Source organism: Camellia sinensis, chromosome 1, assembly GCF_055761805.1.
Source record: "Camellia sinensis isolate YWXY chromosome 1, ASM5576180v1, whole genome shotgun sequence".
Classification (NCBI taxonomy): Eukaryota; Viridiplantae; Streptophyta; class Magnoliopsida; order Ericales; family Theaceae; genus Camellia; species Camellia sinensis.
The window spans coordinates 204,166,429-204,238,517 of NC_138961.1; the positions used below are offsets into that span (position 1 = coordinate 204,166,429).

Here is a 72,089-nt window from a genome sequence, read left to right on the forward strand (position 1 = left end):
ATGTATCATTGGTTAAATTTCGTGTTTCTTTACTTGTTGAGATATTCACAATAACTCAACATTTAATTACCAATAATATTATATCAACTCATTAAAATTCCTAACATAAAACATTACACATGTCACACAATAGTAAACAAATGTACAAAATTTAAATAAACAATTTATTTAAACCATGGTATGAAATAATAATGTAGATACCAAAAAGAAGAAATAAATCATAATCACACACATGCATGGATTTTTAATCTACAAGATTATATTAGCATAATATTAAATTTTTGTCCAAATAAACAATTGAAGAGATTTTTTTTTTTTTGATTCCTCCTTAATCTGCCAATTTTATTTATTTATTTTTTTTCAGAATGTATATCTCGCAATTAAAATTATAAATAAATTACTTATACAACTCTAAAATTCATATAAATATATAGAATACTCAATAAACATGTTATGGTCATTTTTCAGAAAGCATTTTCCAAAAATAAATTATAAATAATTCCAAAAAATTCCAAGAAAGTTTATGACACAGATTTGTCACATTTTCTTAAATTAATTTCATACTTAAATTTATAAATCAATTCCATAATATAAAAATTTATTATGAATCTAGACTTCTCAAATTTCATTTTTTGTTTAGAAATTACCAGATTTGGTTTAATATAGAATTTTTAATAAATTTTCAAACATATAGTAAATTTGTCTTGCAGCTCTAGATTTAATTAAAAATTTGTATAAATTCGTAAAAAACTCAATAATTGTTGAAATATTTTTTGGATGAACTAGACATCATTTTCAACAACTTTGTAGAAGAAATCATTTCAAAATTATGAGTATAAGATTGTCTAAAAATTTGTACAAAGTTTCTAGCAGATTTAAGGACCAAATAAAATCTTCAATCCTCTATTTAATGATATAAACTACACATGCACGCTTATTTCCATAATAATACCATGAATTTGAGACTATCAATATCTTAAAATATTTGATATACGCATCACAAAATTTATATACATATATAAAAAAATTTCTATCTATAAGTTAGTCATTTTATCATATGAATATAATCTAAAAATTTCAACAAAAAAATTGAAAGGGCCGAGAGGGTTTTCTTACTAAATTGTAGTGTTGAAATGGTAGGAAATATATATTCTTCTTAATCTCCTCCTCCTCTTATCCTCCTACTCAACTTGACAAATTTTCTTTTCTTCCCTCCTTCACCAAATGCAAGCATGCATGTATATATATACAATGCATGCAATATCACCGGATTCCTTTGCTGAGCACTCCCCCCTCTCTCTCTCGCTCTCTCTCTTTTTTTTTCCTCTTTCTCTTCATTCTATCCAACCTTCCCATTTCCAAGAAGCATAAAGGGGCTCTCCTTTCCTATACTAACATGCAAACAAACACGTGGAAAGTTGCCACCAAAAATTTGCAAGGTTTGATTTTTTTTTTTTTTTTTTGTGTATTTGTGTGGGTTTCTTAAAATTGATACACTAAGATTTTTAACTAAGGTATTTAGTAAGAATAATTATCATATTGAATCCTAATTAAAATAATTTATAAACAACAAATATTGAACACCCACAAAATTATTATTCTTAATAATATCTTTGTTAGTGATTGAATTGGGTTAATTTAAAACTAACTTTTACACTAATATATATTTCAGATAGACTCTGGATAAAATTAATTAATTTATTTATTTATTTATTTATTTTCTTTTAAGAATAACTAAATGTGGGTTTTCACAAGTTCCTTCTGGGTCAAGAAGTATTTTAAGCTTTTATGATCTGTGTATACTTCACAAGTCACTCCATACAAATAATGGCGCCAAATTTTTAAAGCAAAAATTACGGCAGCTAATTCAAGGTCATGGGTTGGATAGTTCTTTTCATAAGGGAGGAGTTGCCGAGAAACATAAGCAATCACTTTCCCATTTTGCATTAACACACCCCAAACCTTTGTAGGAAGCATCACTGTAAATTTGAAACCCATCAGTACCATTAGGTAAAGTCAAAGCTGATGCAGTTACTAACCTGGTTTTCAACTCTTGGAAGACGGACTCTGTTTGATCATTCCAATCAAATGAGACATTTTTCTGGTTTAACTGAGTCAATGGCATAGCAAGTTTTGAAAAGTCTTTCACAAATCTTCTGTAATGACCAACAAGTCCTAGAAAACTTTTAACTTTTGTCACGTTGGTTGGTCTTGGCCAGTCGAGAATAGCTTCAATTTTCTGTGGGTCTACTGATACACCATTCTTGTTAATCACATGTCCCAGAAATGCTACATTGTTGAGCTAGAGTTCACATTTGGACAATTTTGCATATAGCTTCTTTTCTCTCAGTTTGTAACACGGTTCTCAAGTGATTCTCATGATCTTCCCTGCCTTTGGAGTAAATCAAGATATCATCAATAAATACAACAAAAAATTCATCCAGATATGATTTAAACACCCTGTTCATAAGATCCATGAAGACAGCAGGTGCATTAGTTACCCCAAACGGCATTACCAAAAATTCATAATGACCGTATCTAGTTCTGAATGTAGTTTTCTCTACATCTTCTGCCTTAACCTTTAACTGGTGATACCTGGATCTAAGATCAATTTTAGAAAATAATTGGGCTCCCTGAAGTTGATTAAACAGGTCATCTATTCGAGGTAGTGGGTACTTATTTTTAACGGTTACTTTGTTCAACTCACGGTAGTCAATACATAGCTTCAAAGACCCGTCTTTTTTTTGACAAATAACACTGGAGCACCCCATGATGAAGTGCTCAGGTGAATAAACTTCTTGTCTAACAGTTCTTGAAGTTGGACTTTTAACTCTTTCAGTTTAGATGTTGGCATTCTATATAGGGTTTTAGAAATAGGTTGTGCTCCTAGTGTTACTTCAATAGTGAATTCAATTTCTCTATCAACTAAGTCGCTAGGAAAGTCATTCGGAAACACATCGAGAAATTCACAAGCAACAGGAATAGTTTCCACATTAGCACTATCAGATGATGCAGTCAGTATACAACACAAGTAGCCCCTACATCCCTTCCTAAGCAATTTAACAACTTTCATGGCTGAAATCAAGCATGGGGGAGGAACTACCCCATTCTAATAAAAATAAATTCAGGCATACTAGGTGGTCTAAACACAACATATTTACTTGCACAGTCAATGGTGGCACAATATTTAGTCAACTAGTCTATACCCAGAATAAAATCAAAATGATTAATGTTCAAGGGCAATAAGTCAATAGACAATGTCATATCACCAATCACAATATCACATGTCGGATAAACATAAGACCATATCATAGAATCCCCAGATAGTGCAGATACAGATAACACATATGGCATAAATTCTAATGGTTTAGTTAATTTCTGAGAGAAAGCATGCGATACAAAAAAATGCATAGAACCAGAATCTTTCGGTACACATGCATTTTGAGAACATATAGGGAGCATACCTGACACCACAGCTTCGGTGTTCTGTACGTCACTAGGCATTAAGGCAAACACTCGACCTTATCTTAGAGGTTCTTTCCTAGTATTAGTTCTAGCATTTGTTTTTGACCCAGAAGCAGATCCTACTTGTAGCACGCGCCCGTGGGCCTCACTACAGTTCGGACTCGATTTGTGCCACGGTTCTTAATCTGAACCAAAGAGTCCAAATCCGGCAAATCGTTTTGAGAAACAGATTTTTAGAAAAAAAGTGCCAAACATGGACTGTTTTGCCAGATACAGAGTCGCCACCTAAATATTTTTTTATGGGAGAATTTAGGAAACCCTGACTCGGTGCCAAAGGCCACGTGTCCGTCATCACCAAGGATGCCTCGGCTCGGGAGCTTGGGTACGATTAGGGAAGGTCAGCTATGAGCACTCCCTCTCGCCTGATCCGAAGATCGGTCTCTACTAACAGTGATATCCGTTTTTGAAAACGTTATGTGTTCTTATTCCGGTTATTAGCCTAGATTTACTATGTTATGTGCACAGCAAACAAGTATAGACCAAATCGCCTAAATTGGAACAAAACATTGCATGTTTGTTTTGAAAATGGTTTGCTACTCGCAAGTAGGCTAAAATGTAAGTTTTGCCACCCTCAAGTGGGCTTTAGAAAAGATGGTTTTGCCACTATCTAGTGGGCTTAAAACTCACAGTTTTAATGCATTATTCCAATTTAGGTAATTCAACCTCCATCCACAGGCATCCAAGCAGTTATATCACATAAGCAGCTAGCCTCATGGTAATCATGCTGTTATGGCAACACTCACACGCATGCGGTATGCTAAAGCATAAATACTTACAATGTACTCCGTGCCAAAACAATAAACTAGTTAGCAAACATGCGTGATCCTAGTTCATGTTAAAGTGGCTAATGCAACGCATACAGAATACGATTAAGATAGGCTCGGCTAATCTATAATGACATGTGAAATGCTACAACTAATCACGTATTCAATTTGGAATTGAAATACAAATGCAGTTAGAATGATGCGCCGAGCCCGATGCATGCAAGACAAATATATGAATGCACGTATGCATTGCATAAGGTATGCTGAATTAAACGTGTCCTAATACTAACCATCAAAACGGGTAAGTAAAAGGGAGAAAGAAGTGGGGGTTGGAAGACATGCACACACGCACGCACACTTATTACAAATTAGCCCTCGCTCGGAGGGACCAAAAGAATAATACAATTAACTAACTATCAAGCTAATTAATTATTACAGACAATTCACTAGCTAAGCAAATTAACTAAGCTAATTAAGCAATAAAATCAGCCTCGGGAAGAAGGTCCAACGCAATGCGTGCTCGGTTCTGCTCGGAAATCCGCCACCATGCACAAGTTGCCTCTGTTTTCCCTGCTATGCTCCTCTGAAAATTGTACAAGTCCTAGGATGTACTCTCTGCACACTGTGGAACACCACCGGCTGAGGGGAATGGCCACCGGCCAAGGAAAATGATCACCGGCCACAAAATTGATCCATCGGCCAACACTATTTGCCGATCGACACTGAAGATGGCCGGCCGGCCAAATCTTCCTGCAGAAACTGGTTTGACAGCAGTAGAGGACAAAACATGGCATGGCAATGCATTTCAAGCAAATGTGTACACAACCACACCCCTTATCATGTTTATGACTCAAAGGGGGGCGGTACTCGATTCTCGGACCACCAATCGCGCACTTCAATGCGTGATGGCCCAAAAAACCAAGTTGTGCATTTTGATTTCAAATGACATGCAAACCAAATAAACACATAAAGCCCAACCTCTATCATGGTGATTCAAGAGGCAAGGCATGCATGCAAAATGCTATGCAACCTAGGCATGTTAGCTAATATGCAACATGGCATAAAAGAGAGCATACAAACATGTAATGCACATTAGGTACACAAACTAAGCAACAAAGCAAACAAGCATGCCATAATTATGCAAACCACTAGAGCATGCAAGATGTAATCCAATCACGCAACATGCTAGCAACTTGACCAATGGAATGCAAGGCGAATGCAAATGATTTCAAACATGTAACATGTGCAACCAAAGCATGCAAACATGGGATGATGTAACAACACTTGAATGGCATGCAAGGGATGGACTTACACTAATTGGACAGCTCTAAGTTAGGTCCAAAACAGTGGCCAAAAACTTAAGAAAATGGGACCAAACACACATACACACATGCACATGTTAAGGCCTAACGCTTAAGCATCAAAGGACAACTTTTAAGCACACTTAAAAGGGAATAATGATGGACATATGTCATGCATTATAAACCTTGAAAATCATGCTATAAGAGGTGCCAAACCAACTTAAACAAGACGAACATTAGCATGCAAATGGTCCAAGCATTTAAAGCAAGTCAAAGGGGACTTAAACCATGGCTAAGCCAACCAAGCCTCACAAGGCCAAGAAGGCTTAAAACAGGTCCAAGGCAGACCTAGACCATGCAAAGGGACCTCCTAGATGGCATCTAAGTGGCTCAAATTCAAAAGCATAGACAAAGGCCAAAACATGGAACATGCAAGACAAGCTTTCAAAGCTTCAAAGAGGCATCCAAGGCAAGCATACAAGCATGTTAAAGGGACTGAAATAACATGACAAAAGGTCCCAACCCACTAAATTAAGGCAAGGATGCATGCTATACATTCACACACTTAAGGCCAACAAACCAAAAATGCAAAGGGGCTATACCAAGCATGCCAAAGTCGACCCAAACAACTATGGACAAACCTTAAACATGGCAAAATAAGCATGAAAGCTTCACAAGGCTAAGCCTAAAACATGCTAGAATAATGGTTTACAACCTAAGGCATGTTAAGGCAACAAAATGGCATTACAAGGCATGTATGCTAAGCAAGCATGGTGTACCAAAACCAACTAAAAACAGAGGCATATTATGACATAATAAGCACAAAAATCAGCTAAGGCATGGTCAACAAGAGCCTAAGCTAGGTGCTCCCTCAAGAGGCCAAAAATGGTCTTTTTCAAGGACAACAAGGAGAGGGGGTGACCCTCTCCTTCTTGGGACCTCAAGGCACCATCCTCACCTTTGAAATCCCTCAAGATTTCAGTGGTGAGGAGGCCCAAACACCAAGGTCTCGGAGCTCACACAAAATAGCACAAAAAGGAGCCCCTCAAGGCTTAAGAGGGGTCAAACACCTCCAAACCACAAAACACTCTAAACAAACTATTTAGAGGGCCCAAAGACAGAACTTTTTTATATTATACACTAAGCTCAAAAATAGTTCTAAGATAGGCAAAAATAGTATTCAAGAATGGGGTAAAAAGGGGTAAGATTGTTACCCTTATTGACCTTCTTCACAAATGGTGGACTAGCCCCTTCCTTGAGCTCAAAACAGCTCCAAAGCTTCAAGAACAACCTCTGGCCCTTCAAGAACCAAGAAAAGGTGTAACACTATGTGTTTGTGTGCAATAGTAAGCCTAAACACACACACTAAACACAAGAGGAAGAGAGATATAGAGCTAGGATATAGACAAACCCTAACCCTAGAACTCAAACCCTAAAAGTGGTTGTCTAAAATGTCTAACCCCTTTCAAAAAGAGAGAAGACCTCTCTTTATAGAGCTTTTTGTCTTGTAAAGCTTACAAGACAAGCTTCTAAAGAGAGAGATCCCTCCATACACGTGTATGGAGGGGAGCCAAATGCAAGACAGCTGTGTCAAAATATCTGCAAAAGCAGATGCACAGTAGTCGGCCGGCCAAAGATGCAATTGACCAAAAAAAGATAGCCGACCGGCTATGTAGAGTGCCGGCCGGCCAAATATTTGGCCGATGGCCACAAAACACAGCTGATGGCCTCAACCCATGGCCGGTGATGGGTGGGGATGGTCTACAAGCCCTACCCTGCCTCTCAAAGGCAAAAACGCAAGTGTCTGGTGTCAAACCAAGCACAAAACAGTCGAGTCGAGAGGTCCTGCGACGAGGCGCGCCGCCAAGGCTTCCGGGAACTCAAGACGAACACAAACATGGATGATCACCGGGTGTTCAAACGGTGACGTCCAAGTCTTGAGGACGGTCAAAAATGGGGTGTCTACACTACTGAACTTGCTATAGGACGGTTAGTATTCTCTTACCTGATTGGACAATTCCTTTTCATGTGGTCTGTCTTGCCACACCGGAAACAAGCACCTGATACCCGATGGCAAACTCCTTTATGTCTTGTCACGACCCAAACCCGCCCCTGTAGGCTTAGCATCGTAACCGGCCAGTAATCCGTGGATTACCGAAGGCCTTTGAAGAGATTAGCAAATAGTAAGGAGTTGCGGAAGCAATTATACAAAATAGACAAGGTCCAATAAGCTGTGATAACATACATGGGATAGAACATTTCAAAACTTATATATATACATAAGTATGCCAGTCAAGGACACCAATATTTACAAAATATTTACAGAAGTGAACTTCCCAAGACTTGACTTTACAAAGTAGTCACAGAGACTAGCATAAGCACAAAAACAGCCATGGAAATAGACTTCAATCGGGTCCTCTTCGAGAGGCTCAATGGCTGGCTGACAAAAATAGAAACGAAAGCCGTCAACTCTGGCCCTGGTCACACGCCGACTCACCTACATATATAATATAAACTGTGAGCGAAAGCCCAGTGAACAATAACAGAGTAAAAGGGTTTCAATGAATGAGTCTGAAAAGATTCAGAAATCATAATTCAGTTTCATATCAAAATCATAATTTGTCCAGATCATATACAAAGAGAAATCATAAGTCATGCGCAAGTATACGTGATACATCCATTAGCATTAACAGAACAAAACAGAACAAAACAGAACGTATACACGTGATGTTACGAATAACTAGTTCCATAAAGGAACCTCCGAATCCGGGTAACAGAACAGAACAGAAATATGCTGAGCCCCCGTGACGGGGCCTCCGGTACGGGTAACAGAGTGCTAACAGATTAAGTTCCATAAAGGAACCTCCAATATCGGGTAACAGCTAACAGATATCACATGATGCTAAGGATGTCACGAATACATATCAGAAATTGGACAATCATTCATTGTACAGAACATATCATTTCAGAAAACAGATCTCATTTTATCGCACAGAAAATAAATACAGTTGAACATAACTTTACTAAGTTATTACTCATAGTTGGCCTTGAGACAGACAGACGGAGCAGATTGGTTAATAGCATATGGCGCGCGACCTACAGAACACATAACAGATATACACTTGAAACATACTTTCGAATTGAACACAACCTGTTTCGTTTGCTCTTACTGTGTTTCTAACCTTCAATCCTCATTATGGAGTCTTAAACATGGCCTATGAATGCCTAGGATGGAATGAGGATACGAGAATGCATTGGAAAACATTTCATAAAATTTGCTGAAATAAGGTCCACGCTCGAGCAGACATGCAGATGTTGAAGCTTCGCTCGAGCGTGGACTTCCCTGCTCGAGCGGACTGTAAAATTTGACAAAAGTGTTGGATGCAAGATTTTTACGCTCGACGAGCGCTCGACCTACGCTCGAGCGTGAGACTTAGAGTCTCGCTCGAGCATAGGTTCCTTCACTCCAGCGGACTGCAAAACACACAAACTTCTGGGTATACGCATTTCACGCTCGAGCGTAACTCTCAGCGCTCGAGCGGAATGCATGTACTCAGGGTTCACGCCTGAGCGTGAAAGTCCCTGCTCGAGCGTGGGTCAAATTTCTGGAAAATCCAGATTGACCTCCAAACATGAAATTCAATATTCAGCCATCCAAAACTCATTTTTCTGGGCCAAAACTTTGGAAAACACTTGGTAACCCATAAAACAACATGTTAAAAGCATTATTTCAAGAAATCATGGCCCAAGAGCAAACCAATTATGTACAAACTCAACTTAAACTTTGTAGATGATCCAAAACATGACATGCATGTGCATTTTTGAGCTAAGGCTATCCAAAACATGATCAAATGCTATCAAACAACATGAAACTCATTGTGTTTCCAAAATTAGAATGAAATTAACACATGCATGAGGAAATTCTTGAAACTCATCCTTCAAAATGCTATGAAACATGCATGCATGCATGAATTAATCCTCAATTCAACATTTTAACCCAATTCCTAGCTTTAGACACTAATTAACCATGAACCATGAAAGAAACAATTCAAATTCAAGTTCAAGGGGATGAAATCTCTACCTTGGGTCTTGAATTCTAGGTGTAGAAGCTCAAATATGCAATTCTTCTTTAATTTCTTCTAAGTCTCCAAGCTAAATCTCTTGTTGAACTCAAATTCTCCTACTCTCCCTCTCTCTCTCGAATTGGTCTAAGAAAGAATGAAGGAATGATGCAAAAAGATATAAAATCTATTAATGGCCTATAGTGCCTACTAGTGGCAAAGATGCAATTAATTCAAGTTGATGTAATATAACTTTATTTAATCATACCAAATCAAATTTAAATTAAATCTACCATAAAATCACATAAATTCTAATTAACACATAACACTAATCAATTTCGGAACCGGGCGCCGATAAGGCTTTCAATTCGCAGTTCAAAGTCAAAACATGAACAGATCGTTCTACACCGAACAGATAGAACACAAAAATCAAACAACACACATGCAAATTAATTCCAAATTCCTCGTAATCTACTGTTAGGCATAATTAAGTGCAAATTAACATTAATCAAAGGTCGGGGTTATTACAGTCTTCTCCCCTTAAAAGAGTTTGGTCCTCCAAACTCGAATTACCTTCATTCCGGGACAACATTGGGTGTAATGGGAATAAATCTAGATATCTCTTCATCATGTCTTCCTCGGTTTCCCAGGTTGCATAGGTTCCTCCATGGTTTTGCCAATCAACTTTTACCAACGGTATTTCTTTATTTCTCAGTCTTTTGATCTTCCGATTCACAATCTGGATAGGTCTTTCCTCGTAGGTGTAATCATCTTTCAAAAGCACATGTGTTGACTCAATGACGTGGAATGGATCTCTCAAATATTCTCGAAGCATCGACACATGAAATACATTGTGCATATGCTCTATTACCGGTGGTAGAGCTATCTGATACGATACTGGATTGATCTTTTCAAGGATTTCATAAGGTCCAACGTACCTTGGCGCCAACTTGCCCTTAACACCAAACCGAGTTTGGCCCTTTATTGGGGTCACTTTAATGAACACATGGTCCCCAACTTCGTATTCCCTATCTCTTCTTCGAACATCAGTGTAGCTCTTCTGCCGACTCTGTGCAGTTTTCAGACGTTACTAGATTAGTTTCACTTTTTCGATTGTTTCTTGCACAAGTTCCAGTCCCAACAAAGGTCTATCACCTACTTCAGCCCAACATATCGGAGAACGACATTTTCTTCCATACAAAGCCTCATAAGGTGCCATTTCAATGCTTGAATGGTAACTGTTGTTGTACACAAATTCAGCTAATGGCAAATAAGTCTCCCAATTCCCCTGGAAGTCTAACACACACATTCTGAGCATATCCTCTAGAGTCTGATTAGTTCGTTCAATTTGTCCATCTATCTGTGGGTGGTAGGCACTACTTAATCTCAATTCAGTCCCTAAAGCCTGTTGCAAACTCTGCCAAAATCTCAATACAAACTTTGAGTCCTTGTCAAACACAATAGATACTAGCACTCCATGCAATCTCATAATTTCAGTCATATAGATCTTGGCCAATTTGTCAGCATTATAAATAGTTTTGACAGGCAGGAAATGGGCAGATTTAGTTAAACGGTCAACTGTAACCCAGATAGAGTCCATACCTCGAGAAGAACGAGGCAATCCCACAATGAAGTCCATGGTAATGTGCTCCCATTTCCATTCCGATATTGGGAGTGGTTGTAGTAAACCAGCGGGTCGTTGATGTTCAGCTTTAACCTGTTGGCAATGTAGACATCTAGCCACAAAGTCTGCAATACTCATTTTCATTCCAGGCCACCAAAAATTTTGTTTCAAATTATGATACATTTTCGTGTTCCCCGGATGCATAGCAAACTTACTACTTGAGCTTCGATCATAACACGTTTTCTCAAATCACCACAATCGGGTACACAAAGACGGTTATGAAATTTCAGCACATCCTTCTCAAACACAAATCCTGGCCTCGGCTTTGAATCAAATTCCTCCGTGATCTTTTTCAAATAGTCATCTTTGCACTATTTTTGTTTGATCTCGTCAAGAATTGTAGGCTGAGCGACAATAGCAGTTAACAGCCCATCTTGTAGGTCATTCAGCAATTCTTTTCGATTGGGCAGCAAACATGACAAATTTGCACTGGATTTTCGGCTCAAGGCATCTGCTACGGTGTTAGCTTTCCCTGGATGATATAGGATCTGTAAGTCATAATCCTTGATTAGTTCTAACCATCGCCTCTGCCTCATGTTCAATTCCTTTTGGGTGAAGAAATATTTCAAGCTCTTATGGTCCGTATACACCTCACAAGTTACCCCATATTTTCAAAGCAAACACCACGGCTGCTAATTCAAGATCATGTGTTGGATAATTCTTTTCATGAGGTCGGAGTTGTCTAGAAGCATAGGCAATCACCTTTCCGTTTTGCATTAGCACACATCCCAAGCCTTTGTAGGAAGCATCACTATAAACTTGAAACCCATCAATACCATTAGGCAAGGTTAAAATTGGTGCAGTCACTAACCTGGTTTTCAGCTCTTGGAAGGCTGTCTCTCTTTGTTCCTTCCAGTCAAATGGCACATTTTTCTGAGCTAACTGAGTCAATGGCATAGCAAGCTTGGAAAAGTCTTTCACGAATCTCCTGTAGTAACCTGCAAGTCCTAGAAAACTTCTAATCTCTGTCACATTTGTTGGTCTAGGCCAATCCACAATAGCTTCGATTTTCTGAGGGTCAACGGAAACACCATTTTTGTCGATTACATGGCCCAAAAATGCCACGCTGTCAAGCCAGAATTCACACTTGGACAATTTAGCATATAATTTCTTTTCTCTCAAAATCTGCAAGGTAGTTCTCAGATGGTTCTCATGTTCTTCCCTGTTTTTGGAATAAATCAAAATGTCATTGATAAATACAACAATAAATTCATCCAGAAATGATTTAAACACTTTGTTCATAAGATCCACGAAAGCAGCAGGTGCATTGGTCATCCCAAACGACATTACTAAAAATTCATAATATCCATATCTAGTTCGGAATGCAGTTTTCTCTATGTCCTTAGCTCTAACCTTTAATTGATGATACCCAGACCTGAGGTCAATTTTGGAAAATACTTGGGCTCCCTGAAGTTGATCAAACAAGTCATCTATTCGGGGCAGAGGGTATTTGTTCTTGATAGTTACTTTGTTCAATTCCCGGTAGTCTATACATAGCCTCAAAGACCCATCTTTCTTTTTGGCAAATAAGACCGGAGCACCCCACGGTGAAGTGCTCGGACGGATAAATTTCTTATTCAACAGCTCCTGTAGTTGGATTTTCAATTCTTTCAATTCTGAGGTAAACATTCTATAGGGAGTCTTGGAAATAGGTTGTGTCCCCAGAAACACCTCAACAGTAAATTCAATTTCCTTATCAACTAAGTCCCCAGGTAAGTCATTCGGAAACACATCGGGAAATTCACAAGCAACAGGAATAGTTTCTACACTAGTACTGTCAAATGGTGCAGTCAGTATACAACACAAGTAATCTCTATATCCCTTCTTAAGCAGTTTCATAACTTTCATAATAGAAATCAGATATGGGGGAGGGACTACCCCATCCCCAGTAAAAATAAATTCAGGCATGCCCGGTGGTCTAAACATAACAGATTTACTTGCACAGTCAGTAGTAGCACAATATTTAGTTAACCAGTCCATTCCCAAAATACAGTCAAAATGACTAATGTTCAAGGGTAATAACTCAACATATAACATCTTGTCGCCAATCATAATATCACATGCTGGATAAACATGAGCACACATCATAGAATCCCCAGATGGTGTAGATACGGATAACATGTATGTTATAAGTTCTAATGATCTAGTCAATTTTTGAGAGAAAGGATACGATACAAAGGAATGTGTAGAACCAGAATCTATCAGTACACACGCATTTTGAGAACATATAGGGAGTGTACCTGACACCACAGTATAGGTGTTTGGTATATCGCCAGGCACTAAGGCGAACACTCGACCCTGTCTCAGGGGTTCTTTCCCAGTATTGGCCTTTGCATTTGTTTTGGCCACAGAGGCAGATCCAATTGAACTTGCTGCGGGACGGTTAGTAGTCTCAGATCTGAGTGGGCAATCTTTCACTACATGACCTGCTTGGCCACATCGGAAACAAACACCGGACACTCGGTAGCACACACCCCTGTGCCTTTTACCACAATTAGAACAGACCGGAATAGACCCACTAGTCTGGCTTGAGCTGCTCATAGACCCCGTATTCTGCTTCTTACTGACAAAAGACCGGCCCCTTTTAAAACTAGACCCAAACCTTTTTCCTCTCCAATCATTTGTTGTAGCTGCTGGGGCTTGACTTTGTTTCATGGCGGATATGGTGGCTTCCGCCATTAAGGATCTGTCTAAAACTTCCACATAAGTAGGCAATTTCAATAAGCCTACTCGATCAAACACCTCTAAATCCAGTCCACCTTCAAACTTTCGTGCTTTCTTGTAATCAGTATCCACCATATGTGGGACAGAACATTTCAAAACTTATATATATACATAAGCATGCTAGTCAAGGACACCAATATTTACAAAATATTTACAGAAGTGAACTTTCCAAGACCTGACTTTACAAAGTAGTCACAGAGCCTAGCATAAGCACAAAAACAGCCATAGAAATAGACTTCAATCGGGACCTCCTCGGGAGGCTCAACGGTTGGCTGACAAAAACAGAAACGAAGGCCGTCAACTCTGACCCTGGTCACACGCCGGCTCACCTACATATATAATATAAACTGTGAGCGAAAGCCCAGTGAACAATAACAGAGTAAAGGGGTTTCAATGAATGAGTTTGAAAAGATTCAGAAATCATAATTCAGTTTCGTATCAAAATCATAATTTGTCTAGATCATATACAGACATAAATCATAAGTCGTACGCAAGCATACGTGATACATCCATTAGCATTAACAGAACAGAACAGAACAAAACAGAATGTATACACGTGAGATTACGAATAACTAGTTCCATAAAGGAACCTCTGGATCCGAGTAACAGAACATAATAGAAATATGCTGAGCCCCCGTGACGAGGCCTCCGGTACGGGTAACAGAGTGCTAACAGATTAAGTTCCATAAAGAAACCTCCAATACCGGGTAACAGCCAACATATATCACATGATGCTAAGGATGTCACGAATACATATCAAAAATTGGACAATCATTCATTGTACAAAACATATCATATCAGAAAACAGATCTCATTTTATCACACAGAAAATAAATACAGTTGAACATAACTTTACTAAGTTATTACTCACAGTTGGCCTTGAGACAGACAGACAGAGCAGATTGGTTAACAGCGTATGGTGCGTGACCTACAGAACACATAACAGATACACACTTGAAACATACTTTCAAATTGAACACAACCTGTTTCGTTTGCTCTTAGTGTGTTTCTAACCTTCAATCCTCATTATGGAGTCTTAAACATAGCCTAGGAATGCCTATGATGGAATGAGGATACAAGAATGCATTGGAAAACATTTCATAAAATTTGCTGAAATAAGGTCCACGCCCGAGTGTGGCTTTCCCCGCTCAAGCGAACATACAGATGTTGAAGCACCGCTCGAGCGAACTGTAAAATTTGACAAAAGTGTTGGATGCAAGATTTTCACGCTCGATGAGCGCTGGACCTACGCTCGAGCATGAGACTTAGAGTCTCGCTTGAGCATGGGTTCCCCCACTCGAGCGGACTAGAAAACACACAAACTTCTGGATATACGCATTTCACGCTCGAGCAGAATGCATGTACTCAGGGTTCACACTTGAGCGTGAAAGTCCCTGCTCGAGCGTGGGTCAAATTTCTCGAGCGTGGGTCAAATTTCTGGAAAATCCAGATTGACCTCCAAATATGAAATTCAACATTCAACCATCCAAAACTCATTTTTCTAGGCCAAAACTTTGGAAAACACTTGGTAACCCATAAAACAACATGTTAAAAGCATCATTTTAAGAAATCATGGCCCAAGGGCAAACCAATTATGCACAAACTCAACTTAAACTTTATAGATGATCCAAAACATGACATGCATGTGCATTTTTGAGCTAAGGCTCTCTAAAACATGATCAAATGCTATCAAACAACATGAAACTCATTGTGTTTCCAAAATTAGAATGAAATTAACACATGCATGAGGAAATTCTTGAAACTCATCCTTCAAAATGCTATGAAACATGCATGCATGCATGAATTAATCATCAATTCAACATTTTAACCCAATTCCTAGCTTTAGACACTAATTAACCATGAACCATGAAAGAAACAATTCAAATTCAAGTTCAAGGGGATGAAATCTCTACCTTAGGTCTTGAATTCTAGGTGTAGGAGCTCAAATATGCAATTCTTCTTTAATTTTTTCTAAGTCTCCAAGCTAAATTTCTTGTTGAACTCAAATTCTCATACTCTCCCTTTCTCTCTCGAATTGGTCTAAGAAAGAATGGAGGAATGATGCAAAAAGATATAAAATCTATTAATGGCCTATAGTGCCTACTAGTGGCAAAGATGCAATTAATTCAAGTTGATGTAATATAACTTTATTTAATCATACCAAATCAAATTTAAATTAAATCTATCATAAAATCACATAAATTCTAATTAACACCTAACACTAATCAATTTTGGAATCGGGCGCCGATAAGGTTTTCAATTCGCAGTTCAAAGTCAAAACATAAACAGATCGTTCTACACCGAACAGATAGAACACAAAAATCAAACAACACACATGCAAATTAATTCCAAATTTCTCCTAATATACTGTTAGGCATAATTAAGTGCGAATTAACATTAATCAGAGGTCGGGGTTATTACATGTCTCCTCCCACATTGAGTATAAACAGGCATAAACTCACTGCTTTGACTTGAGCTGCTAGAAGATCCCGTATTTTGTTTCTTATTCATGGCAATTGAACGGTTCTTCTTAAAACTGAATCCAGATCTTTTGCCTTTCCATTCAGTTGTTGGGGCTGGATCTTGCCTTTTTGATGCCAAAATGGCTTCTACCATCAATGCTTTATCCAATACATTCACATACGTAGGTAGGTTGAGGACTCCTACCCGATTTAGTATATCTAAATCCAATCCACCCTCAAATTTGCAAGCTTTCTTATAGTCCGTGTCCACCATGTGAGGAGCAAATCTATCTGACTCAGTAAATTTAGCCTCGTACTTAGCTACGGACATTCTACCTTGTTTGAGTTCCTGAAATTCTGAAACCTTTCGGTCCCGAAAGCACTGTGGAAAGTACTTGTCATAGAAAATTGTATTAAATTGAGCCCATGTCATGTTTTCATTACAATTCCGGACTAGCAACCACCATCTACGAGCTTCATCTTTTAAGGTATAGGTGGCCAAAAGAACTTTTTGAGTTTTAGAGCAAGGAAAGACCTAGAATAGTTTTCCTATCTCAAGTAGCCATGTTTCTACCTTCAACGGCTCAATGCCACCTAAGAAAGTGGGTGTCTTCATTTTCATGAACTTCTGAGTTAGGTTGATACTGTCATTATTATTCGATTCCACTTGTACCGGTGAAGGTGGATGAGATAAAGGTTGTTGCCTCTATTGTTGCATTATTACTTCAGTCAGAGCTGCAAGCATGTGTTCCATTCTGTTCATTCGAGCCTTTGAAGACCCTACTGTATCATCACTTCTTGTATTTTCCATTGCTATAGGGAAACAGAAGGGCAATAAACATAAGCAAATGGTCCTTTTCATAATGTTCAGAACATTCATTCTCAGTTTAATCAATTCAATTTCATGTGTTTATGTTCGGATAAAATTTTCCTCATGTACAAAAATTATTACATACTCACATATGCAAATGGAATGTCCCTAATTCTTTCCTAGGACATCCTATAGCTCGTATGGACTCGTGCGTGTGGTATAACACGTGCTCTAATACCACTCTGTCACGACCCAAACTCGCCGTTATGGGTTTAGCGTCGTAACTGGCTAGTAATCCTTGGATTACCAAAGGCCTCTGAACATGATAACATAAGATAGGGGCTGCGGAAACAAATATACAAAATTAACATAGTCCATAGAGCTGTGCAGACATACATCGGACATAAATTTTCAAAACAAACTTATATATATACAGATGTGACGTCAAAAATACATTAGTCTTACGTCACTCAATTACACAGATAGGGTTAAGGGTACTTAGCCCAAGTATAAATATACAAAACAAGCTCAACTAAAGCCTTGACATAATCCTCTCAAAAAGAACCTCTTCAGGAGGCACAATAGTTGGCTGACAAAATAGAAACATAGGCCGTCAACTCTGGGCCTGGTCACGTGCCTGCTCACCTACATACATAATATAAATAGTGAGTTAGAGCCTAATGAATAATAACAGAGTAAAGAGGTTAAATGAATGCTGTCCATAACAGTTATAGAAAACAAAATTCAATAGTTGTTAGAAATGAATTCATAATTATGTTCAGAAATTGTAGTACATAACAGATACAGTTTCAGAGTCGTATTCATAAATAGAACTTGCAGTTAATCATAGGTGGCATATTCATTAGCACTAGCAGAAACAGTTGACCCATAAAGGGATGACCATAAAGGCATACAATTGACTCTCGTGCACGGAGACGGTACAGTTGGCTCATGAAACGTACAGTTGGCCCATAAAGGGACATATACATAAGGATCCATAACAATTGGCTCATGAGACGTACAGTTGACCCATAATTGGGACGTAACAGAACAGATAACATATGTCATTTGAAACTAAAAATGCCATGAATACGTTTCAGAAACATTAGACAACCATTCATTCATACAAAAAATAATATTTCAGAAACATATAATCTTATATCGTTTAGAAAATACTTATAATTGAACATAGTTTTACAAAGTTGTTACTCACAGATAACAGAGGCTCCAAGGTAAACAGACAGAATAAGAAAATCAGATGTCTTGCGGCGTGTGACCTACATAACATAACAGATACATACATTGGAACATACGCTCGGAGTGTACATAACTTATTTCATTGTTCTTAGTGTGTTTCTAGCCTTTATCTTCATTCTAGTGTCTTAATCTTAGCCTAGGAATGCCTATGATGGAATAAGGATGCAAAAATATACTTAAAAATATTTTTTCAAAACTCGCTGAAAACAGGGTCCACGTTCGAGCGTGGCTTTCCTTGTTTGAGTGGACATGCAAAATGTGAAGGTTCGCTCGAGCATAACTTCCTTCGCTCGAGCGGTCTGTAAAGTTTAAAAAAGTACTGGCTGCTTGAATTTCACGCTCGACGGACGTTCAATCCTCGCTCGAGCGTGACTCTTGTCGTTCGAGCGATCTGTAAAAATACATAAACTTCTGAGAGCTTGCATTTCACGCTCGAGCAGGCTTATGGTTGCTTGAGCGGAAGTGCACGTACTTAGAGTGGTCGCTCGAGCGTAGACTCCTACGCTCGAGCGTGGAAGCAGAATTCTGGAATTTTCAGATTTGTTTCCAAAGCTCAAAACTCAATTTTTAAGCATCAAAACTTGATTTTTCTGGGTCAAAACTTGAGGAACACTTAGAAACTCATAATATATCATGAATTAAGGATCTTTTCAATAAATCATGGCCAAATACCTTGCCAATTGTGCAAAAATTCAACTTAAAATTTATGTATGATCCATGAACATGACATGCATGAATTTCTTTGAACTTAAGCTTCTCAAAACATGATCAAATGCTACAAAACAATATAAAACTTGATCATTTCCAAAAATAAAGGTGAATTCAAGACATGCATAAGGGAATCCTTGGAAATTAAACTCAAAATGTGAGAAAATATGCATGTATGCATGGTATGACTAAGTTTTCTCAAATTTTGGCTCAATTCCTACTTGAATTCACTTAATTCACTTGTTTTCATACATTAATCAGCTACATTACAAGATCAAAGGCTAATTCTCTTACCTAAAGTTTGAATTACACAAGTGACGGAGCTTCAATTCCCAAATTCTTTGCAAATCTCCAATACTTTTTGGCAATTCTCTCATATCCCAACATTTGATCTCAATTGCCTTCTTTCTCTCACTCTCTCACGTTTTGTTTGTATGATGGAGCTCAAATATGTTGAATGAAGAATGAAGAATGAAGAAAGAATAAAGGCATATAAGAAGCCTTATATAAGCTCACTTGAAGATAATTAATTAAGACTAAATAAGTGGGCATTAAATTAATCTAATTTATTCGTTCCGAATCAAATTTCAATTGAACCTACCATAAAATTCTAAAAATTCTAATTAACATATAAATCAAGTGAATTTCTGATTTGAATGCCGATGAGGCCTTCAATTCACAAACCAAAACGAAAATACGAACAGATCTTTCTACGTTAAACAGATATAATCACAAATAATGCAGCACACATGTAATTAATTCAGAATTTGAACTTAAGAACTTATTAGGCATATTAAGCATGAATTAACGTTAATCATGGGTTATGGTTGTTACAGAGATGCAAAGAAAGAATTTTTGAAAGAGAGAGAAGGAAGACAAGTTTTAATATTTTTTTTTTGAAAATTGGTGAGAGAGATTATGAAATATTTTTGTTATTTTCTCATTTGAAATCCATAAATTAAAGGATAAGAATTATTTCTAAAATAATTAATTTAATAAATAAATCAGACAATAGTTTTTTTAAAGGGGAATTGACTAGTAAATCCCATTTTTTGGACTTGTAATCCATAAGGTCCTAAATGTTTTCTTGGTGACTGGATGGTCCCTTAATTTGTTTGTTGACTGTTTTGCCACTGCTAGTATTATTGGTTGAAAGGTGTAGGTTTATATGGGAAAGGTGAATGGGTGTTTGTGTGTCACGTTGATCGGAAAAGCACACTAATGCCTTTTTTAATTTAATAGGTTTGTAACACTCACAGAAGTAGAACGTGGTTTCGTACGTGACGTGAACACGCGAAATACACCCGCCCCATCAAAGGTTCCCTACATCCAAGGTGTGTGATCCCTCTGTTTTTCTTTTTGAGCACTGTTGCCATCAAACATAGGTACCAAACATAGGTACCAATGGAATACACTACACCCGGCCCTCCAAACGTGGGATTACTATCACACCTACACCCGCCCCATCAAAGGTTTCCCACATCCAAGGTGTGTGATCCCTCTGTTTTTCTTTTTGAGCACTGTTGGCGTCAAACATAGGTACCAATGGAATACACTATCACACCTACACCCGCCCCACCAAACGTGGTTTCGTACGTGACGTGAACACGTGAAGTGAGACACACTAAAATGGTTTTGGATTTCCGTTTCGGATTTCTCATAACCCGAATTTTGAAACCCACGTTATAGATGGAGTGAATAGGTTCACGTTATAGTTCATTTCGTTTCTCGATCGAACTCGAACCGGTCATGATCGCTTTAGAAGAGGCCCTGTGACTCCTTACCAACAGCAACAGAGGACCCATGAAACAAAGTCGGTAGAGGAAAAGCAAGGTTCGGTTCCTAGAGTTTACTGTCCAAAGCCGATTCAGAGATTGCCTCATCTTCCTTACCGTCACCAAGTGAAAAACGGATCTATTGATCAGAAGGAGTTAACGAAGACGATCAATTTCGCGGCGGTGGTGTCGCCACTGAATTCGTTTATGTCGTCTCTGACGGGAGACACCGACAGCCTGCAACATTCGATGTCGTCGGCGTTTCAGATTGCGAACCCGTCGTCGGCTGGTCGGCCGCTGCTGTCCAAGAGGAAGTGCAGTTCAAGATGCCTGCAAACTAATTGTTGTTATAATTCACATCATCAAATAAGAAACTATTAAATTAAAAAAGGTAGGGTTCATTATTCACATTATCAAATAGTTAATGGTAGGGTTCTTTATTCACATCATCAAATAGTCAAAAGCCCATCAAAGGTTCCCTACATCCAAGGTGTGTGATCCCTCTGTTTTTCTTTTTGAGCACTGTTGGCATCAAACATAGGTATCAATGGAATACACTATCACACCTACACCCGCCCCACCAAACGTGGGATTACATATAAAAAATGAAAACATAACAGCCCATAATTGATATGAGGGCATATTTGTCCTGCACATAACAATGTAATTCAAAAAAGAAGTTATCAGTAAGATATCTCTACTATCATGGACTGCCCAATCAAACAAAATATTCGTGGGACCAAATGGAATACAATTTCGCCATATGAGACTTTTTGATAAATTCCCCCTTTTTAAATCTATTTTATAAATTAAAAAATTAATAATTTTAGAATGATAATTTGAAACTCTTAAGAGGCTTCTCATTAGAAATCTTCTTTTCCTTAATATATAGACTAGCATATCACCCGTGCTATACACGGATTGTGTTTACAATTATCTATATATGTGAATTGTGATTTTTAAACGTTTTTTTTAATGTCTTCTTTTTTTCCTTTTTTATATTATATTAAAGTTTAATATTTTGATAATAATCATATGTGTTGGACTTTTCAAAGAATTAAATGTCTTTTTTTTTTATTATATTATATTAAAGTTTAATATTTTGATAACAATCATATGTGTCGAATTTTTCAAGAATTTTTTTTATACTTGTTCTTAATCCATTAAAGTGTTATTATGAGGGATAATAATCATATGTGTTGGGACTTTTCAAGAAATTCATGTTTTGAATTTTAAAGAATTTTTTTTATGCTTGTCTTTAATGCATTAAAGTGTTATTATGAGGATAAAACTTGGGAGTTGAGAGAAGTTAATAAATGCTATTTTTTTTTTTAAATCAAAAAGTTTAGAAATTTAGGTTGGGAGATTGAAGCTCCCACAAGACTTGGGGTTAAAAGCCCCCTTTTGCTTAATATATAGTATAGATAAGACCTATCATCATTTTACTATCACTACAATGTGGGTGTTTGGGAAGTGAATTTTTATGTAGGTTTTTTTAGTTGTAGAATATTATTGGATAAATTTTTTTTGGTGTTTGGAAAGATAGTTGAATTTTTTTGTGGTTGGATGTGATGTTTGTGAGAGTAAAAGTGAAATGATTATAGGGTTGGATGTGATATTTTGTTTGGATTTATTTTTTTTTATTTTATAAAAAGTTTGTCTTTTAGTGTAAAAAATAAAAAAAAACCCAACTCACAAACTTCCCAAACACCATAATACAACCACCATAATCCCTACTATCATTACTACATCCCTTTATTTCTATTACTATCACCGCCTCCATATCCACTACCATAATGACTATTATCACTATATTGACCCTGTTTGGTAGGATTTATTTTCAACTTATTTCAGCTTTTAACTTAATTTAAGTTATTTTGATGTGTTTGGTTCAACTTAAAAATACAGCTTATAACTTTTTGTAAGTTAAAAATCAATTTATTCTTTGAGTGAGAGTGGAGGAGTTTAATTTATAAGTCAAAAATCAACTTATGTTCACAGTTATAAATTATAAACTGTTAAGTTATAAGTTATAATTACTTTCCCACAATTCTATCAAACATGACCATTATTGTTACGGCCATTTCATTATTACAACAATCACTACAATACAATCACCAAAATCGTCACTATTCCTACCACGACCCTCTTACAATCACTAGTCTGGATTCATTTGTCTAAGCTATTCATTCATCCATATGTTTACATCGAGCGTGACATATCATAGGTTTTAGTTCAAACAAGGATAATTTGTGCAGAATCTTATCTAGGGAAACCATCTCCATTTAACAAGAATAACTAAAATCCCAAAAAAAAAAAAAAAAAAAAAAAAAAAAAAAACCCAAAAAAATCAATGCCATAGTGGCCCAAACTAACGATTGCTTTTATTTTACAAAAATACCCCGACGTTTTAACTCAACCGAACCGAACGTTTAAACCCTAGAGAGAGAGAGAGAGTAGGGTTTAAACCCTTCTTTTTCCGACCGAAGTCTACCCCTCCGTTCCCAATACTCCCCTGACCTCACCTTCGATTCCCTCTGAGCAAACCCTAACTCGAGAAACCGAGCTTCAAAACTCGTCAATGGCCGCCTCAAGACTGTCTTCCTTAGTGGCGGTGGCCGCCGCAGCCGCTTCATTGCCCACTCTCTCCAACACCGCCTACGCCGACTCTCCGTTCCGCTTCTTTCCTTTTTCTTCTTCACCTCCATCGGCGGAGACCGACTCTCCCAATCCGGATTCCAAGTCCGACGAGCCCAAAGGCGGTTTTGATCCGGAATCGCTGGAGAGAGGCGCCAAAGCTCTCCGGGAAATTAACAGCTCTCCCCATGCCAAACAGGTGGTTATATTTTCGGGGGAATTTTTTTTCAGTTTCCATCTTTGAAAAGTTTATGTAAGAAATGGTTAGTTATTTTTTGTTATGATTTATGCAATTTTTGTTAGGTATTTGAGATTATGAGGAAGCAGGAACAGTCTAGGCTTGCTGAATTGGCAGCGGAAAAAGCTCACTACGAAGCCATTCAATCTCAAGCTGATATAGTGAGTGATTGTTGTATATCACTTTTGCGTTATGGATATTTTGTCTATGGAGCCTGTTTATCAATTTAACTTTTAGAAGAGGGAGTTGCTAGGACACTCAACCACCGCAATATTTGTAAAAAGAACCAAAATTTATAGTTAATTTTGAGATTTATGTGGGCACATTTGCTAGTATGACAATGTTTGGTGAATATATCCGGCGTGTTCCTTTAGAAAAAGTATTGTGACAATGTAGGTATTACTTGAAACTAATTGCTTAAATTTATTGTCATTAGTATGGACACTCACACAGCTTTCTTCTTGATGTTTTTTACTCCATATGTAAAATGGTGCAAAAGAAAATCAGGTATGGAATGTCATATCGCGTAACCTGTTTGTTCGTGGTAAAAGCAACGAGATTCTTGCTTTTGCCAACAACGTAGTAATGGGCTTCTTTTTGAACCACAAATTTAGCATAATTGGGCAATTGAATCCACTTGAGATGTGCATTATAGGTGTGTATATGTATGCATTCTTCCTTTAATTGATGGTTTATTTATTTATATTTTTTAATAAACCTATTTGATGGTTTATTCAACTCATGATTTCAAAGATGTCATAAAATTGAATTTTTGTAACCAATATTCCCTATAATTTAGGTTTGACATAAGGTGAAAATAAACTTATATTTTAATTTCCAAGAGTAAGACATTTAGGCTGTGTTTGGCTGGGAGATTTGGGAAGGGAAAGAGAAAAGGGAAAAGGGAAAATGTAGGTGAAATGTGAATAAATATATCTACATTTCACCTAGTTTCACACACATTTTTCTTTTCTTTTTCCAAATCCCTTCCCAAATTTCCTAACTAAACGCAACCTTATTGTTGAATATGACAAAACACAACAGCTTAGCCACATCTTTTTGGAAGCTGTAAAACTACGTAAGAATAGATGAACATTGTAAATATTGATGTCAATTTGAGTAAAGATTAGGTTGGTGTTTAATGATGATGGCCCAAAGCGAAGATGAAAAGAGGAAACAAACAAAAGTTATTAAAACTCATGTTCTCATTCCTGTGAATAAGGAGATGGCACATGCTGTTATTCTCATTTGTCTCCTCTTATTACAACTCTGTTTGCATTGGCAGGACAAGCAGCGGAAAATGGCTGAGGAACAAAGGAATTTAGTACAACAACAATCACAGGCAAAGGCACAAATGATGCGATATGAGGATGAATTAGCTAGAAAAAGAATGCAGGTGAAGGGAGTAGTTTTTAAAAAAATTTCACCCCAAAAGGTTGAGACTTTCAGAAATTGACCACAGTTGCCTCCTCTGTGAAACCTCAGTGGAGTTTTCGGCTAAAGAATATGATGTACATTGTCCCAACTGTTCAAATGCCGTTCCAGTTGAACGACTATGACATTTTAGAATTTTTATTCCTTAAAATGTTAAGTAAATCAAAAGAAAATTGATGTTAAACGGTTTAATTTATTATTGTCATTGTTTTCAGACAGACCACGAAGCTCAGAGACGACACAATGCTGAATTGGTTAGGATGCAAGAGGAATCCTCGACAAGAAAAGAACAAGCGAGAAGGGCAACTGAAGAACAGATCCAAGCTCAGCAACGTCAGACTGAGAAAGAGAGAGCTGAAATTGAACGTGAAACCATAAGAGTGAAGGCCATGGCCGAGGCTGAAGGTCGGGCTCATGAAGCAAAACTAACAGAGGACCATAACAGAAGAATGCTTATAGAACGGATAAATGGCGAAAGAGAGAAGTGGCTTGCTGCCATCAATACAACTTTTAGTCACATTGAAGGTATGCAACAAATAACCATGTGCTCATATTCTCTTTACAAGTCTGACAAGTTGGTTTTACAATAGGTTGTTCTTCGTATGAAGTAGCTAATTGTGCTGGGACTTGGCTGAGATGTATTTGTGGTGCTTTTAGTATTCTCTATGCATTTAAAGTTGATCTAGAGAGCTAATTATTTCTTGCTTTCTAACTGATTAAACCTCAGCTTAGCTTAGTCGTGATAAACTAGTATTGGATTCAGACAACATCTTGTTGGCTTCTGAAAAGGAATTTCCCAATGCTCGGTCATGTTGGTTTTTTAAAAATTTAGGCTTGGATTTCTTCATTACTTATTTTATGTGCTGCATTACTAGTAGTTGTTTGTTTAATTTGCACATTCATGTGATTAAAGATTCACCTCAGGCTGCTTATTTCTTTGCTTTCAAAATTGTATACTCCATCCAATACATATTTATACATTTGATGCTAGTATTGTAATTATTATGTGGTATGTTCATGAATTCCATATCATAATATGGACAAAATATTTCTTTTTTCTCATCATTATCATTTGTGTGAAACCAAGAGCATATCTTTCTCACACAATGTGCTTCTTAACTGCGATATGCAGGGGGTTTCAGGGTTCTATTGACTGACAGGAGCAAGTTGATTATGACTGTTGGAGGAGTTACAGCATTGGCTGCAGGAGTTTATACTACTAGGTCTGCGTGTTGTTCTCCCCATTACATCCTATTTATTTATGCCAACGAAAAAATGATTTCTGGTAAATTTAAATGACTTCTGGTAATTTTTATGGTTGACTTGGTATATATCACAAATTCACAAATTTTTCCATTAATTGTTGGGTCGATTGCTAAATATTGGTTTATGTGCTGCACTATTGTTTATTAACATGGACAACCTATCTAGGCATGAAACCAACATTGAGTCTGCCATGGGTACCCCCTATCCTGACCCCAGGCTGCGAAGGAGAACCATCTGAAGCCCTGTCTTGTACCCAGGGAGGGGTATCTTGCCCAACACCAAACCTTTTAGATTCTACAAAGGCAGCTCTTCCCCAATTTTGGTAAAAATTTTCAGTACTTACCAAGAATCAACGAAATTTATCTAAAACTAAGTGAACAAAACCAAGTGAGATTGCTTAATTTTGCCAATCTTCATATACAAAATAACAACATGGTTAGATAAAGTGAGATCTAGGCGCAGATCTTAGTTTCTGTCTCATTGTGTGTGGAACGCAGTGACAACTGACAAGAATTGTGACTTTTTGTTTTTTACAAGATTGATTTTATTAGAAAGGCACCAAGGAGGTGCCACCGTATACACTAAGAAAAACAAGACAAGATATCTAAAGCTATCATACAAAGCTCTTTACTCAAGTCTCCACAAAGTCCAAAAAATGCCATTTGGGAAACATGGTTAGATAAAGTGAGATCTAGGCTCAGATCTTAGTTTCTGTCTCATTGTGTGTGGAACGCAGTGACAACTGACAAGAATTGCGACTTTTTGTTTTTTACAAGATTGATTTTATTAGAAAGGCACCAAGGAGGTGCCACCGTATACACTAAGAAAAACAAGACAAGATATCTAAAGCTATCATACAGAGCTCTTTACTCAAGTCTCCACAAAGTCCAAAAAATGCCATTCAGGAAAGGCCTTTGGAAAGGTATTCACTAGGGTGGAATATTTTGGCGGTCATGCAAGGTTGCTTGTTGGAATTGACCAAAGAGTGTGTTTTAGGAATCATCTTTGGTGTGGGGAAGAGAAGATAGAGGAGTCACTGCCATCCCATTACTCTCACTTCTTGTGGCGGATAGAGGAGCCTTGATGGGTGATTATTTCTATAAAGAAGGAACTCAAGTGTTATGGACAATTGCCTTTTGTAGAGAAGAGTTGAATGATTGAGAGGTGGTTGTTGACCCATATCTCTAGTGACATTTTCCTAACAAGGCTTGATTGAAGGATGAACCAAAGATAAGCCCACATGTATTTGCCTTACAGGATGAGCCAAAGGTAAGCCCAACTGCCCAACTAGGCGGTGGGCAACAATTCTACGCTACATACCATAGAAGCTTAGGCCACACATAGATACCTCACCAACTACAGTCAAAGTCAATTTCCCTAAATTCACTTACAAAACCTCCATAACTAAAATGAAAAGCAATAGAGAAAGAGGATCCCCTTGTCGAAGGCTTCTAGAAGTGTGAAAGAAACTGTTAGAGAGCCATTAACCAACGCTGAGATCCAAATGGTGAAAATGCAAAATCAGACCCATTGCCATTGTTTTTGCTTGAATCTAGTCCTCTCCATCACATGGAGGAATCCCCAACTAAATAGTGTGTATGCGTGTGGGTAGATGACACTTGTAGTAAGGAATAATTTAATGTTGTTCTTTCTTTGGTATTCCTCGTAAACTCTCCCCCTAGGTGCCAATATGGTATGCTGGGGATTCCCCAGAAATATGGATCCATTGCAATCCTTGAACTTGGTCTATATTTGTTTTTCCATTTGTCAAAAGAAGAAGAACTTGGGATGCAGAGTGGTAGCTGAGTGAAGGGAATTAATTTCAGATTATCTATATGAGTGGGCATGTTTGCTATTCTTGCATTTGAGTAGTAATTCATGGAAAAGGAGAGGGAAAAGTGCGGAGAATTAATTTCATTTTTTGACAATTTGATTTTCCTCCTTCTATGAGGCCTTCCACATTTCACGCGATAATATTCCGTTGAAGAGAAAGTTCCACTATTATCGAGCTCTTGTATCTCTTGCATTCCCAATTCAAGTTAATCATGCATGTGGTTTGCATTTTGTAGACTCTGATATTCTTTCGTTGTCAGCTCATTCTTAGAAACAGACAGGCAGAGGAATGAATCCATTTTGGTCTGCAGATTGGACTACACCTTGGTTATGTTAACGTTCATGCTGTTAAGGTATAGAGGTAATGTCGACTAATTTGGGTCTGATATTCCTTTACGTGCTTACAGAGAAGGCGCCAGAGTTACTTGGGGATATATCAACCGGATTCTGGGGCAACCATCCCTGATTCGAGAATCATCTATTGCAAAATTTCCATGGTCAGGAATAGTTTCTCGAGGAGCAAAGAAGATGCTTAATTACAGTACAGCAGCAGGCACCGTGACTGCAGAGAGTAAAAAGAAATTTGGAAATGTTGTCCTCCATCCATCATTGCAGAGAAGGATAGAGCAACTTGCTCGAGCTACATCAAACACGAAGTCTCATGAGGCACCCTTTCGTAACATGCTCTTTTATGGCCCTCCTGGCACTGGTAAAACCATGGTTGCAAGGGAGATAGCTCAAAAATCGGTATGGTGGCAACCCATTATTCCAACACTCTTTCTATCCATCATATACCTCTTTCCTTTGAGATATTCAACCCCTAAGCTGATGTTTTCTTTAAAATTGTTTTTTCAGGGTTTGGATTATGCCATGATGACAGGAGGTGATGTTGCACCACTGGGTCCACAGGCTGTTACCAAAATTCATGAAATATTTGATTGGGCCAAAAAGTCAAAGAAAGGTTTACTTCTTTTTATTGACGAGGCCGATGCTTTTCTCTGCGAGTAAGTTGACCATCAGCCTCACATTTTTATATTTTTAATCAAGTACCACGGGTTGTTGTTCTCTAAGCAACCAGTTAAATGCCAGGGAAAGAATAACAATTAGTTTTACATGATCATCAATTTACAGTTGCTGACAGTGCAATGGTAGTAATTTTGTGGGATTATTCTGTACCCTCCATATGAATTATGATTGATCAAAACCAAGTTTAACAATGTGAAATTGATCGAATTGCAGGCGTAACAGCACACACATGAGTGAAGCTCAGCGAAGTGCCCTAAATGCATTGCTTTTTCGAACTGGAGACCAGTCAAGAGATGTAGTTCTTGTGCTTGCCACAAACAGACCAGGTGATCTCGACAGTGCCATCACTGACCGCATTGATGAGGTGATAGAGTTCCCGCTTCCACGTGAGGAAGAGCGTTTCAAACTGTTGAAGCTCTATTTAAACAAGTATTTATCCGGTGAAGATAACAACAGTGAGTCCAAATGGGGTTCTTTGTTTAAGAAGAGCACACAAAAGATAACAATAGAAGATTTGTCCGATGATGTGATCCGAGAGGCTGCCAAGAAGACAGAAGGCTTCTCAGGTCGAGAGATAGCAAAACTAATGGCCAGTGTTCAAGCAGCCGTGTATGGACGCCCGGACTGTGTATTGGATTCCGAGCTATTCAAGGAAATAGTTGACTACAAGGTTGCAGAGCATCAACAGCGAATAAAATTGGCATCTGAAGGCGGCCAATCGGCATAGCTGGGGAGTGAGTTTGTCAGGTTTTTTACTTGCAGGATAGAGGTCTTTCTGTTGGGTCCCCAATTTTGTTTTCTGTCACTACATTTTGTGTATTGAAGTTTCATCATGAAAAAACTTGATTCTATTTATATTTGTGATTCCTTTGAAGAGGAACTGAATCACATGCCTTCGTCAAAACATAGTTTTGATTAATAGATAATACTCTTTATTGGGATATACCAAGTTTATGAATCCTAAAGTTGCCGACCAAAGGCATACTTCACCAAATAGGTGGCCCTTAGCACTCGTTTGGAAAGTTGGATTGGGATGAGTTGAGGTTAAAATAGTTATAGAAAGATAAAATAGATTTTTTAGTTTAATATGATAAAATTTCGGAAAATTCTATTTTCACATGCCTAATTAGCTCAAGGCATATCTTTTCTTAATACACGTATTTATTAATTTGATTATCAATTAATTTTTTCGATTCATACACTTAAAGTTATAATTACACCTTTCACTTATAACTATTGTACACACACCACTAATTCTTTTTCAATATATTTTTTATTGACCCTACTTTCACATTGACGAACTCACGCTCTTAAAAAAGACTTTGGTCTGAAGTGAAATTTCTTCTATTGAAGTCTTGCATTGAAGACTTTCATTGAAGACCATTGTAAATCCTTCAAAATAGTGTTGAAGGTAAGACTGTATACGTTAATTTGTTCTTGAGTGTGTTGGAGAGGTTTTGGTAGGTAACCAATCAGTTTCCACCGCTCCATGTGATGGCACATATGGCTATTTTCGGCATTGCTCGCTGGTCGAGAAGTACAACAAAATGATCGGAGAATTGTCATCCAAGGATTATACTTGCTTCAGCTACTTTCCTCAAGTTCCTAGATGAGATAGCCAAGGCATATAAGTAGGTTGAAGCACAGAAAGGTCCAGCTTGTGCACCATGTGCTGCCGAAAAAGAAATAGAGATGGAATGGGGACAAGTGAACCATGTTTGGTTTGGTTGGCTTTGAATGGTAGTAGTTTGGTATGAGAATTTCCTAGTAATGTGATGTTGGAAAAAGTTTGTCTTATAGTAGTTATGTGCATATTGACTACTATTGGACCTTGAAAAAGACAAATGGAGCATGATTTTCAAATAGATTGTTTGTTCAAGTAAGTGATAACGATGAAAAAATTAAGATTTATTTTTTTTTTTAAAATTAAAAGGTGTATATTGAGATTTTTTCGTTCTTAAAAGATGTGTGTATAGAGAATTTTTCCATATTAAGGTATTGCTGAATGTCTATTATGGTCATTTTTATTTAGGGTATAATTATCATTAAATTAATATTTCATTAAGTGTGTGCCTTGAGTAATTAGGTGTGTAGAAATAAAATTTTCTCAAAATGTTACATTCAAATTATAATTATTTCATTTTTTCTTTCACAAAATTAAAAAAATCAAAATTTATTCCAAATAAAACTTTTTAACCTTAAATCAAAATAATAAAATAATTAAAAAATTAACTCACGCCCCAAACAAAACCTTAATGGTTAACCGACAAACATCTCATGCAACTCCACAGAGACCGCCACGTTTTTATCGAATTCACCACCTGCTTTTTACTCTTTCTTGCATTCTCTCTAAAACCATATCTCCCTCTCTCTCTCTCTCTCTCTCTCTCTCTCTATATATATATATATATATATATATATCTTCCATTCTCGCACCAATTCATCATCACTCACCACCAGAATAGAACACATGAGAGAGGGAGAGAGAGAGAGAGTCGGAGGTGAAGAAGCTATGAACAACGCAATGGAGAGAGAATATGCAAAGACGCAAAGGAGAGAGCAGAGCACAATTCTTCGGCCGATTGGCCCATTTGAAACTCCTTCTCCCAGTAAGCATTTCTTACACTATTTATTGATAGGCCAAATTATATAGGTAGTTTCTAACACTATTTATTAATAGGCCAAATTATATAGGTAGTTTCTATAATTTGTTTTTTGTCATTTTAATTTATGATTTTATCTTAATTTGATCTAATTTATTACAATTGTTAATATTTTTTAATGAAAAATATGTAATTTTATCTTAATTTGATCTAATTTATTATAATTATTAATATTTTTTAATGAAAAATAAGCGACATGTCTCATATTTTAGAGGTAAAATTTAATCTAATTCAGTCGTTAATGAAGAACCAATTTAAAATGAAGAACCAAATTCGAGTCTAATAACAATGTAGGGATTAAAATAGGTAAAATGTAGGGACGTAATTTGTCTTCGTAAATGTATAAATTCCACAACTAGGGATGTCAAAAAAATCGATCAAACCAATCGAACAAAATCAAACCATTTGCATTTAGTCTGTTTTTTAATAAAAATTAGTCTGTGCAATTTTTAAATTTAATTTTTTTCGATTTTCGATTCAATATCGATTTAAACGATTTAAACACTTTATGCACCGACTGTTTTAATATACTTTATATTTAATATATATATATATATATATATAATTTAATAATATAATAATATTAATAAATATAATAAATTATTAATCTCAATTAATTAATCCTAGGATCCCTATAACCTAAGTTAATATACCTTTATTATATATAATGTTAACTCTAATTCACTATTCTTGAAGTTTTAGCCTGCGTTTGGTTGTGTTTTGTAAATGTGATTTGAGAGTATGAATTATATTTTGAGTTTATGGGTTGTAGAATTATGATTTGAGTGTAGAAAATTTGTTTGGTTATGATTTTTAAATAGAGTTTTGAATTGTGTTTTGAAGATGTATTTTGAATTATGTTTTGGAAGTTTGATGTGACATGTGAAAGGTGAAAATTTGTTTGGTGATGTGTTTTGAAAGTAATTTTCAAAACTTAATTCAATCAATAATTCATCATCAAACACACAACTCATATATCGATATCGATATCTATATTTTTTATCAACAATAATAACCAAACTATTTTTAAAATACTGAAATTAAACATTGATTTTTTTTGTCAATTATTTTTTTTTAGTAATTTTTTTGAATAATTGTGATTCCGAAATAATTTTTTCATTTTAAAATAAACCGATGTCAATTTTTTCTGCCAATTAATTTTTCTATCAATTCATTTATAAAATACGTTTTTAATTTTTTTCTAACATTTTGTTAAAGTCAACAACTTTTGAAAATACATATTAATAAATAAGGGATAAATATACTAACTTTCATATTTTAAAATACAAATCATAATATAAATCTTACAAAATATTATCAATTTATTTTTCATTTATTACATTTTTTGTAATTTAGTACAGATGTGTAACACAGACAGGGCCCTGTAGCACAACGTTCCAAAATTTATTTAACATGTCGTCTTCTTCTTCTGAGTCAAGGGGTCCTTGTGTGGATGCACGAGACAGGGCCCCTGTAGCACAACAATTTTCAACAATTTCTGCCATTTCCTGAAAATATTCAAACCCTTTTGTCCTAAACTTCTTCACATTTCTGCTAGCCTACAACAAGTACAAAACAAGAATTAAGCATTGTGTATATCATGAAACGTTTAAAATAAAATTAGAAAATAGTACAGATTAATGGAAAACCTTATCCCAAAATTCATCGGGTGCAACAACAGTGCCTATAATAGGATCCCATCCCAGACCAGTTTGTGCCTGGAGTCGCTTGAATGTCTGGTAATCAGCTTTCAAGCGCTGATATTTTTGGCGCACCTTAACACCTGTATACCGAAATCCATATATGTTGTGCAACTGATTTGCATAATGATTCCAATGCCTAATTGTCCATGAAGTAGTACGGCCCGTTGTTTGATTGTTTCTAACCTCATCTCTCAACATATTTATTAATTTCGTTTCAATTCTGGGCGTCCACATTTTGGTGTTCTCATTGTCATCGGAATTATTTCCATCCATCTATAAATATACAAATTATATTTAAACTAGTTTGGGATGAATATACAAGCAGAACAAAGTATTTTAAAGAACACTGCGATGGATATACAACAATAACAGTGCAAAATGATTTGAAGGAGAACACAGATAAAGGAAAAAGTACAGATTATTTTATTTCAAGGAAAAAAGTACGTAGCAGATTAATTGAATTTAAATAGCTGAAATATAATTACAAAAAAAAAAAAAAAAATTCAGATAGCAGAAATATAACCACAAATAATAAATAAAAAAAAATCGACTTTTATAAACCCAAAACCAACTTTTTTTCCTGTGTCCCAAACGACCCCTTGCAAGTAGTCATGGAAAAAACATTTTTTTGTTTTATCAAAAAAAATTTTGCATAAAAAAAATTTCGCTAAACCGTTTTTTTTTAATTCTATAAAATGTAATTTCAACCACTAGAAAGAAAAGGAGGGTAAAGTATGGTATGAACTCGATCAAAACAAAAGTATGGTATGAACATTTTATTTATTTATTTCTATAAATTAAAATATGACTCAAAATAATAAAAAATTAAAATACATACATAAATATTCTAATATGTTGAAAAATTATGAAAAAATATAATTAATTTTAACATAAGTATATTGACTTATCTTTTCATAACATCAAAATAAAAAATATTTTAATGTAAAAAAGATAACATTATTATTTTTTCGTTTTTAATTCATATTCATATGAATGATAAATTATTAATAAAAAATGAAATGCTATAAAAATTAAAAACTTTACTATATTTTGTATAAATCTTATTTACCATATAAATAAATAAATATAGACATATATATGTCTAAATGGTAATGTAACACTAGCTATCCCTGGTTTTAACCGTGTGTGCCAGCGCTAGGGGTGTCTTTGCTCTCAAAGCCTCAAAATTCAGTTAACATTGGGGTGTCTTTACTCTCAAAGCCTCAAAATTCAGTTAACATTGTGTTTAAATAGTAGGAAAGAAATCAGTAATTTTTTTTTAATTAACAATCAGATAAAAAAAAATTTAATATTGGTTGTTAACAATGTAAAAAAAAAAAAGCTTAATTAAAAAAAACACAATGTTAACAATGTTTTACAAAAAAAATTAGTTAACATTCAATGTTTAATAATGTGTTTAACATTGTGTTATATTGATTTGAATTCAAAACAAATTAGTATTGGTTGTTAATTGAAATTAAGGAAAAAAAATAGTAAAAAAGCCGGTGGGTTCAAACAGTTCAGGGAGGACCAGTGGTTCAAACCATTCAGGAATGGAAGGTGGAAGACAAAGCGGCAGAGAGGTGGGATGACCGCGTGGTCGACCGCGTGGTCGACCTGCCGGATGACCCGGGGGACGACCGGCTGGGTGTGTATGTTCACTGCCACTATACATTTGATAGAAGAAAGGTTCAAACCGTTCATAATTTCAAATAACAACCGATCTGAAATGGAAAATACGACATACCAAATTCTGATAAACCATTTACGAACTGATTTCAACTTCTCCAAAATCATTTATACATAACAGATGAATGATTTACACTATTTTTGAAGAACAAAAAGTTGAAACAGTTGATCGACTCGTTTGAAATCATTTTCAGATAACAGATAACAGACGAAGGATGAAGGATGAAGGATTTATTTACCAGATTAGTGGGAGTTGAATAATTATCGCCGGTGATGGAATGTGTATACTGATTGAACGAGCCACTGTTTGCTCGTCGAATTCGACAATAAATTTGATAAATTTGACCTGAAAAAAAAAATTAGAATGAATTTTTCAAATAATTTTCCTACAACAAAATATGTGAATAATTTTGTGAATAATTTCACCTCGCAGTCGTCGTTGATTGGTTGCCCGTAATAAGAATCGTCCGCAACGCACAAATCGTAACTCAGTTGATTTGTGAAATATGATACGAGTATGAAGCGGGTTGGATAGATTCATTATTTATAAAATGAGTCTGACCTCTGAAACTCTCTGAAACTCATCCGTGATGAATCTGAACACTGAGAAGTCGCCCGTGATAAATCTGAAGGACAGGTCTAGATGAGGTTCACGTGAAAGTTGGGAGATGATGAACAAGGCAGAAACGTTGAAAAAGAGATATTTGCTACCAAACAGATTTTGAAAATGTAATTTGAATTAACACGCGGAATCAATTTTTGAACATAGTATCCAAACGTCATACGCGAGCCCACGTGTTGAAAATTGATTTCAGTTCACAACCAAACAGAGCCTTAATATTTATTATTAGTTTTTTTTTGGGTTAATCTAGAAATTGTAAAATATTTATTAAATGGATACATAGGATATGTTCGAAATGGTTGACAAAATGCTAATTCAATATTTTTATATAAATGAGCAACTATATTAAAAAATAAGATAAATTGCAAACACACCCCTTAAGGTTTATTTAAATTACAAATTACCCCCTGTGATTTTAGAAATTATATTATACCCCCTAAGGTTTCTAATTTCATAACAAATATGTTCTTTTATTAATAAATCATCATGTTAATTAACAGTTTTAGTAATGTTAAAATTTTATTTAAATTAATAATTTAGATAATTTTATTATTATATAGGTGAACAATTAGAAATTTTACTTTTTTAATTAATTCTATTAAATAAAAAATTCTGACAGGAAAGTATTAGTAATTTTTCAAACCACAGGGGGCAATTCGTATTTTAAGCAAATATCAGGGGGGTGTATTTGTAATTTATCCTAAAAAATGGCTTAAATTTAAAAGATACTAAATCGATTAAATTGCATCAAATTGAATCATTTTAATTGGTGTGGTTCGGTGTAATTTGATAAGAGAAGCAATCTGTATCGACACTCAAAATAATAAAACAGCCATTATCAGTTCGGTGAAATATTTAATTTAAGTACTGACCGTATTGAACATATTACATCACTACCCACAACTATAAATTGATAAAATTTTGTAGCCTTTTTTTTTAATATAAAATTGTTTCAGTTGTTTGTTTACTTTTTATTTTTATTTTTTAAATCTCACCTACGTGTGACTTTTTTTACTTGTGTATTAATTGTACACAATTGTGACTTTCTCTTCTAAGGGAGAGTTTTTTTTGTAAAAAAATTTATATCGTATTTAATCTTTATTATTATGATTGTAATTTATTAAGTTGCATTGTAATATCTTATATGAATCAAATCTATAAAAAAAATAAAAATAAAAATCTTTTTAACTGTTTTATTAGTAAACAATCGTATGGTAGCAAACATGTCGTCATGTATGCACAACCGTACTATAAAGGTATGTACGTAATCAAATCATCTTCACATTCCCTCATATTACATAAGTCATTATAAATGTGAGTTTTCTAAGAGCATCTCTAACGGTGTACCAAATGTTTTATCAAATTTGAGTTAAAAGGGGGTCATTTCCTTAATTTGATACTTCGCGCTCCAACGGTTCAACATCAAATCCGTTTCATCAAATTTGCGCTGGGCAACCGGTTGGTTGACCGGCCGGTCAACCGGTAACGGCAAAATTTTTTTTTTTTTTTTTTTTTTTACCGGTTTGAACCTTTTTTTTTAACTTTTTGAACTTTTGGTGGTCGACCGGGTGGTCGACCACCTAGGCAAAATTTTTTTTTTTTTTTTTTTGACTGGTTTCAACCTTTTTTGTGAACTGTCTGAACTTTCTCCGGGGCGACCGGTTGGTTAACCGGTTGGTCAACCGGATGGTCGACCCGTTCGTCTCATCCCAACGGTTAGGAACAGTGATTTGGTGAAATGCTTCGCCTGCACTCAGTTTGGTACCATTTTTGCTGAATTCTGGATTTGATATCGATTTGGTGAAAACGTTGGAGCTTAAAAAAGTGACTTTTTCACCAAATTTTAAATTTGATGCCAGGTTTGGTTCACCGTTGGAGATGGTCTAACTACTTGTATTAATTGAAACAATTATTAATTTTACCAAATATAACACTTCTGAAGTCCTGCAACTAGAAAAAAAAGGTTTCTAATAGGGGTGTCCGCGGTTCGGTTTGGAACGATTTGCGGTTCGGTTTGGACCTGCCTGCATGTATACGGTTTGAGGAAAAGTCAACCCGCAACTGCTCGCAATGCGGTTTGTACGGATAGGATTCGCGGTTGCGCGGACGGTTTGCGGATTGAACTTTTTTTCAATTTTTTTAGTTAAACCCTTTTTTTTCCCCATTTTTTATCAATATTTATTTTAGACCTTTTTCCTACCATTTTCTAAAATACTCTAACATTAATAATTAATGAATTAAAACTTATAAAAAACTTATAAAATAAAAAACACAATAAAATCAATTCGTAACCTAAACAAATCATTCAAAATTTACCTTCATCATTAACTTGCATTCATCTCAATTCGTAACCTAAACAAATTATTCAAAATCTACATTCATCATTAACTTGCATTCATCTCAATTCGTAACCTAAACAAATTATTCAAAATCTAAATTCATCATTAACTTGCATTCATCCTACATTCAACTTTCTTAACCCAAATTAAAAAAATCCTACATTCATCATTCCTAACCCAAATACAAAAAAAAAAAGAAGGAGGTAATTTCAGTAACTTACATTCATCCAAAATGTAAAAAAATAAATAAAAATAAAAGGGGTTTTTTTGAACAGTTACATTTAAAAAAAAAAAAAAAATTTATGCGGACGGGTTGGGCGGGTGCGGGTCAAACCCGCAACCCGCCTGCAACCCGAAAATTAGATAAAATCCAAATCGCACCCTACCTTAATGTGTTTGCGAAATCGCCCATACATGCGCGGTTTGGATTGGGTAGGACGGTTTGGACGGATCGGATGACCTTATGCCCAGCTCTAATTTCTAATAATTAGTGCTTCGAATTATTTGTCATTGACTCATCCTATTCATTTATTTTACCTCCAATGAATGCAATGGATTAAGTTTTGATAAGGTAAGAGAATGGGCAGTTGTATACTGTCACTTTAATTTTTAAATTTTATTTTAAAAATCAAAACCTATTATCTTTATTGAATTTTGCCTGCACGTATTACTCCTTTTTAAAAAAAAAAAAAAAATATTTATCTAAAGAATTTTAACCTCCTGGTTCTTTATATTTTTATTGATATATTTTTCTAACATATTATTACCCTTAAATCTTTTTGTATAAGATGATGTGGATAAATTGGTACAACACGTTTATTTTTACTGTATATCATTTTTACTATAAAATAGATCAAATAGTGAAATTAAATTATATAATAACATTAGTCACTATAGTAAGGTAAGACTGTGTCGGCAGTACGTGACCTTACGAATTACAACTGTGTCAAAGCTGCCAAAAGTCATATATATATATATATATATATGCGTGTGTGCAGAATCTATCATATGTATAAAAAATAAGAAAACAAAAAAATTGGATACTTCTAGTAAAATATTTTAATAATTTATAAAAACTCTTTTAATTTAAATTTCTTTGTTAATTATTTTAAATTTATTGATTAATTAGATTTAAAATAATTATGAATCTACCCTAAGGGCATAAAATGTTTGCGCAATTTTTATTACACTTTAACGTGAATATACAAATATTTTAAACTTCTCAATATGTGCCTAATGACACGTTATCAAAATTCAATAATTATATATTATTTATCATATGCATTTTTATGAAGAATATACAATCATTTAAATTTATTAACAAGTGACCTAATTAACAAATATTTATTACTTTAAAATAAAAATAAAAAAACTCCAGCAAATCAAACAATATGATATTGTCCCCAGTGACTTTCTATAATTAGGGTCAAAGTGTAGAAATAGGCATAGCTTGCCCTCTGGCTGGTATTCAAAAGGACAAAGTAATAAATTTATGGGTACTTACCTATAGGTTCTAATAAGTGGACTTATTATTTAATAAATCTTATAAAAAAAATTTGTTATAAAAAAAGTCATTAATTATAAATTTTAGCGATAATTTATAAAAATTATGATAAAAAAAAGTCACTAATTGTCAATTTTTAGCGACATATATAAAAAATTGTCACAAAAAAATTATTTTTAGCGACAATTTTATCGAGACTTATTTTCAATAGAACTTGATGGGAATTAAGTCTAACTATTAGGACCTATTGATAATTTATCTTAAATTTATCTCATCTGAAATTTAAACTCCTTTAATTCATATGATAAAAAAGAGAAAGAGGAAAAGATATATTAAGAGAGAGAGTCAAAATAACAGTTGAGCCATGTGCAGGAAACATGTTATGAGTGTCAGTGACAAAATTTCAAGAAAAATGCTTCCGATTACTAATTTCACATCACTAATAGATTATTAATAATGTGGTAGACGTAGATTCTATTATTAATGTGATAGTTTAACTTTTATTTTTTATTTTTTCTTGTACTGTTAACTCATTAAAATTGATATTAGTATTCCTACATTAAAGCACTGAATCATGCCCGATTATTTTTTTTATCTTTCCCTTCCTTCTCTTCTTCTCTTTGTTTTTCGTCTTCTTTCTTTGGTCCCTTATCAACCAGGTGGTGTGCTTGTATTTTTTTGAGCATCTCTCTCTCTCTCTCTCTCGTGCCAATCTTATTGGGATTAGGAAGAGAACTCTGATGTTCTTTGCACTCTTCCTTTTTATTAATTGTATCTTTGTTCTTCATTATTATAATTAATAAAATAAATCAAATAATGAAATTAAATTATATAATAACATTAGTCACTATAGTAAGATAAGACTGTGTCGGCAGTACGTGACCTTACGAATTACAACTGTGTCAAAGCTGCCAAAAGTCACATATATATATATATGCGTGTGTGTAGAATCTATCATATGTATAAAAAATAAAAAAATAAAAAAATAAAAAAATTGGATACATCTGGTAAAATATTTTAATAATTTATAAAAGCTCTTTTAATTTAAATTTCTTTGTTAATTATTTTAAATTTATTGATTAATTAAATTTGAAATAATTATGAATCTACCCTATGGGTATAAAATGTTTGTGCAATTTTTATTACACTTTCATGTGAATATACAAATATTTTAAACTTCTCAATATGTGCCTAATAATGACACGTTATCAAAATTCAATAATTATATATTATTTATCATATGCATTTTTATGAAGAATATACAATCATTTAAATTTATTAACAAGTGACCTAATTAACAAATATTTGTTACTTTAAAATAAAAATAAAAAAAACTCCAGCAAATCAAACAATATGATATTGTCCCAAGTGACTTTCTAAAATTAGGGTCAAAAGTGTAGAAATAGGCATAGCCTCTGGCTGCTATTCAACAACAATGATAGAGACCACTAAAAAATCACATCACTAATAGCTCTAATGAGTTGAAAAATGTAAAAAATAAAAGAAAAAAGAAAAACACAAGAGACAACCATCACATCAAAGGGAGAGCCACATCATTAGTGTTCCGCTAGTATTCCCTTTTTAGTGCTCCCAAACATTAATCGCTATTCAAAGGACAAAGTAATAAATTTATCTCATCTGAAATTTAAACTCCTTTAATTCATATGATAAAAAAGAAAAACAGGAAAAGATATATTTTCATCTGAATTATTAAGAGAGAGAGAGAGAGAGAGAGAGAGAGAGAGTCAAAATAACAGTTGAGCCATGCGCAGGAAACATGTTATGAGTGTCAGTGACAAAATTTCAAGATTTCACATCATAAATAGATTACTAATAATGTGGTAAACGTAGATCCTACTATTAATGTCGTTTTTTATTTTTTATTTTTTTTGACACTGTTAATTCATTAAAACTGATATTAGTACTCTCAAATTAAAATACTGAATCATGCCCGATTAATATGGTGATACCATGTGAAGTGGATTAATATGGGCTCCTGTTTTTTTTTATCTTTTCCTTTCCTTCTCTTCTGCTCTTTGTTTTTCGTCTTCCTTCTTTTGGTTGGTCCCTTATCAATCAGGTGGTGTGCTTGCATTTTTTTGAGCATCTCTCTCTCTCTAGTGTCAATCTTATTGGGATTAGGTAGAGAGCTCTGATGTTCTTTGCACTCCTCCTCTTTATTAATTGTATCTTTGTTCTTCATTGTTATAATCAATAAAGTCTTCTTTACCGATAAAAAAAAAAAAATGTGAAGTGGATTAGGCGCATGATATATAGCGGTTGAAGTAGTGGGACTTGTCTTGCATATGGTAGACCACCATCGTCATTAGCCATGTGGAGTTGTTAGTCATAGAAAGAATGACTAGTATAAGAGGGTCAGCCTCAATTGATCGAGTTATTCTAAAAGGACTTGGGCCGACCTAGAGAGTCTCCCAAGTTGGTATGAACAATCGGTGATCCATTTAGACATTGAGATTGGCGCAAGGGTAAAGCTATTCTCCCAGTACTACTAATCACATGCATACTTCAACAGTCTCATTTTCTAGTCATACTTTAGATGAGAGAAGGGAATTATGAGTATTACCTACACTCACTCACGTACCCTAGATCACCATGGTGTTGGTATGACGAATCAATTTAGTGAAAACTACACGGTGAGAGTAATAGAGATATTATTAGATGAGTAATGTATAGTTATGCAATATATTAATGAACATGCAACCAAACACATAGCAACCATGAAGTAGATGCAATGTTGCGAAACGAGAAATCCAAGTCTTATTTTTTCTTATCCTTATCCAACAAATTGTACTAATGTCTAATACCATGGAATGGAATAATTATAGAAATTGCATAAGCCTAGAATGAACTCAATGTAGATAAGTTACGATGCAATATGGTTATATCTATTATGATAAAGTGGTGGTCACTGTGAGATTTGTGAGTACTTATTGTTGAATTTTTTTTTATATAGTTAATCGTCTAATTTGATATAATTCTCTTGATATTTATAATTTTTTTTATTTTTTTTTATTTTTATCGATTAACAAACACATTATATTGTAACGTAACCCGACCACATAAAGTCTAACTTTTGAGGGTGCACACACCATGGGGTTGGATGACATTTGGCAGCCAATGAAAACGATTTTGAATTGTACAGGATTAAGAAATTACACTGTTTGGGATATGTCCTAGTTCTGTTTGATTGTTACATATATATATATATATATATATGTTTCTAATTTAAAAAAATAAAACATTTAATTTGGTAAAAAAAAAAAAACTTCAAAACCAAAGAACACTCATTACTTTAATATGATTTTCTTTCTCAGGGTGAAAATAATTTTTTTGATATTCATTTTGTCAAACTGATTTGTAATTGGGCTCGGTTTCTCTCTAGCTGTCAGGCCTTGTGAGCCCACCATGGGCCCTCCGACGACCATCTAAACTATTTATTTTGTTAAACTACTGGATCATTCAAAAAATAATTAAAATGATCCAACAATCATAACCCATAATTTTATGAGATTTATTTGCAGAAATTGGACAATTATTTTAAAATTATCTCTGTCATCCAAATAATTATCATAAAAACATGTGATTATGACTATAAGATTAATTTAATTTTGGATAAATTATGTAAATAATCATGTACTTTACATGATGTGTCAATTTAATCTCTGTAGTTTCAATTTATTCGATTTTACCCCTTAATTTAACGGAAGGTCAATTTAGTCTCTTAATTTTGCCCCTTAATTTATCTTTGTCAATTTGGTTCATCTACTTTACACGATGTGTCAATTTGATCCTGTAGTTTCAATTTTCTCGATTTTGACAGGGACTAAATTGATACATTGTGAAAACTACAGGGATCAAACAATTATCATAAAAACATGTGATTATGACTATAAGATTAATTTAATTTTGGATAAATTATGCAAACAATCCCTGTACTTTACATGATGTGTCAATTTAGTCTCTGTAGTTTCAATTTATTCGATTTTGTCCCTTAATTTAATGGAAGGTCAAATAATGTGTCAATTTGGTCCCTCTACTTTACACGATGTGTCAATTTGATCCCTGTAGTTTCAATTTTCTCAATTTTGACAGGGACTAAATTGATATATTGTGAAAAATACAGGAATCAAATTGATATATTATTTAACTTTCTGTTAAATTAACTTAACAACCGTTATTTATTGGATTAAAATGACACAATCCGTTAAATTAAAATGTAAAATCAAACAAATTAAAATTACAAAAATCAAATGAATACATCGTATAAAATACAAAAAACTATTTACATAATTTTCCCTTTAATTTTTTAAAGATAATCTAAATGCAGAGTCATAGTCATCTAAAATGAATAGTTTAGATTTTCGGAGTGGGGCCTGGTGGGACTTCCAAGGCCCAAAGGCACCTTCAGACAAAATAGACTAGGAGAAGTCCCTTTTTATCTATTTATTTATTTTATTTAAAAAAAGAAAAAAGAAAAAAAAGTTATAAGAACTCAACCAAAACAGGTTCCTCTAATTTTTAAGGCCATTCTATATATAAAAAAATTGTGGGTTGTTTCTCTTTCTGCCTTAAAATTCAGAAATTGTACTCATCTTTAAGAAATGAATATTGCTTTTTTTTTTCTTTCTTTTATTTTTTTTTTTGGTAAAACAGTGAACTAATAGAATTAAGCATTCAAGGTTCTGGGGTATAAAACCCCTCTAGCATCACCATACATCTGATTTAAAACATAAGGAGCAGAAATATTGAGACTTTTGGTGCATATATTGAGACTTTTCTTTTTTCTAGCCCACTAAATTATGTTTCTTCTTTACTGATAAGAAATAAAAGTGAAAAATCTTCAAATCCCTCATTATATATTACAGTGTGATTTTATTAATTTTTTTAGTTGTGTAAATGGGAAATTTACATTAGATTTTAAGAGTTTTATAGGAAACTCTAAAATCTCACCAATGTTATCGTTGTTCAATTTCACCATTTTTTCTTGCAGTCAAACCATACAAACAGTCATGTCCTAAGTGAATTTTGAACCTTTACTCGCTTCTTTTTCATTTTATGGTTTCATATATGCAAGAATAGTCGGCATATAACAATAATAAGTCAATGCAAACTAGGCTAAAAAACAAAAGCTGAAGAAAAAAGGATTGAAAATCCAACAAACACAATCTTGAAAATTTCAACTCCAAAGAATAAAATTTGATGGGGTTGATTTGAGGGTTGATGATGATACTAGAGGTGCATTCAATTTTTTTAAAAAAAAAGAAAAGAAAAGAAAAGAAAAGCTTAAGCTAGCTAGTAATGGCAGCAAGAGTGAGGTCCCAAAATGCTCCCCCACAAGTGTAACACAAGCTTTGAACTCTTAATTTACCAGGAGACCCATTGGGAAGACTTATGAAGATTAGGGTTTTCATAAAAAGAAATATAACCAACATTTTGAATAGCAATATCAGGACGACATGAATATGTATTGATCACAGTACTGTGGACCGGTATAGACAAGGAGTTTATAGCTTCATAGGTTCTAAGTTTTAAATAGCTGTATCGGGAATATAAATTGCGTTGATCACGGTGTTGCAGCATCAAAAAGAGACTCCGCCGAAATTTAAAACTATGAATAGGAAAGAGTAACGATAGAGATTATGAAAAAAATGATGAAGATAGTTATGAAAGATTTTTTATTTTTAAATTATTCATATAATAAAATATTATACATTAATCATATACTAATCAATGAATAAAAAATTTTAATGACGAATTTTATGATATATTTTTTATAATTCCTAACATTATTAGTCGGGAAAATCAGTAATTTATTTTCTTGTTCATATGATGATGAAATTATGAACATCTAAATTAATCTGCTCACTCCAAAACTAAAAATATCAAAAAGGGGTTGGAAGTTTGCAAATAATAGTCTTACAGTTGTTTCTTTTTCATAGCTTGTTTATTGTTGTGCATCCACACTTTGAAAACCTGTCTCTTCACACCCACTTCACCACAAAACTGCTGAACTTGTTCCTCATCTTGCTTCTGGATCTTCCATTCCAACCTCTCTGCAAACTGTTGCATCCTATCTTTCTGTTCTTGGCTGAATTTCGTCCGAAACCTCTTCTTGGACCCCGTAAATGGCTGCTGTACAATCCCCATTGGTGGTTGTGTTCCATCATTGCAATGAAAAACCATGTTGTTAAGGTCTTCGCTCGACGACTCCGCTGCAACTCCGCCGCCGAACGCCATCATCACCGGCTGAAATGGACCCGTCGGCGGAGCATATCGGTGGTGGTGGTGGTGATGATGCGGCGGCGGCGGAGGAGGAAGCGGTTGTGGAAGATGGGTTGTGGTGGTGGTTCTATGGGTAGTGTTTCTGTTGGGATTGTAGGGGTAATAGGAATTGGTCCCGGGTTGTTGAAACTCACCTTCTATCTCTTTTCGGTGAAAATTCCGGTGGCAATCACATGCTGCGCATTTCAATTCTTCAGGTGTGCCTTCTTCTCCGCTCGGCATAAATTCTCCGCACCCATCAACGACATGACATCCCATGTTCGCGGCATGGTTCTTTAGACACTCTCTGTATCGAAATGACGCACTACTACCACTGTTAGCCTCCAAACTCGGCGGCGGCGGCGGTTGTGGTGGTGGTGGTGTTTTTGAGTTTGATGCTCTGGCAATCGTTGGAGATGGAGATGGAGATGGAGATGGAGTTGGATCTGGATCTGGATCTGGGTTTGGATCTCTTCCCTCAACATGGGTTTGTTGGTGTAGATTCAATTGTTGATGAAGATGGTGATCTAGGGTTTGCTGTGTAGGGTTGAGAACTGTGCTTTGATGATGATCGTTTCTTCTTCTACCTGTGACTGCTGCTGTTGTTGTTGTACTGTAACCTATTGAAATGCCCATATCTTTGTCTTGCCCTCTCAGCTCCATTTTAATTCTCTTCCTTAAAAGAGACTAAAACCCTTTGATCTCTTCAACTTTCTCTTTCCTCTATTTTAATCTCTTCTTAGATCATCATCATCATCATAACCTTGAAGAGTCTCTCTTTTCTGATTCTGAACCCAAAGCTAATCTTAAGAACAAACAACAATCAATCACATAATCAACTGGGTAATCTAGAATTTTTAATATGTGCTCTCTTTTTTCTTTTGATTTGGACTTGCGGATGCCAATGATAAACCCACCAAACCCTAATTAGATAATGAAAAAAGATTTCAATTTCTCAAACCTGAAGAGGGGTAAACATATATATTATTTTTTAAAACAAAGTTTAAGGAGGAAAAAGAAAAAAAAAAGATTCTTGGAACTCGAAACTCAGACTCAATGGGTCCCTCAATGGTTAATCAAAACTATTGTTCAACAGTAGGTTAAGACATTAGAATTGCGCTGCACCATTAACATCATACAATTCTTAATAACTACATTAATACATACATGTATATATATATATATATATATATATGTGTGTGTAGGTATTATATTAGCAAAAGGAAGAGAGAGAGAGAGAGAGAGAGAGAGAGAGAGAGAGAGAGGAGAACTGGGGTTGTGTTTCCTAACAGCAATCCAACCCCATAAAACCCATCCATCAGAGGAAACAAATGGGTTTGGTTTTGTGGGTACTTTCTCTCTTTTCTCTCTATCAAAGTGATGAGTATTGATTCAGAAGAGACTGATGACACTTAAAGAGTCACACTGCAAAACAACCGACAAGGTCATGTTCGTCCTCTCCCAAGGCCTGCACACTGGTCCACTCTCTCATTATTGCCCCTCCCTTCTCTATTTGTTTCACTCCCACACCTCAAAACCCTAAAACAACCTTTATACTCCCAAATAAGAGAGAGTGAGAGTGAGAGTGAGAGTGAGAGAGTGAGATTGATGATGATGATAGTGATGGGACGTTGCCTGGAATCTTCCTGCAACCTTAAAATCCTTTGTTACGAGCAATGTTAAAATGGGTAAATCAACCATAAAACGCAGTTAGAAAGGTCGAAAGATGGTTTAGGAAAAGAAAATGTTGAGAGAGGAGAGAGATAGGGAGGACTTTTTTTTTTTTTTTCTTGTGCGAAGAATTAAGGTGAAAATGAGGGGCCACAGCACGGCAATTGGTCCTGTTAGTGCGGAAATTATTTGAATAATTTTGAAGTGTTATATCATATTATTTAAGTATAGTGTTTAGGATTAATCAGGAATTTGTACAAGGGTTTCAGATTATTATCATGTTCTGAGTTTATGGCATTATGAGACTTTGAATGATTTAAAATTTGAAGTACATTAGAATATTATAACAGGAAATTTAGAAATAGAAGAGCTTAATTTTTGTAGAACTGTCAATTTTTGTCTTTTAAAGTTTTTTCATCACACCATTAGTTGATTGAGAGCAGTACAAAACGTGAATAATGTCAAATAAACAAAGCTACAACTCACCCACAAAAATTTGTTTAGAATTTGCCCGGAAAGAAAGTTGAGATTTGAGTAGTGAAAGAAATGAAATAAAACAGGATTAAAATTCATAATGAAATTTGAGATAACTGATGAATAATTACTTTGTAGTGGTGTGTGTGTGTGTCAGATTTATGTCTTTTTCTATCTCTGGGTTTCTCCAAAGGGTTGTCGTGTGGTGCGGGGGTGAGCGTGGAGCAGTGGCCTGCAAGTCTTCCACTCTTTACCCAACAGATGACTTTGGCTTTGTTGTAGCTTTGGAATCAGATATCAGAACAGAAGAGATCAGCCTTTTACAAAGGAGTGTGCCAGTGCAATCTGCATTGGATGCTGTTTGGCTACCATTGTTGGCCAAATTGGCATCCCTGCCCCTTTTTTTTTTTCAAATATTTATTATTATTATTATTATTATGTAGAGTATTTCCGTCAGTTTATACGCATCAAATTAAGTCTTTACAGTTTGAATAAATTTTTTGAGACAGAGCTTACATCTTGCAGTCTAAAACCCCAAGATATATGTTTGCTGATTAGGAAATTCGAATCTAAAATTTAAAAAGAAGCAAATCTATAAGTTTCAGTCGTCACCCACTAAACCAATCACCCTATTATTTCACTCCCTCTCTTACAGATATGAGAAATATGAATATTATCAAATATTTATAATAATTAAATGTTTCTGTGCTTTGGTATTCGTTTGCTTTGGGGTACAGTGTTGCAATAATACTTCCCCTATATTCAATACACACTATTATTATTCATGTGATGACAATTTATGTTTTAGCAATATTAGAAATTTTAAAAAAATTACTCAAAAACTAATAATAATAAGTATATGATCATTGTAGGTATAATTTGTATTGTAATAATTTTAAATCTATACTATATATTAATTTCAAAATAAGATTCAAGATACATGTTTTTAGCGCCTGCATTTATTTTTGTTTATGTTTAGCACCCCAGCAAGTTTGGGATTCTCTATTTAAACATTGGAATCCTCTATTCTTCCATTTTTTTTAAGGGTAAATTACACTAACTTTCTTTGAGGTTTGGAGAAAATATAACAAATTTCAAAATTTTAACATAATTATATCAAATTTCTTAAAATTTTTAGTTTACATAACAATTAATCTATTTTTCTTTAATAATTTGTTAGTTATATGAATGAAAAAAATTTATATTTTTATCTTACACTAACGTATATTTTTCCTTATGTATAGTTGTATTTTTACACGATTTGTATTAGTTACATCTCTTTAGCCTTATTAAAATGAAAATTAGTATAATTATGTTAAAATTATGGGACTTACTCTATTTTCTTTACACTTTAAGCGTCAGTAAATATATCCCTTTTTTTAATTAACTAATTTATTTTTACAAGTAGCAGAATTAAAAATTGAAAATAAAAAATTACATAGTGCAACAGTGAAATTCAAATTTAGATAACACATATAAGCTGATAGGAACACATCATTTATTAGGTCAATTATTCTCCTTCGATCTTTTCATTGCTTCTTAGATCAAATCACTTTATCGCAAGGATACAATGAGTATAATTTTGGTTAGTCTAGCCCTTTTTAGGGTTTAAAGAGAAGTCTCAATATAAAGCTTTTAAATATTAATTTTAAATTTCTCCATGGTAATTTTTTGTTTATAATTTTTTTTACTTACATGAATTATTATTATTTTTTGGGTCAAATATTAAATTTAAATAATTTCATTTTTTTTACTATTCGCTACATATGTCAATTTAGGTTTTCTTTTACTCTTAACATTTTCATTTATAGTGATCATATAACTAATATACTTAATTTTTTTGGTGACCGTAAATTTATATTGGCCTTTATGAATGTTAATTTGAAAAAACCTATTTTTAAATTTAATGATTTTAAAAAATCTAGATTTTGATATATATATATATATAGTACATAAATTTGAGCTTTTAAATTATCTTTTAATAAATATGTCAAAAAATTTACAATAGAAAACAAATGTGAAACTTCAATAACAGAAAAATGCCAATTCAGTTAAAAAAAAAAAAAAAAAAAATTGGTTCTCTTGCCCTTGATATACAAGGTCAAGGAATGTGTTATTCTAATTAACAAGTCCCAGGTGAAGCCAATTTGGCGTTCAAAAAAAAAAAAAAAAAGGGGTAAGCCAATTTCAGTAACTCTGGGCTCCAAGAGATTTTTAGATATTACTAATTTTACAGTCTAAAAATCCTTCTTTTCACACAATAGTCCCATTTTGTGATGTGAATTCAATCATTGACGTAAATTAAGGGGTTGTTTGGGGTGTCCTAAATAAGTATATTTTTTTGTCTTTTTAGACTAAAAAATTGAGGAAAAAAATATATTTGGGTTAACTTTTTGACTTTTTATGAAAAAATGTGTATTAAAAAATTGTATAAATTAGTGTGTAGGGGAAAATTAGGATTGAGAGTTGTGCAGTCGTAATTTTTGACTTTTGGTGAATAATGATAACTTTTTAACTTTTTGAGCAACTTTTTGACTTTTTGACTTTTTATGAACTTGCTAAACTTGGCCTAAATAATGTTCTTAAAATAAAAAAGATTGATGTTAGAAAAACAACGGCGAAGTTATGATCCTTTAGGGCATGTTTGATTGGGTGGATTAGAGCATGGGATTAGGATTATTAATCCGTTGGCCCAATTATCTCATGTTTGTTTTAACATTTTGGTTTAGGATTATTAATCCAATGGATAATTAATCCAACAAATTTATAGGATTATTAGTAATGGGGTAGGGGTGAGATTATTAATCCAATGGATATTAATCCAATTGGATAGTGAATCCTACACTAATTTAATAGGATTATTAATACTTCACTATTAGTCTTTTGAATCAAACATGACCTTAAAGTACAATGTTATACAAACATTTTTTATTTTATTTTTATAAATTTATGTGGCATATAGTAACAAAGTCTTGGAATATAAGATGAGGCCGACTGAAATGAATGACAACAATTGTAAAGTAAGTTTATTCCAAGCAAAAAAATAAAAATTTGTTTGTATGGTAATATTTTTCTTTAAAATATATATATATATATATATATATATATTTTTAATTTTTTGTTAAGACTACTGTATTTACTCAATGCTAAACAATTGTACATTGCTGATTTAATGAAACCACTACAAGAAATTAAGTATTTAGAGATGAAATCCCTTTTCGAGACAAAATAATTAGTTGCTAAATGTGTCATTGTTGTATTTTCAATAACAAAATTGGATATTTAGTGATGAATTTCTATCCTACTGAAACCAAAATTTTCATTAAATTTTTTTGGTACGAAATTATTTTATCCTTAAAAGTGTATTTATTAGTAACATTTTCAAAATTTCTTCACTAAAATATTAAAAAGTATTTTTTGACTTTTTGAGACAGTTTTTCAGTGATGAATTTCTTGATTACAGAAATTAGTCTCTTAATATTTTTCGTAACAAAATTTTTACTTTTGGAAATAAAAAATTTAGCCCTTAAAACTCTTGTATATTGTAGTGAACTCACCATTACTAGATTGTAGATAAAATTATAATTAGTTGGGTTCATAAAATGTAGTAGGGAATGTATCTCTATAGCAAGGTTGTTTGTTGTAGTGAATGGCTCACCAACGGAGGAGTTTTCACCACAGAAAGGTTTCAGACAATATGACTCTCTATTTCCTTTCCTCTTCAACATAGTGGTTGAATGTCTGAATATTTTAATGAACAAAGCTTATGAGAAAGACATTATCAAGGGGGTAAAAGTTGAGGTAAATGAGGTAGTGATATCCCATCTCTAATTTGTTGATGACTCCATAATATTTGTGAGGCTGATATGGATCAAATAGTGCACACAAAAAGGATCCTAAGATGCTTTGAAATTTTGTCTGGAATGAGAATCTATTTCTACAAGAGTGTTGTGTGTGGAGTTGGTGTGGATGAGGGAACTTTGGTTTCTTTCACAGATATTCTGAATTGCAAGGATTATGGCTTGTCACTCAATTTTTTGGGTCTTCCCGTAGGTGTTAATCTAGGAAGGAAATCAACTTGGAAGCCAGTTTTGGATAAAGTAAGGTCTAGGTTGGCTGGGTGAAAGAAAACGCTCATTTGCTTTGCAAGTAGATTAACTTTGATTAAGTCTGTATTATCTAACCTTCCTATTTATTATCTCTCTTTGTTCAGAATGCCTACTAGAGTGGTTTGAGAGATTGAAAGGCTTGAAGCTTCTTTCCCATGGGGTGGGAACGGTTTAAAGACGAAGGTTTATATGGTGAAATGGGCTGAAGTATCAAAAAACATGAATCAAGGTGGTCTGGGGATTAAGAGAATTAAGGATGTCAATGCAAGCTTATTTTTTAAATGGTGGTGGAAATTTGGATGTAAAGTAAATGCTCTATGGAGAAGATTGTTGTGCAGCAAGTACATGATTAAGGAGGTCAATTGGCTCCCACCTGAGAACACTTCATCTAGACATTCTAGAATCTGGAGTGATGTTCTTGCTATTGTAAGTCATAATCAACCTCTTGTGGAGTTCTTTTTGGTGCAGTATCAGATAAAGGTTGGAAATGGGTGCAGAATCAAGTTTTGATATGATAAGTGGGTTAGAAATAGATGCCTTAAAGATGAGTTCCTTAGAAACTTTAGTTTATCAAATGACAAGGAGGGCATACTGTCTTATTTTTCTGAGAGGAAATCCAGTTTGGAGGAGTGAAACTTATCTTTCAGAAGGAATTTGAATGATTGGGAAAAGGCGGAGGTCACTAGTTTGGCTGCTGCTTTGAGGGAGGCCTCTTCTCTAAGTCTTGATGTAGAAGACTGTCATGTTTGGAATGGTTCTAATGATGACAGCTTTAAGGTATCTGATATCTATAGGTTTAGTGCTTCTCTTATGGGCCCTCGTCTCAAAATTAGTAAGTTTGTGCGGAATATAATTGTATTTCCCCCCCCCCTCCCAAAAAGTTCAATTTTTTGGTTGGTTGGCTTGGAGGAATAGAGTTAAAACATGGGATCTTTTACAACATATCGGTGTCCTTCATAGTAACACTTCTGTCTTATGTGCTTTTTGCAAAATTAAAAATGAATCTGCCACTCATGTCCTCTCACTACAACAAAAAGCACATTTCGACACCATTTGTAGCAACCAAATTGGTTTTAGTCGCCAGTGACAGCCATTTGGTGACCAAATTACAACTTGTCGCCAAAGGATGAAGAATTGGTGGCCAATTGAAATATTTGGTTGCGGAAGCTTTTTGGTGTGGGACAAAGTAAGCGTAGGAAGAGGAAAAATTTATAGTGACTATTTTTTATTTTTGGCGACCAATATATTTGTCGCTATAAATTTATCTTTGGCAACAAGCCATAATTGTTTGCCAAATCTTTTTCTTACCTAAAACGCTGCTTTTTTTTAGGGTAAAGAAATATGTTTTTTTTTTTTTGAGAACAGAAGCTAAAGAAATTTGTTCACCAACGTTTTTCATTCGACTGTGAGAAAATTAGACCTAAAGGCCCCTTTTCTCCCATTCCCTCTCAGCTCTATCACTCATCGTTGCTTATCTCAGTCGCACGCCGTCACTCTGTTGCACGTCGGTCCAGCCTCCGACAACCATCCACACCAACACCAGGTATGTCTTTTCTCTTTTCTCACTCGCGGTCCCATTTTTTTATTGCTTTTCGTCTCTCGTCTCTCTTTTCTCTCTTTCTCTCTCTCTCTCTCTCTTTATCGGTGGAGCATAAGAGCTCTTTCCTCTCTCTCTTCTCACTCAATCTCTGTTTTTTCCCAAATTATTAAACCTTAATAACTATATTTTATTTGCATGATTTCTTTAGATTCATTATGATTTGAACCTCTGCTCCATATTCAAAATCTGTTTGCTATATCAGATTGGGGAAAACTTTATATTAGTTTTTTGGTTGAAGAATGGTGGTTGTTTTGTGGACATCAAACTCTATATAATTTTTTTTTGAATGAATAGCATTTTTTGTATGTCTAAACTACTATAATGTTTGTGTCTTAGGGTTTGGGTTTATTTGATGCCTGCGCTCGGGGCATCTTATGGATGAATGACCTTCACTTACTTGACAAAATGCCAATGAGAATTTTTATTTTTATTTTAATTTTAATTTTCTAAAGATGGTGTTGAGTGAAATAATTGGGTCCAAGAGATCTATTTGGTTTGTTTTGAAGTCACTGTATTGATATTTTGGACTTGGGTATGTGTTTGTAATAGTTTTTTGGATGGGCATGTTTCATAATCAATGTTTTGAATCACAGACAGCTTAGTTTAAATTAAATAACCCTTTTACTAAATTTGCATTTTTTTCCCCTTTTTTGGGTTAGGTGTGGTTTTTTATCCTTTTTTTAATGATTTGAGTGCCAGCTGATTGAACTTCCATGAATACACTATTTGAGGGTACAATTGCTTACAGGGATTTGTACTCAACATATATAAAAGAATGTGAATATTCGTTGGTGATATGATGTGACATTTTATTCATGGGATTAGAGAATATATAGATAGGACTAGTGTTATAAAGATGCATTACATTCACATAGTTAAAAGTAATTTTCACCATTATTTTGGTATGCTTAGTTACTGTTTGTGTGTGTGCACACATGTGAAAGAGAGATCAAAGAGGACTACTTACCTGGATATTAAGAAACACTTTATTAGCAAATATATTTTCTGAATGGAACTAAGAAACACTGTGAAATTCAGTTATGACTGAGTACCCTCTTTCCAGTGCTTTGACCCTTTATTATCAAATATATTTTCTTTATGAATCTCATGCTCGAAATTAACTGTCTATTACTACTATAATCATCCCATTATGTGATCAAGTTAATAGCCTCAACTACTTGTATTTTCAAAACAAATTTCAAAACAAAACAAAAAAAAGTTTACTTGTATTTTCAGGAATCATTCATAGTTTCACCAAATCAAATTTGCCCATTCTTGTAGCAGTTACATGTTGGCATTGGCCAGAAACATGGACCGTTTGATCAATAGCTTGTGTTAATAGAAACAGTTTGATTATTTCTACACGATCAAGTTGATAGCCTCAATTACTTGTATTTTCAAAAAAAAAAAAGCTTTACTTATAAAAAGAGGCTATTTTCTTACCTATACCACTCCTATGGTGAGCATCTCCAATATGCATGAATTACTTCTCAAATCTACTCTTTAGGCTATTTCTTGACTTTAGTTCCTAATTTCCTTGAAATCATGCATTAGGCAACTCTATTTCACAATTAAAAAGGGTGAATACTTACCTTAAATCTTGAATTTCCAAGTGTGGTAGCTCAATTATGCAAACCTCCCTCAATTTCTTCTAAATCCCAAGCAATTTGAATTCAACTCTCTTCCAACTCTCTCTCTCTCTCTCTCTCTCTCTCTCTCTCTCTCTCTCTCTCTCTCTCACGTTTTTGTTCAAGGAGGTGGAACATGAATGGTGTGTCAACATTTATGAAGTGTAAAACAAATGGTCTTGAAAGAGTCCACCCAATGGCAAACATGTAAATAACTTAAGCTAAATTAATTAGCATTATTTATTCTAATTTAATTGTTTCAAATCGAATTTCAATTAAACTTACCATGAAATTTTATAAATCCTAATTAGCATATAAATCAGTTCAATTTCTGAATCTGTTGCTGATAAGGCTTTCAATTCACAAATCAAAATCAAAACATGGACAGATCTTTCTACAACAAACAGATAAAATGCATTTAAAGTAATACACTCATATAGTTAATTTAGGACTTCATCTTAATCATTTACTTATCATGCTTAATCATGAATTAACGCTAATCATAGGTAAGGGTTGTCACAGATTTCAACCTAACCACCAATGAAATAAGCAATCAATAGACCTTGACACCACCCAAAAACACCCCCACCATAGCAACAAATCAGACCACACTTTCCATGAAAATAGACAATGTAAGACACTACAACAAAAAGCACATTTGGTGACCAAAAAATTAGTCGTCAAAAGTACAAATTTCGTCGCCAAAAGAATTGGCGACAAGTACCCAATTGGTCGCCAAAAGCCTGTCACTAAAAGTATTGGCGACCAAATAATGAATTGTCAAGGTATGTAGACATTTAGCGACAAGCAAAATTGGTCACCAAAAATCATATATTTTGTCGCTGTAAAATTCTAATTTATTGCTAAAAGGTTAAGATTTGGATAGGCCATGTAGTTTTAGTGACAAATAAATTCATTACTGTAGACACCCAATTTTTGACCGTCCTCAAGACTTGGACGTCACCATTGGAACACTTGGTGATTACCCTTGTTTGTGTTCGTTTGGAGTTCCCGGAGGTCTCGGCTACGCGCCTTGCCTGAGGATCTCCGAACTCGACTGTTTAGTGTCTGGTTTTGCACCAAACACTTGTGTTTTGCCTTGGAGGGGCAGGGAATGCCTTTTGAGGCATCCCCACACATCACCGGCCATGGCTAGAGGCCACCGGCTGGTGTTTTGATGCCATCGGCAATGTATATTGTCGGTCGGCATTCTTTGTTGCCGGTCGGCACTCCATTTTGACAAAATGGCATTTTTGAGCAACCGATTACTGTTCATCTGCTTTTGCAGATATTTTAATACAGCTGTATGGCATTTTGTTCCTCTCCATACATGTGTATGGAGGGATGGACTTCTTGTTAGCTTACCTTGTAAGCTTTACAAGATTGGCTCCTCTATAAGAGGAGCCCTCCCCTCTTGGCTCTAGGTTAGACATTTTGGAGAGAAAAGTTGTGTGAGAGCTCTGGTTTTAGGTTTAGGGTTCCATACATATTCTATCTCTATACCCCTCTCTCATTTGGCCTTTGTGTGTGTATAAGTGTGTTTGTGTCTTACTATTGCACACAAACACATAGTGTTACACCTTTCCTTGGTTTCTTGAAGGACCAGAGGTTGTTCTTGAGGTTCTTGGGCTGTTTTGAGCACAAAGAAGCTGCTGGAGCTTCATTGGTGAAGAGGGTCTTCAAGGGTAAGAAGTTGTCCCTTTATCCCCCATTTTTGCATACTATTTTTGCCTATCTTAGAACTATTTTTGAGCTTAGTGTATAATACAAAAACGTTCTGTTTTTAGGCCCTCTAAATAGTTTGTTCAGAGTGTTTTATGGTTTGGAGGTGTTTGACCCCTCTTAGGCCTTGAGAGGCCCCATTTTGGGCTGTTTTGTGTAAGCTCCGAGACTTTGGTGTTTGGGCCTCCTCACCACTGAAATCTTGAGGGATTTCAGTGGTAAGGATGGTGCCTTGAAGTCCTAAGAATGAGAGGGCCACCCCCTCTCCTTGTTGTCCTTGAAATGGACCATTTTTGGCCTCTTGAGGGAGCACCTAACTAAGCTTCATGTTGACCATGCCTTGGCTGTTTTTTGTGCCTATTATGCCATAATATGCCTCTATTTTTTGTTGGTTTTGGTACACCATGCATGCATAGCATACCTACCTTGTAATGCCACTTTGTTGCCTTAACATGCCTTAGGTTGTAAACCCTTGTTCTAGCATGTTTTAGGCTTAGCCTTGTGAAGCTTTTGTGCTTATCTTGCCATGTTTAAGGTCTGTGCATAGTTGTTTGGGTCGATCTTGGCATGCTTAGTATAGCCCCTTTACATTTTTGGTTTGTTGGCCTTAAGTGTGTGAATGTATAGCATGCATCCTTGCCTTAATCTAGTGATTTGGGACCATTCGCTGTGTTATTTTAGTCCCTTTAACATGCTTGTATGCTTGCCTTGGATGCCTCTTTGAAGCTTTGAAAGCTTGTGTAGCATGCTCCATGTTTTGGCATTTGCGCATACCTTTGAATTTAAGTCAATTGGATGCCATCTAAGTGATCTTTAGGCCTTGTCTTAACATGCTAAAATTCTGTTTTTAGTCATTTAATTCATGCCATGTGTGGTTGCACTAAGTGTAGTTCAATGCTTATTTGGTGGGCCTTAGGAATTGGACCACATTTGCATACATGTGTGCGTGTGTTTTGGGCCTCATTTCCTTGGCTTTGGCCACTGTTTTGGGCCTAATTAGAGCTGCCCAAATCATGTTTAAGTCCATCATTTGCTTGTTTTCATGCTTACCTTGCATGTTGTTTGTATGCTTGCATGCACATCTTGCATTCCCATGTTGCATCCTTAGCTTGCATGCCTAGGTTGCATTGCATCTAGCATGCATGTCTTGTTCCTTGATCTAGTGATAGGAATTGGGCTTTGGTTTGTTGGTTTGCATTGCATTTGACATCAAAATGTGCACACTTGGTCCCTTGGGCCATCACGCATGGAAATGCGCGATTGGTGGTCCGAGAACCAAGAAGCATGTCCCTTTGACTCACTCACATGATAAGGAACATGATTGGTGCATATATGGCTTGAATTGTATTGCCATGCAAAGTCCTGTCCTCTGCTGCTGTCAAACAGGTTCTGCAGGCATTCTCTGCCGATCGACTTCATAGAGTGCCGACCGACAATAAACTGGCAGCCGATGGATTCATTATGTGCCGATGACCACCAGACCACTGCCGGTGACCATTCTACTCAGCCGGTGGTGTCTTCCAATGTCCAGAGAAGCAATTCTGAGACTTTGACAGTCTTCAGAGGAGCAGAGCAGGGAAAACAGAGGCAGATTGCGCATGGCAGTGAATTCCCGAGCAAGACCGAGCATGCATTGCATCGAGCTCTCTTCCCGAGGCGGTTTACTGTTTTTCCTAGCTTAGTTAATTTGTTAACTAATTAGGTAATTTGTAATAATTAATTAGCTAGGATAGTTAATTCATTATTCGAAGTGTATTATTCTTTGGACCCTCCGAGCGAGGGTAAACTTGTAATAAGTGTGGGTGAGTGTGTGCATGTCTTCCAACCCCCACTTCTTTCTCCCTTTTACTTACCTGCTTTGATGGTTAGTAATAGGTCATGTTTAAATTAGCATACCTTATGCTGCGCATGCGTGCATCCATGCATTTGTCTCGCACGCACCGGGCTCGGTACATCATGCTAACTGCATTTGTACTTCAATTCCAAATTGAATACGTGCATCAATTGATTGCATTTCACATGCCATGCTTAGGTTAGCCGAGCCCACTCTAGTTGCATCCTGTATGTGTTGCATTAGACGTTTAAACATGGACTTGGGTCATGCATTGTTTACTAACGAGTTTATTGTTTTGGCACGGAGTACGATGTAAGTATTTTATGCTTTAGCATATCGCATGCGTGTGAATGCTATCATAACAGCATGTTTACCATGTGGCTAGATGCTTATGTGATAAACTATTTGAATGCCTGTGGGTGAAGGTTGGATTGTCTGAGTTGGAAAAACTCGTTGAAATCCGTATTTTAGCCTACTTGCGAGTAGCAAAATCCAAAGTTTTTTTAAGACAAACGAATATGCAATGCTTATTTCCAAATTAGGCAATCTAGTCTATATTTGTTTGCTGTGCGCATAACATAGTAATTCTAGGCTAATAACTGGTTTAAGAACACATAACGTTTTCAAAAACGGATATCACGGTTAGTAGAGGCCGATCTTCGGATCGGGCGAGAGGGGGTGCTCATAGCTGACCTTCCCCAATCGTACCCAAGCTCCCGAGCCAAGGCAACTTTGGTGATGACGGACACGTGGTCTTCGGCACCGAGTCAGGGTTTCCTAAATTTTCCCATTTTAAAATATTTAGGTGGCGACTCTGTATCTGGCAAAGCAGTCCATGTTTGACACTTCTTTTCAAAAAATTTGTTTCTCAAAACGATTTGCCGGATTTGGACTCTTTGGTTCAGATTAAGAACCGTGACATAAATCGAGTCCGAGCTGTAGTAGCGGGGCCCCACGCGGGCGCGTCTACAGTTTCTGGCGACTCTGCTGGGGATTTAGAGAGCTTGACTCGAACTCGTGATATCCTATTTTGATTCCATTTATGTGTCTATTTGCATTGCATGTGCATTGGTGCGCCTAGGAACACAGTGTTTGCCATCTGCCATTCCTGAACGGTTTGCCGGAGGCTTGTCTTGTCAAGGCATGACCATAAGGCTGACCGGTTATGGGCTCTGACAGTATGGGAACACAAACCCCGGTTTTATCGAGGCACCCTTTTCGACCATTCGACCTAGTGCATATTCGGATCCATAGTGACCATTCCAAGTTAGGACAGACTGCTTACCCGATGTTAGGTTGTTTGAAAACTGCTGCGTGCATAGTGAAACCCTAGCTCCTGACAAAATAGGACAGGGAAACCCTACCCCAACATAGGGGTGTTTTGGCTCTCTTTACTTGCTATGTGCTTTTAGAGTGTATCTCTACAGGAACGTACATATCAGCTTACAAGTTTAAGTATCAGACCTGAGGGCATCAGTGTCAGTTTATGAGAATCAGTTATCTGCGGGTATCAGGTTCAGTTTTGGGGACAGTGATTTCTGGGGAACAATGATCAGCAGTAGAGTATAGTTGTTCAGCTACACCCGTGTTTGATCTATTTGGGCTGAAATGCTGCTTGTTGTCTCTTTCAGTTCGGACAGCTGGTACAGGATAGCTAGTGTTCCCCCTTGCTGAGGCAGGACTTATGATGACGCAGAATTTGGAAGAGATCGTGGTTATGACAGCTGCATTAGAGCAAGGGATCACTCTGCAAAGTGAGACCAATATTGATATGCCACATCCACCCAGGTCGCCTATCGCGCACCCGGTCTGGGCCCCCCAGCTATACCAGGCTCGCGAGCCTACTACATTTGAACTAATGGGGATGATAGGTGATCTCCAGAGGTCTGTGGCGGATCTCGCCTACGGAATGTCAGCTTCACCTCCAGCCGCACCATATGCCGGGAGTTTTGTACCCCAGGAGCCCCCGCTGTTGGGGCGAATTGTGATTGAACTTAGCCAACCGGAGATGGCCTCCAGCTATGGAAATGACATATCAACATCAAACCAAACCCTCGACCAGGCTGAGGCCAGAGGCAAGAACAAAGTGAAGGCAGATGCCGATCCCAGTGAACAACTGCTGTGGGCAGTCGAGGCTTTGAAAGCCTCGGGGATGAACAAGCAACAGATATCTGCAGTTGTGGCAAAAACTGTGGAGGATGCTTTCCCCACTCCACCTGAGGGGAGTTCAAGTCAGTCGGAAAATCGGGATAGGCCCCGTCATGCCAGAACAGTTTCTTCTATTCCCGCCCCTGCACCTGGGAAAGATCAGAAAGCCAAGGCAGCGCCTGCCGATCCTTTTCCTTGTGCAGCTAATAAGAACGCTCAGACTTCAAAGTACCTGCCCCGAGGGCGCAGGACCTTTCATGCTCTCTACATGCCTCTATCTAAGGCACTTCAGATCCTTGCCGAGAGGGGACACCTTAAACCCTTGGAGCCTCGGCCTCTCTCGAAGAATCTCCCTGCTACACATGATGTTGCTCAGTACTGCGCGTACCACCAGCAGACAGGCCATGCAACCGACAATTGTTTCTGCCTCCGTCATGAGGTGCAAGATTTGATTGACAACGAGGTTATCCTCCCGCCCACCTCAGCCAAGTCCGTTACCACCCAGTTATTGGATTTTGAGGACGCAGATACTGCAAGTATGTAATCAGAAAGTGAACCACCTGTGGGCGTCATTCGGTATATTTTGGATGTGGCGTCTGGCACGCATTTTTGAGCATCTGTGAACGCTAGCTTTGTAAATTCTGGCTTGGGTATCGAGTCAGCCTTTTGTTTTGAGTCTGTCTCTTTGTCTTGAGTTAGTCTTTTTGCTTAAGGGTCTGTCTTATTGTAGCAAGTCAGTCCCCTTTGTATAGAATACCAGGTGATTCCGGGGTTGTTGCCTCGAACACCGTTTTGTCTTGTAATTACCCGTTTTTGTTTTTGAGTCTGTTTCTGCCGAGGAGCCAGTTACATCCAAGAAACCTGAATGAAACAGCTGCGGCTATCATGTTTCTGTTCTTATTGTTTGTTTTGGGCTAGTTGTGCCAGGGGTTTTGAATGGAACGGTCCTGCATTCTACCTGTTCTTCTGTGCCTTGAGAATCATCGCATTGACCTAAGTTCTCCAAAACTTTTTTTCAAAACATTGTGATAAAAAACAAAGAGGAAGGAATTCCTCTGGTTTTGCAAAAATTTGATCAATTGAGAGAAAGAGAAGCATGTTAAGCCCTTAATGAATGAAACCATGCTTGTCAGCATGAGTACTGGGAAGGACCCTGGCTTGACCTAGATTGGTTCCACACTATCTTCGGCGCGAGCGATTTGTCGCTTTCTTAAAAACTTTCAAAAACAAATGTTTTACATGGCCCAGTGAAGACCTGTGTGGAACCGCTCTTGAGATTGTGCAGCCTAGGATCGCTCTCAGCCTCAAGATTCAACCCGTCCGTTTCGAACCTTGAACCCGTTCAGAAAGTTCAAACGGTCAAACGTCATGCAAGGTCTGTATGGCCAGATCAGAAGCAGCCCTCGAACAAGAGGCACCAAAGCCGAATAAAAAAGATTAGATCTCACCAGAAGAAGCTCGTGGAGCAGCCATGATGGATTCTCCTACAAATCATTGCAACAGCCGTTCTCCTAGATATAGAGAGGCTTCAACTTTAAAATCCATTTGGCATGGACTTGTTACACTTTTACCCTTTGAGAGGCTCGCTGGGCCGAAAACCCGGAAGGGTGACCCAGGCAAAAGTTAGAGCAAGAGAAAAATACAAAAAAGCAAAAAATACAAAAAAGAAAAGAAAAGAAAAGAAAAAAAAATGTGAAAAAGAAAAGAAAAAGAAATGAACAAAAAAAGGAAAATAAAAAGAAGCTCGCAAGGTCGAAAACCCGTATCGGGCACCTTGACAAAAGTTAGAGCCTGAAAAGTGAAGGTTAAAATACCCGAGTGTACCTTAACCGAAACTACGTAAGGCTTGATTCTCATGTCCGGGATACGTAGGCAACTTCATCATGAAGTCCAGCCCCCAACGCTTTCATAACGTCTCAGTCCATACAATGGTTTTGACTTCATCCCAAAGTCCAGTCGCCAACCCTTCCAAGGTGATTGTGTCCATATATTTGTTATAACCGTCTTCGTCATCTCTGTGTCCAAGAGTTCGACCACCACCAATGAAGACTGTTTGCGGACTGCTACAGCACCATCCAAACAAGGGGCAACTTTCCGTTGCCACGAGTCGTCGCAAGACGCCATTCAAACCAGGGGCAACTTTCCATTGCCATCCACCCCTTTCAAGCCAGGGGCAATTTTCCATTGCCTTCGATCCGAGTTTGCGCATCTCAAAGAGTAAGTTCCATGCTCGTCGAGCATTGACTGCTTGCAAAATAGTTTTTGAAATTTTTTACTAAGGTTGACTATTTTCTCGAAAACTGTTCCATTTTTCAAAATTGGACCATTTTCTTGGACCCAAAGAGGAAAATTTTCAGTGCTCATAGCCTGACTTGCATGGTTTTCAAATCAAAAATCGAACAAGTATGTTAATCTGACTCTCATCTCGATCAAAACTGTTTTAGTAGAAAACCAAAACGAAAAAATGGTCAAAATGATGAACTAGGAGCACAGTTGAGTCAGGCGTTCTGTCTTTCCCCCGTCGTCAACATACTTGCCAGGAGGGCACTCTACTTACCAGAAGAAATAGCTGTGAGCCAACGGCATTGGGCATGAACCCACACCTTCCTATTTATCCATCAATCACCCTGGGGAGGGATGAAAAATGAGAGAATAAAAAATAGAGAGGTGTAAGTTGAGAGAAAAGTGAGGAAAAGGGTTTTGAAAGAAAAACCGAGCTTGAGTGCCAGAGTGATGTGAGAATCACAAATGAGAAAAGGGTGGGAAACGATACCCAGAGAAACTGGCTCCTCGTGATCTGAGGTCCCCCATCTTCGTTAACGCGTCTGTATGTCGTGTCTTTTGTTTTGTTTACCTCAACCTTTGTTTTAGGTCTCTTCCGAGCGTGCCTCGTTATGTTTAGGTCGTGTACCTTTGTTGAGTCCTTTTCCGCTGTATCCAGTTGTAGGCTCGATACCCCGGGTAAGAAAACCCCTTTTCCGAAAGTTAATCGTTTGTGCTCGGAATGCTGTGCCATTTTCTACAATTGGGCGAACCAAAAGAAGGAAGGGAAAATTTGGGGCATCCGAGCATGTTTTAATCCTAGCCGGTTTCACCTTTGAAGGCCGTCTTGTCAGATTGGGCTGTTTTGTTTAAAGTTTGCCGTGTGCAGAATAAACCAAGTGTTGGGTTACGGGCTGTATGCAGATTAATCCCCAGTAGAGTAAGGGCTGTGTGTCCAGAATCAGGCAGTGGGTTACTTGGGTTATTTTGCTGTTGGTTGTTTAGTTATCTGATTATTACAGTGCAAGTGTTCAATTTTCAGACAACCGATCAATTTCATTTACATTGAGGTGTAATATGGGGTGATGCAATGCAAAGTATGAAATGTAAAGATATACGGATATAAACACCTTTTTTTAGATAAAAAGCCTGTTTCATTTCATCTTCTTTTCAAATACACAAGTTTTGGAGACAAAAATCTGCCTGCGGCAGTACAAAGTATCCTAACTACCAACAAAAGAGAAAAGTACAAGAAAGAAGAAAAACAACAAAAATCTGTATCCGTGTCAAACGGCTCCGAGGGCCATCAGTCTGTCCTAGTACTCTTCTTGGATGAAGGTCCAGGAGCATCATCAGCATCGTCATCAGAGCCCGAGCTAGAACCGCCTCCGGTCTCCTCCTCAGATGACCCGGCCTCTGCCTCTGCCTCAGACTCATCATTGTCATTGTCATCATCATCATCATCAGGGGTTGGCGCCCGAGAACTACTCCCGACATGAGTACGCCCTCCCCTGGTACGGGGATGTGCAGTGTCTCCACGCCCTCCTCGAGTAGGAATAGAGGGCCCAGCCGGAGCACCACCCACCGGATGAATCTGGAAGGGAGGCTGAAAATCACAAAGGGCAAATACATCAGAATACAGTGTGTGCAGTGTATCAGTGCAAAATGCTGTGTACAGTGTGAGAATACCGTGAGCAGTGTATCAGTGCAGAATGCAGTATACAGTGTGTGAATGCCGTGGGCAGTTCATCATTACAGAGTACAGTGTATAAATGCAGTGTATGCAGTGTATCAGTTGCTGTGAGATCAGTGTGTTAGGTGATTGCGTCGTGCATCAGATAATGTGAAGCAGTGTATGAATGGTTTGAGGCCATTGTCAGAAAAACATACTGGAATGCTATAGAGGGCCAGGAGGTCAAAGGTCCGTTGCAGCATCCCCATCATGGAGGCATTCAACTCCACGGACTGCCGGGTGTACTCGGAGGACGCCTGCAAGAGTATAAGATACATTAGTATTCTGCGGAATATCAAATAAACTGAAACAAAATGCAGATGCAAGATGCAAAATGAAGTAATACATACCGGAGGCAAGTCGGGAATACCGACTAACTCATGACCAGCCGGGGGAGGAGCAAAGGGGATCTGGTAGGTCGCCCCATCCTGCCCTCTATATGACAGTACAGTGGGCAAGGCGGGCCAGCCAGTCCCCCGTTCTCCCTGAGCTCCGCTCCTGCCATGCACTCGATCCCTCCTCGATGTGCCCGCTCCAGCCCCAGCTCCCGCTCCAGCTACCAGCGCCGCTGGCCTCTCCCCCTCAGCTCGGCGACCACCGCTCAAGGGTCGCATAATATAGGTCCGGACGTACTCTGCGTAGTCACCCTCGCCTCTGTGATGCTCCTCACTCTAGCCGATGGTGAAGTCCCTCATCTGCTCAAGAGAGAACCTCTCCGTATGCCTCATATGCGTAGGAGGCGGACCCAGCACTATCTGCTCCGGTAAACCTAGGGTCTGACGCAAGAAACGCTCGCCCAGGTACCAAGCCCAACAGACCGGGCCCTCCAACAGAATCCGGCAACGGGCAGTCTCCTCGGCGCCCTAATAGTGATCCCTCACCACAGTTGGCAACGGAGCCCAGGGCTGCCAGGTAATCTGAAAACGAAATGCAGTTTATTATCTACCGTTATTGAAAACATGCGGTGCGAAGCAAAGCCAAAAAATAAACTCTAAAGGTGAACATACCTCTGCAGCGGTGATGGTATCGAAGTATCGGCGGAAGAAAATAAGAGACTCCCGTGGTCTCCGCACGCATAGCACATCGAAGCGATGAGAGAAGGGGACGCCAAGTGGGATCTCCTCATCGGGTACTGGGGCAAGCCTAGGAAAGTAGGCATACAACCACAACTGCAAAACAGATATCAGTATGACTATCAGATAAGGCAGAATACAGAATAAGATAGAAGTAGCAGAACCGTGTGTTGTGCAGTGTATTGTGCGGAGTGTGCAGTGTGTGCAGTGTGCAGTCAGTGTAAAGTAGAGTATATGTGTGCCGGGTGTGCAGTGTACAGTCAGTGTGGGGCAGTGTACAGTATATGTGCAGTGTGCAGAATACAGAAAGCAGGAAGCAGAAATGTAAAAGAGGAAGAGGACGTACCTCCCAGGCTCGCCAGTAGCCACCAAGGAGCTGTCCGCTGAGGTGGGAAGAAGAGCTCATATAACCGTACAAAGTGGCCAGAGTGGCGCCACCCTAGTCATAATGGCGGATCTGCCTGACGTCCACCAGCGCGCTCAACAGACATAAAGGCATGGTGTTCGCCCGATCGGCGAAGAGAGTCGTCCCGAAGAGGAACATAATGAAGCCCCGCGCGTACTGGTCCACCTCCTCCGGGGACATCTGTGCCTCCTCTGCCAAAGCTGGCTGGATCCAAAAGTGGCTCTCGAACTAGGAATACCTAACGAACCCCTCTCGAGCGAGGGGAGGCTGAGTGCCGAGCAGGTATAGCTGGGCAGCATCCCACTCATCCATATCCGTGTCAAAGGGGATCGGATCACCCCCTACCCCAATGCCAGTAAGCATCGAGAAGTCGTAAGGGGTCATCGTCATATCCCCTGCGACGGAGAAGTGGAAGGAGTTGGTGGTATCCCACCACCTCTCCGCTAGAGCAGCGAGCAAGGGCCTGCAAGTAGTCAGTCGAGAGAGCCCCCTGCAGAAGATGCCAAGGCCGGCCTCGTCGACGATGTCACAAACCGCACCTGGCAGCTCGAGGTACCAGTCCCGAGCACCGGTATTCCCATACCTGCGAATGGTATGGGAATCCCCCTGTAATCAAAAACAACAATTGCAAGGCAATATTCAAAATGCAGTTATAAGAAGCATGTAGGTATACAGTATGTGTGCATGTTTTCGGATTCAAGCAAATACCGGGTGTCGGTGTGCTTACAGTGAACTACAACGTGTGATGTGTCAGCGTGTTTGGGTGGTTCAGGGCATATGTAGCATGCGTGCAAGTTTTAACAGATTCAAACAAATACCGGATGCCGGTGTGCTTACAGTGAACTACAACGTGTGATGTGTCAGCGTGTTCGGGTAGTTCAGTACAGTATAGCATGCGTGCATATTTTCAGACTCAAGCCAATACCAGGTACCAGTGTGTATGCAGTGAAATACAGTGTGCGCCGTGTGTTTGGGTGATTCGAAGCCAGTGCAGTGTGCGTGCATGTGTCAGTCTCAAACAGATATCAGTTACACATGTGTTTACAATCAAACAGATAAATTCTTGTCTTCACGTATTAATGACAAATAGAAGTATAATCTGTTAGCCTAGAAAAATTAATTGTGGAAACCACAGCAGTAGCAATAGAATAACGAAAAGAAAATCATAGAGACAATTTTCGGTTGTCTAGTTCACCTATAAGAGCTTTTGACAATAAAACTAGGGAAAGATAAAACCCTTAATTTCGCACTGCATGGTTTAATCAAAGGTTAAGTACTAGCACTAACACAAATATTAATTAAAAACAAAACAAGAAAAACACTTGGAGTTCTCTACTCCACTTAAAACAAATTGATAAAAGTAAAACGATGAGAAGAAAATATCTCAAGTTTATTTATTAAAAAAAAATTCTTAATTGTACAGTACACAATACCATTGAACGCTGAGTAGAGAATATTGCATTCATGACTGCAACATATCTGTGAATAAGAAAACCTATCTGAGTATATATCATCAAGAAAATATTGTAGATATTGCAGAAAATCATAAAAGCATACTGTCCAGGTTCATCAGGGGATCTATGCAAACACAATATCTGCCACCATATTAGTAATCTCGTTAGAGAATACACACAACCAAAGCAATAGAGAATAGGTAATTGCATGTCCATATCATGGGGTTTTGATGTTGTTTTCATGAAAATTTTCACATGCATGTTCATAGTATAGCTATACTCTAAAAATTCACCATGTCTTTGAGTTGAATATTGCATTTGATCATGTGCTGGAAGCTATAAATGCAAATAAATGCATGCATGGCATAATTTCACCATGTTCTTCCTTTTCAAGTTGAAATTGAGTACAATTGGCACACGTTTGGGCTTTGATTTTATGAAATGATCCTTAAATCATGATGTATTATGAGTTTCTAAGTGTTTTTCAGAATTTTGGCCCAAGAGGATGAGTTTTACAATGTTGATTTCATGTTTTGAAGTTTGGGAGCAAATCTGGAAAACCCAGAATTTGGCTTCCTCGTTCGAGCGAAGGATATCACGCTCGAGCGACCATCTTTGTTTTTAAACTTTCGCTCGAGTGACAGAATGCTGGCTCAAGCGTAAATTGCAAGCTCTCAGAATTTTTGCATGTGTAGAAACACGCTCAAGCGACAAGACTTGCGCTCGAGTGTCGCTCGAGCGAAGAACTGTGTCTCATGCTCGAGCGAGCATCGAGCGGAGATTTTCAACAACCAGTACTTTCGACATTTTTGCAGATCGCTCAAGTGAAGGAGTTTACGCTCGAGCGACCAATCACTTTTGACATGCCCGCTCGAGCAAAGAAAGCCATGCTCGAGCAAGACCCCTGTTTTCAACAAGTTTTGAAAAATATTTTTAAGTACATTTTTATATCCTTATTTCATCCTAGGCATTCCTAGGCCATGTTTAAGGCATCTTATTGAGGATATTGATATAGAACCACGCCAAAGCAAGTAAGGGGCTAAGTTATTAATTCCGAGTGTGTAATTTAGTGTGCGTTCATTCTGTAACTGTGTAGGTTGGCACCCAAGGAAGCTGATTAGCCTGCTTATAGCCCTGTGATCTGTGAGTAACAATGTTGTAAAGCTATATTCAATTATAATTATTTTCTGAATAATTGACTGTACTGTTTTATGAAATGACATTGTTTACTGAGTGAATGTTTGTCTTATTTTCTAAACTGTACTCATGGCATCCATAGCAATTGACTGTTACTACTACTGTTACAGAGATCTCTATCAGTTCTTATCCTTGGAACTACTGTTACTGTATTGATGGCCATCAATTGACTGTTCGGTCTATTAAGACCTACTGTACTGTTCTACTAGTGGATGTACCACGTATCACTGTTATGCTTTCTAAATGGCTGACATGACATGGAATATAAGATATTGAGTGAATAACTGATCTACTGATGCAAATGACTGCTTTAATTACCGTAAGGATATTCATTCTTAACCTCTTTACACATTTGTTATTCACTGAGCTTTAGCTCACAGTTTATATATATATGTAGGTGGCCAAGCACCGGACCAAAGCTAAAGGCGCCGACTTAAGCTTCCATTTTGTCAAGCCAGCCATTGTGCCTCATATCGAGGTTCCGAACCTACACGAGTCAAGGCTGTTTTGAATTGTTTCAGATTTATTCTTTTTGTCTCTGTTAATGTAAAGAATGTTTAAGACTTTGATTGTACAGTTATGATGAGGGGATTAGGTTCCTAACCTGTATGCTACTTTGTACATGTATTTTTGGTATATGGCTATGAATGTGGTTTTGTCTATGAAAGTCTTTTTCCATTCAGGTTTTCACAGCTCATTGAACATTTTTTTATTACTGATTGGCTTCCGTCAGCCCCTTTATACTGTATTATTGTTATTACTGTTAAGCAGGCCTTTGGTAATCACGAATTACTGGCCGGTTACGATACTAAACCCTTAGGGACGGGTTTGGGTCGTGACAGAATCATAAGAAATTGGTTAGGAGATTGTAGAGGGCCTTACCTTTTGTTGTTCTCTGGTCCATTTGGAAGTTAAGAAATGATTATATATTTAATGAAGTGCAGCCTAGTGGGTCTGAGTTATGTGAGATTATTAAGATGAGATTTGCTCTATGGGTTAAAGCTTCTTCAAAGGGGATCATGTACTCTGGCATGGACTTAATCAACAATCTAGATCAGATTAAGGACTGCAGTTGAGGGATACTAGCTGGTTTGGTACCTTGGTTTGCCACCACTTGGTGAGTCTGGTCTACTGTTATCTGGTATGTTTTCTACTGTGATCTGGTCTGTTATATGTTGTTATCTGCTGTCTCATTTTGTCAACTGTGGTAAGCTATTTAGTTGTTATGGAGTCTGTTGTGGATGCTATTTTGTTGTTTGGGCAAAACCTGCTTCAGTTCGATGGGTTTTAATTGCAAGAAGATTCTTATGAAGCTGTGTTTCTAGCTTTGCTGACTCAATATCTGTGCTGCTAGCTTTGTTGTATCTGTATCAGTTCTGCTTTTGTGTGTCTGTGTTGCTGACCTACTAGATCTGCTATAGTGTTTCTGCGTATCTGTTGGTCCCTCGCCAATAAATACTTGGTTGGTGAGCTGTTTAGTGCCAACCTAGTTAGGATTGGGCTGTTTCACTTTGATGGCCTATGCATCATTCCTCTTCCCCCCTCCTATTTTTTATTGATGTTTTTTTTTTGTTTTTCCTTTCTTGTAAGGTTTTTCTCTCATCAATAAAATTTTTATTGTTGATAAAAAAAATATATATATAATAAGATAGACGAAGATATGGGTTTAACTGATGAAATGAGGAAAATTACCATCCCTATTATGGATATCCAAAGCATTACGACTGCACACGATTAGGAGTAAAAATGAAGCCTAAACAACCTACATTATCTATACAATTTATTGGGTGAAAAAATATATAAAAACAATAAACTTTTAATATTAGAACTAGATTTGAGCGCATCAAATGGAGACACGTGTATGTCGGGGGGGGGGGAATTTATCGCGTGTGAAGTTTTATGCAATTTAAAGATCAAGTCTTTTTTTTGTCTTTCTTTTTGTTTTTGTTTTTGTTTGCTTATAAAAGGTAATATATATATATATATATATATGATGACCCAGATGCATTTAAAGACAACCTTAATCAAGCGAATCTGGATCACCCGTCGCCTTCCCCTGTCGCCCCCAAAACGACGTCGTTTTGGGGGCAAATTTTCAAAAAAAAAAAACACAGAGAAGAGGGAGGAAGGAGAGGAAGAGGGAGAGGGAGGAAGGAGGGAGGAGGGAGGAGGAGGAGGAGGAGGCTGCGAGCTCGCCGTCCTCGTCCCTCGCCGCCGTCGCAGCCGTTGCAGGTCGTAGTAGCTCCACCTCGTAGCAGCACCTGCGACCGCCGTCGCCTCCGCCTCCGACCCGTCTCCACCTCCTCCTCCTCCTCCTCCCTTGTATTTATGGCCCCCTCCAGTCAGGCCCTTCCCCTCCTCCTCCTCCTCCTCCTCCTCCTCCTCCTCCTCCCTCCCTCTTCCTCTCCTTCCTCCCTCTTCTGCGTTTTTTTTTTTTGAAAATTCGCCCCCAAAACGACGTCGTTTTGGGG

The 72,089-nt window shown here is 36.7% G+C and overlaps 3 protein-coding genes and 1 long non-coding RNA gene across 4 annotated transcripts; 2 read left to right on the forward strand and 2 right to left on the reverse strand.

Annotated features, from left to right (window-relative positions):
* Positions 1 to 23,251: 23,251 nt before the first annotated feature.
* Positions 23,252 to 30,449, forward strand: LOC114261958 (uncharacterized). Its single transcript, XM_028202284.2, has 8 exons — positions 23,252 to 23,908; positions 24,013 to 24,108; positions 25,233 to 25,343; positions 25,597 to 25,906; positions 26,514 to 26,604; positions 28,888 to 29,227; positions 29,336 to 29,484; positions 29,720 to 30,449. The coding sequence occupies exons 1-8, from the start codon at positions 23,654 to 23,656 to the stop codon at positions 30,231 to 30,233; spliced, it is 1,866 nt and encodes a 621-aa protein (XP_028058085.2). The 5' UTR covers positions 23,252 to 23,653; the 3' UTR covers positions 30,234 to 30,449.
* A 1,479-nt stretch (positions 30,450 to 31,928) lies between these two features.
* LOC145801839 (uncharacterized) lies at positions 31,929 to 54,868 on the forward strand. Its single transcript, XR_014343493.1, has 3 exons — positions 31,929 to 32,115; positions 54,015 to 54,105; positions 54,499 to 54,868. It is a non-coding gene; the product is annotated as an uncharacterized LOC145801839 (long non-coding RNA).
* On the reverse strand, positions 33,507 to 36,387 carry LOC145801836 (uncharacterized). The gene is made up of 4 exons (XM_082893533.1): positions 35,988 to 36,387; positions 35,801 to 35,907; positions 33,819 to 34,145; positions 33,507 to 33,728 (listed from the first exon to the last, which is right to left on the reverse strand). Exons 1-4 carry the CDS (start codon positions 36,100 to 36,102, stop codon positions 33,522 to 33,524), a joined length of 756 nt encoding a protein of 251 aa, XP_082749659.1. The 5' UTR covers positions 36,103 to 36,387; the 3' UTR covers positions 33,507 to 33,521.
* On the reverse strand, positions 45,779 to 47,827 carry LOC114261957 (zinc-finger homeodomain protein 2). Its single transcript, XM_028202282.2, has one exon. It carries the CDS (start codon positions 46,969 to 46,971, stop codon positions 45,964 to 45,966), a length of 1,008 nt encoding a protein of 335 aa, XP_028058083.1. The 5' UTR covers positions 46,972 to 47,827; the 3' UTR covers positions 45,779 to 45,963.
* Positions 54,869 to 72,089: the final 17,221 nt, after the last annotated feature.

What these genes read in the sequence shown, in the direction of transcription:
- LOC145801836 (XM_082893533.1), bottom strand. Translation starts at nt 36,102, where the DNA reads ATGAATCTATCCAACCCGCTTCATACTCGTATCATATTTCACAAATCA. An exon ending in CAATCAACGACGACTGCGAG is followed by an intron (nt 35,908 to 35,987) that starts GTGAAATTATTC and finishes TTTTTTTTTCAG; the next exon opens with GTCAAATTTATCAAATTTAT. An exon ending in ATTCAACTCCCACTAATCTG is followed by an intron (nt 34,146 to 35,800) that starts GTAAATAAATCC and finishes GTATATTTATAG; the next exon opens with ATGGATGGAAATAATTCCGA.
- LOC114261957 (XM_028202282.2), bottom strand. Translation starts at nt 46,971, where the DNA reads ATGGAGCTGAGAGGGCAAGACAAAGATATGGGCATTTCAATAGGTTAC.
- LOC114261958 (XM_028202284.2), top strand. Translation starts at nt 23,654, where the DNA reads ATGGCCGCCTCAAGACTGTCTTCCTTAGTGGCGGTGGCCGCCGCAGCC. An exon ending in TTCAATCTCAAGCTGATATA is followed by an intron (nt 24,109 to 25,232) that starts GTGAGTGATTGT and finishes TTGCATTGGCAG; the next exon opens with GACAAGCAGCGGAAAATGGC. An exon ending in AACTTTTAGTCACATTGAAG is followed by an intron (nt 25,907 to 26,513) that starts GTATGCAACAAA and finishes TGCGATATGCAG; the next exon opens with GGGGTTTCAGGGTTCTATTG.